This window comes from Somniosus microcephalus, chromosome 11 (assembly GCF_052327205.1).
Source record: "Somniosus microcephalus isolate GS21.2 chromosome 11, FLI_Smic_1.0, whole genome shotgun sequence".
In the NCBI taxonomy this organism is placed as follows: domain Eukaryota; kingdom Metazoa; phylum Chordata; class Chondrichthyes; order Squaliformes; family Somniosidae; genus Somniosus; species Somniosus microcephalus.
Genome location: NC_140997.1, coordinates 164,429,610 through 164,495,667, shown reverse-complemented (window position 1 = coordinate 164,495,667; position 66,058 = coordinate 164,429,610). Strand labels below are relative to the sequence as shown.

Sequence of the window (66,058 nt, the reverse complement as noted above, 5' to 3'; positions counted from 1 at the left end):
GCAAAATTAATGGGACTAAAAGTCGATAAATCCCAAGGACCGGATGACCTACATCCTAGGGTTTTGAAAGAGGTGGCCATTGGGATAGTGGACACATTGGTTGTCATCTTCCAAAATTCTATAGATTCTGGAATGGTTCCTGCAGATTGGAGGATAGCAAATGTAACCCTGCTATTTAAGAAAGGAGGGAGAGAGAAAACGGGGAACTACAGACCTCTTAGCCTCACATCAGTAGTTGGGAAAATGCTGGAATCTATTATAAAGGATGCAATAACTGGGCACTTAGAAACTAATAGTAAGATTGGGCAGAGTCAACATGGATTTATGAAAGGGAAATCCTGTTTGACAAACCTATTGGAGTTCTTCGAGGATGTAACTAGTGGAGTAGATAAAGGGGAACCGGTAGATGTGTTTTTTTGGGATTTTCAGAAGGCCTTCGATAAGGTACCACACAAGAGGTTGGTGAACAAAGTTAGGGCACATGGAATTCGGGGTAATATACTAGCATGGATTGAGAATTGGTTAACAGACAGAAAACAAAGAGTAGGGATAAATGGGTCTTTAGGATCACAGAGGGTGATGAATCTTTGGAATTCTCTACCCCAGAGGGCTGTGGAGGCTCAGTCATTGGGTATAGTCAAAACAGAAGTCGATAGATTTCTGACTAGTAAGGGCATCAAGGGATATGGCAATAGGGCCAGTTAATGGAGTTGAGGCAGAAGATCAGCCATGATCTCGTTGAATGGCAGAGCAGGCTCGAATGGCCTACTCCTGCTCCTATTTCTTATGTTCTTATGTCTATCAACATAACTGAACTCCATGCATAGGTCTCCTTTTTGGTCCCTAATCAGCCCCACCCCTCCTTTTACTACCCTTTTACTATTTATATTCCTTTAGAAGACTTTGGGATTACCTTTTATGTTGGCTGCCATTCTATTCTCATACCTTCTCTTTGCCCCTCTTATTTTCTTTTTCATTTCTCCTCTGATCTTTCTATATATAACCTGATTTTCAGATGTATCTGTAAGGGGTTTTAGATCGCAGAGGTTTCTCTCTCTAGAGGCCTCTCTTGCGCAGTAAAACCGTGAGTGGTTCGACCCACTCGCCCCTTAGATTCTGTACTCTGGACTTTGGGGCAGGAACTACAATGTAGAGAAAACTCTTATTGACCAAGTTTGATGAAATGAAATGAAATGTTATTGCATAATGTAAAACAAATCAAATGCAAGCAAATAAGAGGGTACATGGGAGGGAAAAACACAAACAAATCATAACGACACAATACTAACTAAGGCAAATACAGGCATATTATAATCTACAAAGAACATCATGAAATGGGGAAACACACGGAACATCGAGGGACAACAACTCATGTTAGTTATACCCTTAAATGACCACCCCCTTTAACCTATCTGGATCCGATTATGAAGGGCCAGAAACATGCTCACCAGTCCAATGGGAAAAGTATAGAGTTTTGAAGTCTTGTGTTTTGATCCTTTCAGGCGTCCTGTCTCCACGTGGTTAGTGGAGCCCCAGCGAGCTGCGCCACATCTCTCTCTCTCTCTCTCTCTCTCTCGAGGTGAAGGTCACGGACAGGCTGGACACTGACGGGCCTGGATGTCGGCGGAGTCGAGGATCGTCTGCTGGACCCCAGTCAGAGGAGCCTCGGACTGGCCCCCTTTTTCCCTTCTGTAGTTTTTTGTTGTCTCTTCTCCCGAGCCGGAGTGGGTCGATGGCCTCCCGTTTCGTCAACGGCTCGGGGTTGGTCGATGATCTCCCGATGTTTTACCCCGGGGCGGGACGCCGGCCCGAACCGTCTTCTTCTCCTTCTTCTAGCGATGACGCCACCGATACGATGGTAGCACCACGATGACTGTCTTTGTTTCTACCCCGGGTTCCCCAGATATACTTCTCAGGAGAAGCCTCTTTCTCCCGCCCAAATCAGGTTAGTCTTTGTTTAACTTTTGGCGGGCTTATCGCACAGCGGGGTAGTTATTATATTTTAAAATACTTTGGGATGGCCGGTAAAGGGCCATCTCTGGTCTGGAATGACCTTCATTGTTTTTAATGTCCTGGTGATGTCCTTAACGGGTCCTTGATGCTCTTCTCATGAATATGAAACTGTTCCCTTTTGTCTGGGTAAACATTTAGATGGCCTTTATCTACAGGCCGATCTTGACTGGATCTGCATCCAATCTATATGTATATGTGGGTGTCTGGTTTCGTTCTCTCAGAAACGGCTTCCAGAACTTACTGTGGGCTGAATCTACAAAGCTGTCTGAGGACTGCAGGAACCATTTTAAAGTGTCCCAATAAGTTGGTCACGGGGTCTGGCGGCCATTTTGAATGCCCCTTTTTCCGAGGCTTCTTTTAAAACAGTCTTTAAAATCATGGCCTCTTCTGCCATTCGACCCTTTATAATATAAAGTTCAATTTTGCGAATCCTACACTCCCCCCTGTTGATACTGTAACTTGCTTGATGTATTATAATTCTGGGTGAGCAAAATTTTCTGACTTTCCATAATCAAACCATCCCCAGTATTTACCTATCTATGACCCCACGACACATGCATTTCCCATTTCAGAATAGCCTATGTACATTAAGCATCTATAGATGGCAATACTTCAGATGTGAAATTTGACATACTCACTTCCAGGCGTGGAGGGGGGCCTAATACCCTTACATCACCTGGTGCATACACACTGGCCTAGAAATTGGGTTTTGGCTTAGCCAGGGCTTTAGCGCCGGAAGTTAGTGCCGGCGCTAAGTTCCCCTGCGCACGCCAAAAATTCAGTAGCACCGCGCCCAAACGGCTGCCGGCGCTACTGAAGGGTCTTAGCGCCTGGAAAAGGGCGCTAACTGCCGTTTAGCGCCGCAATTCCGGCGCTGCGGCACCCGATGCGGTGCGGCAGGCTGGGGAAGTGCAGGCCTCCTCCTTCCGTTAAGGAGGAGCTGCCTGCACCCGGCCGCGGCCCGCGCAAATCTGTTTAAAAATGAGCCCGGCACCTCGGACAAGTGCCGGGCTTGCATCTGTTCCGGCGGGGGGGGGGGGGGAGAAGTCCGGGGAGGGAGCTGCGGGCAGGCGGCCGGCGGGAAAGCGGCCGGCCGCCGCGGGGCCTTTAATGCGCCGGCGCAAACACATGTTGGACTCTGTTGCCAGAGTCTTAGTTGCGGCTGCCACGGGCGAGGCGGCCGCAACTGAATTTCGGCGCTGGGGCCCGTCGGCATGGCAACCGGGACGCTGCGCACACCGATGACGTCATCGGTGCCGGCGTAGCGCTACCGGTGCAACGCCGCTTTAGGGCCCCAGGGAATTTTTCAACTGGCCATAACTCTGGCGCTAGTCCCTCTAGCGCCTCAAAAGCGGCGCTAAGGCTAGTGAATTTCTAGGCCGCTATCTTTTAATAATAACACATCTAATAAACTTCAAGAATAAAAATAAAGTACACACACAAAAATCAAATGCACATGAATGCATATCAAAATAATACAGAGGAGGGAGGGAAAACTTTAACTTTATACAGAGCAGCAAAAATCTAAACGGGTGTCTCTTCTTCTACCCGCACATAATGCTCCCTCCATTCCCCTCTGTTCTCATACTTTTGCGAATGTTTTACCTTTTAACAGTGTACAAACAGTAAATAAACTACAATAATAACCTGGCACACTACGAGAATGTGGGAGGCTATCCTAATCCAAGAAGGGACTTCTATACTAGTGAACAGGTCCCACCACGGTGGGGTCACTATATCTAATATGTCTGCCCCTATCTCTAACGTCTTCTACTCCAGTGTGTAGAAGTGTTTCTGTGAAACGACAACGGCTTTTAATATCTTGGTGAGGTGTTCCGGGAGATGGGGTATGATATATCCAAAATGTGCAACGAATCGCTGCAGATCGGTGAAATTCTCTTTAACAGTGATGTGAACAGTGGAAGGTTCAGGAATGGGGACAATTCGCTCTTGGGCCACTTGAACTTCTGCCCTGGGCTTGAAACAGAAGCTGCTGCCACTGACCGGACACCAACCGTGCTGTCCATGTTGGTAGTGGGGCGCTGCAGTGGTGACACAGTATGCCCCACCTATATATGCCACCTGCGGGGGCACATGGCCTTGTGCCATTGCCTCCATGGTGCAATTTATAGGCTCCACGCCAGCAGTTCTGAACCCGCACTGTGGTTTTGAATGGGCATTCAAGTGCTGGGTACACAGGATGATGTGTGCTCCCCGGCTCCGGCACCCCGAGAGGTCGGTACCCGTCATTGCATGCTCCCATCGAATGACGTAAGGTGGGACCCCTCTGTAGCGAATGTGCACACCCCCTGAATGACTCCAATGTTCTCCACCCTGTATACCGGGGCGGGTTTAGCTGTCTTTCCCATCACCGGCATTCTTACCACTATACCCATAATGGTGTAGTTAGACCATCCACAGTCCAATGGGACTGGGTAGGCCTCTGAAGCTAGTCTGAGCTGGCACGGACTCAATGCATTCTCAAAAGGGTGGAGGGCTGCGAGGTGCTTGTTACTGATCCAGGAGGGGACTAAACCTTGTTTTAAATCCTCCAGATTACTGCGGCCCTCGCCCAGTAACCACGCCCCGTACAGCCCGCAAGCTTCGTTCTGCGCAGCCTGATCGGATGCATTCCGATCCTCCCTGATGGGAGCATTTACCGTTCTGGCGTGTTTCTCCAGCTCAGCTATAATTTCTTTTAAGTGTAGTGTCATGGCCTGGTCCTCATGTAACTCAGAACCCACTACCTTGTTCTTGTCAGTCAGTATCTTTCTTAACTGTGTTTTCAAACCATTGATCTGGGTCTGCAGCTCCACGTCATCCAGAGTGTTGATGACGGAAGTCCCTGTGTTAAAAGCTGTAAAAATATCATTTACTGTACTCCTTCGTCATCTCCCTACCCTGTCCAAGACCTCATGTGGTGTGGTGTACAATTCGGCTCTGTTTACATCAGCAAAGTCGAATTCGTAAAACTGTCTGAACATGTTTGTTAACAGGACCTGGTACAATTGCTCCGTTTCCTTGGGGCACCCCTCTGGCAATCGCACCTCGGTGAGGTTTAAAATCACCGAAGCCACCGCGTAGTGTACCCCTTGGTACAGCACCTGACCTGTGGGTACTAATACCAATCCGTTCCCAGGTCCCTTGGTAGTGGTGGGGCACCCTTGCGGGCTTTGGCTACCGGAATCGTGGGCAGAGGCTTGCGGGGGCGGGTGATGAGCTCAGTGGCGTTTACTGGGATCTGAGAGTATGGGACTCCGCATGCCCGTGTGCTGACGTCCCACCTCATTCCTCTCCCAGCATCTTGCCACTGCCTTTGGAAAAAGATGGAGATGCCTGTGGGGCAAGCGCGTTCTGAGCCCCACATACAGATGTAGATCCCCTCATCTGGTTCCCACCATTTGTCCCAGCAGACACTCAACCCCCCATGAGTCCCCGTAATAATCCAATGGATGTTGTTACCCAATCTCTCCCACTCGACCGTGGAGTTCCTCATGGTGCTGCTCAACTTGCGCAGCCACCACCAGTGATTCAAAGGTACATGTCCATTGCAAACCAGGCAAATCTTCTTCCCGACGGTGACGCTTATTCTGGGTGCAATGATCCGCACCCTGGGGCACATCAGAGATGTCTCTGTGTATGCAAACCCCGTCTGGCTGGAGTATTCAGTAGAGTTTGACCCCAGCCAGCCTGGCCATCTTCCTTCATGGAAGTAGGCAGCAGTCTCTTCAGCGTCCCGCGGGCCGGTTCCGTCGATCGCGATGGGGCCTCTGTTGCCAGAGCACCCATATAATGTGGAGTCCTTAGTGCGGCCCCGATAGGCCACACTGTTCTCGATTATCATGGCCATGACAAGGATCCTATTTATCTTTCCCTGGTTTCTGCAATGAAATTAAAAGATATAGCCAGGCTCCCGAGAGATTCTGGCTTGGGTGAAGGCATGACCGGGTCTTCCGACCTCGATCCAAACAAACACATATACTGGGCAGATCCAAAACTACTTATAACTCTAAACACTTTAATGTATGTACACCTAAAACTTAACCTAAACTTAAACTTATGTACAGTGCCACCCGTCCCCGGGCGGCTTGCCTAATCCCTGTTTTGGCTGCAGCTTGCCGCTCCTTGTGGCGGGGCTACAGTGACCTGTGGTTTGGATTCCTCGCAGCCTTTTGCTGTACGAGGACTGCGTTTTACCGGGGATTTCCCTAATCGGCGTTTACTGAAGGTGGGGGAATCAGGCCAAGGTTTTACCGGCTGAGGCATACGAGCTGACCTGCGAAGAGGTACTTTTGGCGTGGCTCCCTTAGCGAGCGGACCTTCGGGTGGGACTTTAGCCCTCACAGCCCGTGGCACTTCCACAGCTGGCTTCGGCTCCTTTCCTTCAGGCTCCGCCCCTTTGGGATTTGGGCAGGCTCCCTTAGCGAGTGGACCTTCGGGTGGGACTTAAGTGTTCACAGCCCGTGGCTCTTCCACGACTGTGGGCTTCGGCTCCCTCCCCTCAGGCTCCGCCCCTTCGGGAATTGGGCCTGTGGCAGACGGCTCCTCCTCACCTGTCCCTATAGGTGGAGAATCTCTGCCCCCAATTTCTACCTCCCCCACGCTTGAGTCGAGGGCGGGACCTCCGTCCTCCGACTCCACCTCCTCCAGAATCGTGTCGAGGGCGGGGCCTTGCTGTTCGGGCTCCTCCTCGTCCGAGTCCCAGGCCATAGGGGAAACCTCCCCCCAGGTGGGCGGGACAGCTTCTCCTTCCAAGCAGGCTACAACGCCAGCTTGTGTGGTCTGTGACTCATCACACGCCTCAGGCTGAGGATCTTTACCCTCAGACCTGGCTTCGGTTGCTGGTACTCTTGCACCCGGCTTAAACAGTTTGCACCGCTTTATGTGAAACCACTTGTTGCGTCGGGGTACCTCCACTGCGCGACTGGTGGGGACCGGTGGATCTTGCACCGATTCCTGTCTATCCTGGTCTGTGCCTCTCTTGCCAGTGCGGAGGGTCAGACCCAGGAATTTGACTTCCCGCCGGCCGACCCGTGCTTTTGTTGGGTTGGCCTTGGCATCCTCTATCCCTTTCACGCCCGCACCCGCTCCCCAGAGGCAGTGATTTCTCAGGTCCACGAGGATCCCGTGGGCTACCAAGAAATCAGACCCAAGGACTCCCGTTCCACCCCCCCCCCCCCCCACTTCATCAATGTACACTTCCATGTGGTGCGGAGTGGTCCTAAATGAATGGAGAGGGGAATGGAATGTGTGCCAGCCTGTTCTTCGCCTGTGAAGCCTGACAGAAGGCATGGGACCCCGGTGGACAGAGGCGAGGCGGTGGGGTTATCTGCGTGGATCACGGTGCACGATGCCCCCGTATCCAACAAATAGATCCCTTTTACCTCCTCCACCTCCATCTCCACGAGGGGTCGCCTCCATACATCATATCGCAGCGCACACAGGTAGATGGGCTGCGCCGGCTCTAGTTATTTGGGCACAGCGGTCGGGGTTTCGGGAACGACAAGACCAGTGGTGACGGCTATCTTCCCCAGCGAAATCATAAGAGACCGCATTGTCTCTAAAATTGATTCAATCGCAGCGGGGTTCATAGCTGCACCAACTCCTTGTGCTGGGGCAGGAGCTACGGCTTGGGTTTGGGCTTGTGCTGGGGCGGCGGTCTGGGCTTAGGCTTGGGCTGCGGGAAATTTTCCCTTATTATCCTTCCACGGATTTCTACAGTCCTTGCGCCAATGTCCATCCTTCTCACACCCGTAGCAATTGAGCTTGGCTTGGGCAGGGCGATTCCCCTCCTGACGCCACTCATTCTTGCTTGGGGCTGCGGGTTTTGCCTCATGCACCTTTCCCTTCTGGGGAGGTGTTTCCTGACCTCTACAATTCTGATACGCAACGTTGAGCTGGCGGAGCACCGTCTCCTCCGTGACACCGGGACCTTGGGGATCAAACCAAGATCTGGCTAGGGCCCCTATCTGTGGCAAGCTGTTGGTAACCAAGCAACGGAGCCAATGAACCCGCTGTTCGGTACTCATTGCAACCCGTTCAGGCACACCCGGACAACTGCGTCGATGCACTGGCCACAGACTTTCTGTGAAAACTCGTGGGGGTTCTCCAGCTAGCTGCACGGTCCCTTCCACACGGTCGAACGGACTACCGTCGTCCACTCCCATTACTTCTAAAACTTCCTCCCTGAGATCCACATACCCTTTCCGTCCCCTCTTACTCTCATCTGAGAGGCACTGAAGGATTGTGCAATCCAGGGAGAAGAGCAACATTTTCGCCTGTTCCTGATCGTCACAATCATTAATGGCGGCTGTCTCCTCTATCTCCCTGAAATGAACTGAGGGATCTCCCTTTACTGTGAGTCTTGGGAGGTGGGTCACCATGGATCTTATTTGTTGGGCACTGTAGGGCACCACGAGCTGGTTCATGTATTGTCCGACATCGCCATTGTCGGCGTTGGGACCGAACCTCTGGTGCCGAGCGGGACACATTGGTGACGGTCCCGGCTTTGCTACCAGTGGCTGTTCTTCCTCACATTCCACCTCGGCTACCTCCTCTTTTACCACCCCCTGTTTTTCCGGCCAAGCCTCACTATAGCTCGGCGGTGCTGAGGACTTGGTGGCTGGTGCCACAACTACTTCGGCTGGAATCGGCTGTTTCGATTCCTTTAAAAAGTCCATGTGACTGGCTTTCGGGCTGACGAGACGCACCATGCCTTTTGCCTTAACCAGGGCCGTTCTTAGGTCCTCTATGGTCTATTGGCAGGGGCCGTGGTCTGTGCTCTCAAACGCGTGCTCGAGGGCTAGCTTGTAAGCTGCCTTAACCTCCACTACTCTCTCCTCCTGCGCTCTTAGCTGTTGTGTGAGGTGGGGGTTTTTCTCCCAGATCCTCGTTTCATGGATCTTTGCCTCAGTAACCTGGCACTCCAGGTACTCTATCCTAGCCTGATGTTGACTAGCTACCACTTGGCGTTCCTGATTCAGCGCGTGAAGCGCTGTGATGAGTTTTTCCTCACCCATGGCCTTTTCCCCTATCTCTGCTGCCTGGGTTGTGATTCTGGCTGCCTGTGCTGCAACGACTCGGTCCAAGATCTGGACTTGCTTCTTGTAACACATCAGCCACACTGCCTTCTCCACTGACTTCTGATGCTCTTTGCTCTCTGTCCACCTGATGGCTGCGTCCACCGGACGCCCATCCAGTAAGAGATCGGAAATCCACTGCTTAGTGAGATTTACCTTGCCAAAGACATAATCCGCTATCCTCTCATCCATACCATTTCGCCCATTCAAACTTGAATCTAGTACATTGCAAGCATGCTGCCAGAGTCCTGCCGCAGTCGCCATTTTCTGTAAGGGGTTTTAGATCGCAGAGGTTTCTCTCTCTAGAGGCCTCTCTTGCACAGTAAAACCGTGAGTGGTTCGACCCACTTGCCCCTTAGATTCTGTACCCTGGTCTTTGGGGCAGGAACTACAATGTAGAGAAAATCTTATAGACCAAGTTTGATGAAACGAAATGAAATTTTATTGCAAAATGTAAAACAAATCAAATGCAAGCAAATAAGAGGGTACATGGGAGGGAAAAACACAAACAAATCATAATGACACAATACTAACTAAGGCAAATACTGGCATATTATACTCTACAAAGATCATCATGAAATGGGGAAACACACGGAACATCGAGGGACAACAACTCATGTTAATTATACCCTTAAATGACCACCCCCTTTAACCTATCTAGATCCGATTATGAAGGGCCAGAACCATGCTCACCAGTCCAATGGGAAAAGTATAGAGTTTTAAAGTCTTGTGTCTTGATCCTTTCAGGCGTCCTGTCTCCACGTGGTTAGTGGAGTCCCAGCGAGCTGCACCACATCTCTCTCTCTCTCCCTCTCTCTCTCTCTCGAGGTGAAGGTCACAGACAGGCTGGACACTGACGGGCCTGGATGTCGGCGGAGTCGAGGATCGTCTGCTCGACCCCGGTCAGAGGAGCCTCGGACTGGCCCCCTTTTTCCCTTCTGTAGTTTTTTGTTGTCTCCTCCCGAGCTGGAGTGGGTCGATGGCCTCCCGTTTCGTCAATGGCCTGGGGTTGGTCGATGATCTCCCGATGTTTTACCCCGGGGCGGGACGCCGGCTCGAACCGCCTTCTTCTCCTTCTTCTAGCGATGACACCACCGATACAATGGTAGCACCACGATGACTGTCTTTGTTTCTACCCCCGGGTTCCCCAGATATACTTCTCAGGAGAAGCCTCTTTCTCCCGCCCAAATCAGGTTAGTCTTTGTTTAACTTTTGGCGGGCTTATCGCACAGCGGGGTAGTTAATATATTTTTAAATACTTTGGGATGGCCAGTAAAGGGCCATCTCTGATCTGGAATGACCTTCATTGTTTTTAATGTCCTGGTGATGTCCTTAACGGGTCCTTGATGCTCTTCTCATGAATATGAAACTGTTCCCTTTTGTCTGGGTAAACATTTAGATGGCCTTTATCTACAGGCCGATCTTGACTGGATCTGCATCCAATCTATATGTATATGTGGGTGTCTGATTTCATTCTCTCAGAAACAGCTTCCAGAACTTACTGTGGGCTGAATGCACAAAGCTGTCTGAGGACTGCAGGAACCATTTTAAAGTGTCCCAATAAGTTGGTCACGGGGTCTGGCGGCCATTTTGAATGCCCCTTTTTCCTAGGCTTCTTTTAAAACAGTCTTTAAAATCATGGCCTCTTCTGCCATTCGACCCTTTATAATATAAAGTTCAATTTTGCGAATCCTACATATTTGCAACCTGACATCTGGCATATGCGCTCTTTTTCTACTTCATCATATTCTCTATCTCTTTCGTCATCCAGGGAGCCCTGACTTTAGTTGTCCTGCCTTTCCCCCTAGTGGGAATGTACCTCAACTGTACCTGAACTATTTCCTCTTTAAAGGCAGCCCATTGTTCCATTACAGTTTTGCCTGCCAATCTTTTATTCCAGTTTACCCGGGCCAGATCCATTCTCATCCCACTGAAATTGGCCTTCCCCCAGTTAAACATTTTTACTCTAGATTGCTCCCTGTCCTTTTCCATAGCTAATCTAAACCTATGATCACTAATACTATGATCACTGTTCCCTAAATGTTCACCTACTGACACTTGCTCCACTTGACCTACCTCAGTCCCCAGAACCAGATCCTGTAATGCCCCCTCCCTCGTCGGGCCGGAAACATACTGATCAAGAAAGTTCTCCTGAGCACACGTCAGAAATGCTTCCCCTTTTCTGCCCTTAACACTATTACGATCCCAGTCTATATTAGAATGGTTGAAGTCCCCTGTTATTACTACTCTATAGTTCTTGCACCTCTCTAATTTCTCTGCAAATTTGCTCCTCCATATCTTTCCCACTATTTGATGGTCTATAGAATACACCTAGTAGTGTAATGGCACCTCTATTATTTCTTAACTCTAGCCATATAGATTCTGTCCTTGACCCTTCCAGGACATCCTCTCTCTCCAGCACTGTAACATTCTCTTTGACCAATACTGCCACACCACCTCCTATCTTTCCCTCCCTATCTTCCCTGAACACTTTATAACCAGGAATATTTAATACCCAATCCTGCCCTTTTTTGAGCCAGGTCTCAGTTACTGCCACAACATCATATTCCCATGTGGCTATTTGTGCCTGCAGCTCACTTACCTTGTTTACTACACTTTGTGCGTTCACGTACATACACTGTAAACCTATCTTAGGCCATCCAGTATTCTCTCTTAGTTTGACCTCACCTAATACCTTACTATTTCTTACTTTAGTGCAGCCTCATAGAATGATACAGCACAGAAGGAGGCCATTGGACCCATCGTGCCTGCTGTTTGAAAGAGCTATCCAATTAGTCCTGCTACTATGCTCTTTCACAGCCCTGCATTTTTTCCTCCATTTTTAAGTATATACAGTTCCTTTTGAAAGTTGTTATTGAATCTGCTTCCACTACCCTTTCAGGCAGTGCATTCAAGATCATAACAGCTCACTGCATAAAAAAAAATTCTCCTCTCTCCTCTGGTTCATTTTCTAATTACCTTAGAGGTAAAACTACAGTGTCTTGATTCGGATTTGGTCATCATGCAAAAGCCACTTTTGCCTCCTGCCCAGACCCCCCACCACCCCTCCCCCCCAATGCCACTGACACAAAACAGTCCTGCAAACAACCAGGCCTCCCTTTCACAACCCCCCATTGCTTGGTGTCAATTCAATGGCCCTGAAATTAGGATCAGGGGCTTGCCGCGCGTGCAAGCCCCCGATGTGCACTCACCCTGCGCGCCGACATCTGAAGCCCGGGCCTGCTTGCATTTCCTGTCACAGGCCCGGTTCAGCTGTCGGCGCACTGTGCTTACCTGATCCAGTGGCGTAGTTAGTACGATGTGCCGGCTGGGATCAGGTGAGCACTCTGCAGCCAATCAGGGAAGGGGAAACTCATTCATGAGTTTGACAGTAAGAGCTGTCAAACTCATGAAAAGTATGGGCTGCCAAAACACTACTTTAACTTTAAATAAAATTTTAAAAAACATCCCACTGATTATATTAACTATAAATAAGTTTAAAAAAATGTTTTAAACAATTAATCAATTTTTTGAAAAAAATAAATTTTTAAAAAATAGGGTCTAAAACTAAACTTACTATCCTGTAAATTCTTTAAAAATAACAAACCTGTGGAAAAAAAAATTCTGCATTGTACTAAAAGCCCACTTACCTGAAAAACTAAATACTTACGTCTGGTTTTTCCACGCGTAAAGACCGGAGGCCTTTACACTCGGGCAACTCTGGAAAAAAAAACGAATTTCACTGCGCACACGCTGCCTGTGCAGTCGCGCGCGCTCTGCCTCTTAACCCCTTGGGTCAGAGGACAGGAAATGCCGGTTTTCAGCGCATGCGCTGTGCATGCTGAAAACCGGCAATTCCTCCGGGCACACGCGTGAGTACCCCGTCCTTACTCACGCGTTGTGCCCGGAATTACTGGGCCATTGTCTTCCCATTCATCATCACACAATTGAAAAGGCCACTTGCCAGCCAGCAACCAAGAATGAGCAAGACATGAAAGTGGTGCAAATGCATCATATTTATGTGGCTCACATATAAAACAGAAATTAACATTCGAACAATGTGTAACTCACCCATGTGCATACCCTCGTGCAACTACAAATCTTTACTCTTTCTTCTGCAGGGGCAGACTCGGCCATCGGGACACGAGGCAGCATGTGGGGTACTGACGGCGGATTGGAGGGGTGGGTGGGTGGGTGGATAGCAACGGTTGAGAAGTGGAAGCACTTTGAGCAGAGTCCACACTTCCATGCCCTCTTTCACTATCATCCCTCTGATGGCCCAGCTGTACTTTCCTGCAGGTCAGTGGGGTACTGAATGGCCAAGACTAGGATATCAGTCATCCTATTTAAGGTGGCGTTTATAGTGTGCAAGCCATTGGCAAAGCCTGCATACATTTGTGTGATTGCCGCGTTTGATGCTCTATGCAGGTGGCCACTCTTTCCATGGATGAAGACATCATCGCAAAGGCCTGTGACATCATGCCACTCATGCTTGAGACAGACTCCTCCACTCTCTGCAAACGTGAACAGTGCGGCTGGAATGCCTGCCAGTACATTGCACATTCTCTGCTGCTGCTCGATGGCCCCTGGTACAGTATCTGCGTCCAGCTGAGCAGAGCTTGGAGCATCCTACAGCCTCCGACGCAAATTCTCCACTACTGTCCCTGTCTCCATCATCTGCTCATGCTCACGTGTGATGTGTGAGTCGCCAGGTGAAAACCCTTACTGGTCCCACTGAAATGTGAGTATCTGAGCTGCTCCATGGTCTGCATGAGTCAGTGTTGTATGCTATGTGGCTGTCCGATATGTAATTCTGTCACCAGGTAGCTGGGAGGCTCTCATCTCCCCATCTCTGATGGCCAGGCACGCCGAGACTCCGCTTATTTCCAGCGCCTTCTCCTCTGCACTTGTTAGCTGTGAGATATGTGGAGGTCCATCTCTGGTTCTCAGCCTCTACCTCGTGTTCTGTGCTCACTTCTCCTGCAAGAAGGAAAAGAAGAGATCTATGAGTGAGAGTAATGGCATTTGTTGAACGGATGGATGGAGAGCATTTGTTGAAGGTGACTACGAGGGAGAGGCATGACATTGCATAAGGATGAGGGTGTGTGTCAGTGGTGGTTAGACAGATGGGGATGTGAGAAATTGCATTGACAGAGAGGGATGGGTGTACCTGCAGGGTAAGTTGGTTTGAGACGTGATATGCTGGAGTAGGTTTGAGAAGGCAGACTGAGGAGGTTGGGGTGATATGCACATCAGGATATAGCTAACTGTACCATTGCTCCCACCTTTCCTACCCTGCTGAGGTCTTTGAACCGCTTCCTACATTGTATCTAGGAGGGTAGCACCACGCTCCTGCTGCTAACTTCCTCTGTTACCTCCAACCACGTCTTCTTGGTGTCCCTAGCTTCTTCCTCCCATCGCTAGGGAACAGTATATCCCTCTGCCTCCTCACAGCCCCTAGCAGCACATCCAGGGAGGCATCACTGAACTGAGGTGCAGCCTTTGCCCTTTTTAACTTCATTCTCCCACTTCCTTCTCTTTGGATCCCAACTCCAAACTCCTTCAAATTGCATGTTTGGAGTGTCCCTTTAAATACTGGAGTTGAAATCGCATCATGCGTGTAGTGTATGTGCTTTAAGTCAGAACTACTTTTTACAGCTCCTGTATACTGTGGTACTGGCAGTAACCACACCGGTATATAAGCTGTGCGCATACCTCTGTACCCCAGTCTAGAGATGACCCTCCTCCAGTAAAGACCTGTTGTTTGTTTATGTACAGCATCCATGTAATTATTTATCCACTGAACCACGGATCTAACAGTGGCGACGAGTGTTGATGCGAATCTACCTGCAACATATTTAAAAAAATAGTCGAGTCCAGGAACACGGGCGTCGACCGCGAGCAACCGCCCAGCAGTCAGGCAGAGATCCAACTTCGCTGGGGAGGCTGTGGAGAGCCAGGCTTGGTTCCCCAGCCACAACGAGCAGTAAGAGACCGACGGCAGGTCCAGAGCAGACCCTTCCCGAGCATGGGTGCAAAAACTTATGGGTTACTGCGAAATCTAATAACCCCAGAGAAGTCGGTAAACAAGGATTTTGGAAGCATAGTAGAAACCCTACAGGACCACTTAAGCCCCACACTGCTGCTGATAGCAGAACGATTTAAGTTCCATAAAAGGAACCAACACAAAGACGAAAGCAATGCTGAGTACCTAACGGAACTGCGCAAGCTATCGAAATACTGCCAGTTTGGAGCGGGACTAGCAGACACGTTAAGAGACAAGTTTGTGTGTGGGCTACAAAGTGAAGGAACCCAGAAACGGCTTCTATCAGAAAAGGACCTTACGCTGGACAAAGCTTTCAATATGGCAGTATCACACGAAGCAGCCGCAAGGGGCGCTGCAGAGATACAACGGAGACCGCAAGAATACGGCACCAACGAAATGACCTATGGAACAGGGAAGTGCTATCGCTGCGGCAGAACAACACATGACCAGAAAGATTGTTGGTTCAAGGACCAAGTGTGCAGACAGTCTGGAAGCCTGCATTTCTGCCAATGCACTTTATTATGGTTATGTTTATGTTAATGTATTACAAGCCAAACGTATGTTGAATGTTTAAATGTCTTAATCTAAATGTACACTCTCGGGAGCCGCAAGCCTACATTTCGTTGTACTGCACTTGTGCACTAACAATGACAATAAAAGTTGATTTGATTTTGATTTGATTTGAAAGCAGGACACATAGCAAGAGTCTGCAGGTCTGGGAAGAAAACCAACAGTAAGAAATCTCCACAGGAGAAGTACAAAAAGGTACACCAGGTGATGGACAGTGGTTCAGACGAACAGAAAAGTGACACAGACTCCGGAAGCAAGGAGCTGGGTTGTCTGAAACTACATAATGTAACCGAAATAGAGATCACCAGACTATCTGGGTTACACTCAAGATAGACGGAGTCCAAGCGGAAATGGAATTGGACACAGGGTCAGCTCTAACAGGCATAAATCAAAGAGACTACAAGCGGCTATTTTCACACATACCCTTGAAAGCTACAGAGATTGTCTTGAAGATGTATACGGGGCAAAAAGTCTACCCCAAAGGAAAAATAAGGGTGAAAGTGACAGATAAAGGTCAGGAAATACCTAAAATGCATATATATGTATTGCCAAATGGAGGACCACCACTGCTAGGACGTGAGTGGATCCGGAAGATACATTTAGATTGGCATTCCACACAGGCACTGAAGGTGGAGGCCAAAAAGGATGACGACGTCACACCTGGACGACTGTCAAAAATGCTAACTGACGCAAAAGAAGTGTTCCAGGAGGGACTAGGAACACTAAAAGGAATAACAGCAACAATTAAAATAGAGGATAATGCAAGCCCAAAGTTTCTGAAGGCCAGACCAGTGCCTTATGTGATCAGACCAGCGGTTGAAGCAGAGCTGGAAGGGTTGGAACGTTCAGGAGTACTGTCCAAAGTGGACTGGAGCGAGTGGGCTACACCCATCGTCCCTGTAATGAAGAGGTCGTTGAGTAATACGCCTGGGGAACCAAAGAAGGTCCGCATCTGTGGGGATTTTAAGGTGACAGTGAACCCAGTCCTTCACACGGTGCAATATCCGCTTCCACGAATTGAGGATATTTTCGCCTCGCTATCTGGTGGTAAACGCTTCACCAAAATTGATCTAGCCCAGGCGTACTTGCAAATGGAGGTAGAAGAAGCTTCGAAACATTACCTTATGATCAACACCCATAAAGGTCTCTATCAATAAAACCGGCTGGTGTTTGGAGTAGCCTCAGCTCCGGCTATCTGGCAAAGGGCGATGGATCAGGTCCTGCAGGAGATTCCAGGGACCCAGTGTTATTTGGACGACATCTTGGTCATGGGCGAAAATGACGGTGATCACCTCGCTAACTTGGAGAAGGTGCTCGCCAGATTAAAGGAATATGGGCTACGAGCTAATCGCCACAAGTGCGAGTTTTTCCAGAAACAGATCTCGTATTGCGGCCACGTCATCGATGAAGAGGGGTTACATAAGTCCCCTGACAAGATTGAGGCAGTAGTCAAGGCTCCAGCACCGGAAAATGTGTCACAACTGAGGTCGTTCCTCGGGCTGGTAAACTATTACCACAAGTTCTTACCAAATTTGTCTACGGTACTACACCCGCTGAACACCCTACTGCAAACAGGGGTACCATGGAAGTGGGATGACGAACGTAGACAAGCTTTCCAGAAGTGTAAAGAATTGATCACATCAAAAGAGGTGTTGGCCCATTTCAACCCAGCACTACCAATTCGTTTGGCATGTGATGCATCACCCTACGGCATTGGAACGGTGCTGTCGCACAAATTCCCAGACGTGTTGGAGAGGCCAGTGGCCTTTGCGTCTCGGTCACTAACCTCAGCCGAGCGCAACTATGCCCAGATTGACAGGGAGGCCCTCAGCCTAGTATGGGGAGTAAAAAAATTCAACCATTATCTGCATGGGCAGAAGTTCACCTTGCTGACTGACCACCAACCACTTGTCTCCATCTTTAATCCTAAGAAGGGCGTGCCAGTAATGACTGCACAGCAGTTACAAAGATGGTCCCTGTTTCTAGGGGCGAATCAATATGAAATAGAATATAAAGGCACGAAACAGCATGGGAACGCTGATGGGCTATCGCGCCTGCCACTGCCTATGGTGGAGGAAGCACCAGCAGTGGACCCTATCGAGATATTTTATTCGTCGATAATTGAACGATTGCCAGTAACAAACGCGGATATAGAGAAGGAGACCCGCAATGATCCGACGCTGTCACGGGTATATGAATTGACGGTGAGGGGATGGCCAACACATGGCGACTCACTGTTGCCAGCATTCTCATCCAGAAGAGAACAGCTGTCAGTATGCCAGGGGACAGTGATGTGTGGATCCAGAGTGGTGATTCCACCCAAGTTAAGGGAGAGAGTGCTAAAGGAGCTACATGAAGGTCATCTGGGGGGAGTGAAAATGAAAAGCCTTGCTAGGGCTTATGTGTGGTGGCCGGGAATCGATCAACAAATCGAAGACCTAACTAAGAGCTGCTTAGGATGCCAGAGGGTCCAAAATGCACCACCACATGCCCCTCTACACCCATGGGAGTGGCCCTCCTCTCCATGGCAACGGGTGCACATTGATTTCGCTGGTCCATTCATGGACTCAATGTTCTTAATAGCAGTGGATGCTCATTCAAAGTGGCCTGAGGTGATAAAGATGTCTTCAACCACTACTGAGAAAACGATTGCAGTCCTACGGACCATATTTGCCAGAAACGGTTTGCCAGAGCAGATCTGCTCTGATAATGGACCACAGTTTGTGTCCGACGAGTTCCAAAAATTCATGAAAAGGAATGGGGTAAGGCATTACACATCCGCCCCGTATCATCCAGCCACCAATGGATTGGCTGAGAGGTTCATACAAACCTTTAAGAAGGCGATAAAGGCCATGTGTGACGAGGAAATTCTACTACAGCATAAGATGGACAATTTCTTATTAGCCTATCGAAACGCGACACATGCAGTTACCAACCAGACCCCGGCCATGATGTTCTTTAACCGAAGGTTGAGATCTCGTCTGGACTTGCTCAGACCAAATGTGCGAAGAAATGTTGAGGACAAACAATTCCAGCACATCAACGAGAAGCCGACAAGGAGCTTCAATGTAGGGCAACCAGTCTTGGCCCGTGACTATCGAACAGAGAAGTGGCAACCCAGAACGATATGTACAAGGCAGGGGCCATTAATGTACACAGTGGATGTCGGGGAGAACATTGTGAGACGCCACGTCGATCAGATCTTAGCGTCACAGGAAGGCGTCAACCCATGTCTCGAGTACCTGGGGATGAACCCGACATACCGGTAGCATCTACTTCAGACCCAGTAGCAGTGGAACCCGATGAACTACCCGATGAAAAGGGGTCAGAATTGCCTCTGCACCAAGAACAAGAACCTCCGGAAAGGCGCTATCCCGAAAGGGTCAGGAAGCCGCCCCAAAGACTGAATCTATAAATGGACTTTTGTTATTAAATGTACATGTAAAAATGTAATTGTTATTTGAATATTAAGGGGGTATTATTAATCTAAAAAGGGAGGAATTGTAGTGTATGTGCTTTAAGTCAGAACTACTTTTTACAGCTCCTGCATACTGTAGTACCGGCAGTAACCACACCGGTATATAAGCTGTGCGCATGCCTCTGTACCCCAGTCTAGAGATGACCCTCCTCCAGTAAAGACCTGTTGTTTGTTTATGTACAGCATCCGTGTAATTATTTATCCACTGAACCACGGATCTAACAATGCGGGTCGTCATCATGCCCGCTGATGCTAATTTGTCTTGAAACCTAGAAATGATATGGTAATGCAGTGGCTGGGTTAAAAAGCCAATGACAGATGCGCTGCACTGACTTCCGGGTTTCCCGCGCACTACCGGACCTGCCCGCTCCCAGCGCGTCGCAATCTTAAAATCCAGCCCCGAGTGTCTTGTGAGAAAATAGTGCAGTTCTGATCCTGCTGCTATCTCACGTACATGGAATGAGTTCCACGTACATATGGAATGAGTTCCACATTCCATATGTTTGTGGTAACAATCATGAATCATACACTGTTATGAGCTACATAAAATATTAAATATCTATACAATCTACCAGCAATGACCCTGGTCTGAACCGATATTTTAAATAATAGATCGGCAACACACTTGATTAATTTTACAGTACATAGAATAGTGAAGGCTGACAAGGCTTTTTAGAAGGCACTTGGTCATTATGATGACGCCCACCTTCAATCTGACGCACTCTCTTACATGTTGTTTGTGCTGAGCAATGATGCATGCTAAAACAAAAGCACTACCTGGACAGACCAGAAAGAAGCATAAATAAAACAGAGAATTCCTGCTTCAGTTGTACTTAAAGCAGAATATCTTGCCTTGAAGCTGAGCCTAAAATATTTGAGCTCAAATAGAGATATTTGAATAATAAATTTATGAATATCAATCAACGACAGGCTTGTCATTTTCTTATAAAGGAGTTTGTTCATGTCCCCTTGTAGCAATGATGTTCTTTCAAAATATTTAGCTCATCCCTTTGTTAATATACAAAATGTTTTTTCCAGCATTTTTGGTGTAATGTGTCAGTGATAGTATTAGAAAAAGCAATAGCTTTCAAATAAGATAACTAAAGAAAGAGTAGAGGATAACTAAAGAAAGAGTAGGGCCTATTAGAGACCAAAAAGGTAACCTGTGTGTGGAGGCGGAAGACGTGGGTATGGTTCTTAATGAATATTTTGGGCTGGATTTTGATTCTGGAGGCGTATAGGAGGCGTGACTACAACTTTTGCGGTTGTAGTCCTGCCTCCATCGAGTTGTGGCCAACCCACTCGATTTTCACTTGATTGACCTTGTTGAGCCCGCCCAGCGGGCTCAGCAGGCCAATTAAGGGCCACCTGACAACAGGTGATGTCACAGATTGACATTTCATCTGTCAAGAACTTTTGACAGATGAAATATCAGCGTTTGACAGCTCTTTGAAGCTGTCAAACACTGACAATCTGTACACTAAGTTAATTCCTTCCTCTCAGGCTGATTTAGAGATCTCTCCAGAACAGAAAGCTGAATGCTGCAACTTTTGACAGCTCGCGGCCATTCTGCTTTCTGTGCCGGTGAGATGAGGGACTCCCGAGACCTGAAGGAAGGAAGGCTGTAAAGGTAAGTAAATGTAAGTAAAACTTCTTTAAACACTTTACACACACCAAACACACTTACCTCTTCACTCATGCACCCATCACTCACCTGAACACTGGACATCTCGAACCCTCCAAGTCCTTTAGCCCGACGGCCCATCTTGCTAACTTGGCGTGGTTTGGAGCCGTTGGGAATCCCACACTTCAGCAATAAAAATAGGGATTAGACTAAAAACTGCCTGTTAACTACCTGTTAACAGGCAGTTAATTGGCACTAATCCCCTTCACGCCTCGGGGAGGCGGGTCCCAGCACAGGTCGGGTATCCGCCTCCTTTGAAACTGGCATGGAGGCAGGTTGGGGGCGGGATGGGTTTGTGCCCCCCGATTTCGAGATTTTAACCCCCCACACGCCTCCAATCCTGCCTCCACGGCCCAATGAAAATCCTGCCCTTTGTGTCTGTCTTCACAAAAGAGAGGGATGATGCAGACATTGTAGTTAAGGAGGAGTGTGAAATATTAGATGAGATAAACATAGTGAGAGAGGAAATATTAAGGGGTTTAGCATCTTTGAAAGTAGATAAATTGCCAGGCCTGGATGAAATGTATCCCAGGCTGTTAAGAGAAGCAAGGGAGGAAATAGCGGAGGCTCTGACCATCATTTTCCAATCCTCTCTGGCTACAGGTGTGGTGCTGGAAGACTGCTAATGTTGTACCGTTATTTAAAAAGGGAGAAAAGGATAGACCGAGTAATTACAGGCCAGTCAGCCTAACCTCGGTGGTGGGCAAAGTATTGGAAAAAATTCTGAGGGACAATATTACTCATTATTTAGAAAGGCACGGATTAATGAAGGACAGTCAGCATGGATTTGTTAAGGGAAGGTCGTGTCTGACTAACTTGATTGAATTTTTTGAGGAGGTAACAAGGAGGGTTGATGAGGGTAGCGTGTTTGATGTAGTCTACATGTATTTCAGCAAGGCTTTTGACAAGGTCCTACATGGCAGACTGGTGAGAAAAGTAAAAGCCCATGGAATCCAAGGGAAAGTGGCAAGTTGGATCCAAAGTTGGCTCAGTGGCAGAATGCAAAGTGTAATGGTCGACGGATGTTTTTGTGACTGGAAGGCTGTTTCCAGTGGATTCTACAGGGCTCTTGCTTTTTGTGGTATATTATCAATGATTTAGACTTCAATGTAGGGGCATGATTAAGAAGTTTGCAGATGATACAACTCTGGTCACCACATTACAGGAAAGATGTGATTGCACTAGAGAGGGTACAGAGGAGATTTACAAGGATGTTGCCAGGACTGGAGAATTTTAGCTATGAGGAAAGATTGGAGAGGTTGAGGTTGTTTTCTTTGGAACAGAGGAGGCTGAGGGGAGACTTGATTGAGGTGTATAAAATTATGAGGGGCCTAGATAGAGTGGATAGGAAGGGCCTATTTCTCCCAGCAGAGAGGTTAATAACCAGGGGGCATAGATTTAAAGTAATTGGTAGAAGTTTAGAGGGGATTTGAGGAGAACTTCTTTCACCCAGAGGGTGGTGAGGGTCTGAAATTCACTGCCTGAAAGGGTGGTAGAGGCAGAAACCGTCACCACATTTAAAAAGTACTTGGATATGCACTTGAAGTGCTGTAACTTACAAGGCTATGGACCAAGAGGTGGAAAGTGGGATTAGGCTGGATAGCTCTTTCTCGGCCGGCACAGACACGATGGGCCAAATGGCCTCCTTCCGTGCCGTAAATATCTATGATTCTATGAAACTTATATGTGTGGGGAACCCTCTGCAAATATGAAACACTCCCAGGGACCATGTGAGCTGCCAAAGGGAATACAGTGCTTTCACTGTAGAAAATATTTGTATTAGTATATTATCAGCAACAGTGCTGGTGTGTTAGATCCAAAGGATCCAAGGATCAGCCCTGTTTCAGTTCATAAGAAATTCAATATTTTATCTTTCTTTATTAATTCATACTTGTGCCAAATAGTCTTTATGGGGAGGGGGAAGTGTGATAATTACACAAACCCTGTCTAGAGTGTAGGGGGAGAAATTCGGTATCGCCCCGTTTGGGGCGCTATTATTGGCCGGGCGCAAAGTTTAGCGCCCAGCGCTAATTATCACCTCCAACTGCAAACTTGGCTTCTATCACCCCTGGAGGTGATTTGAGCACTAAATCAGGCGCTACACACCTGTCTTAAGACGCTAACGCCGAGGAGCGAGGCGCTACCTCAGAGCGCTGGCAAAGCTCATGTGATGTCAGTTAGCAACGGAACACAGACAGACTGGCGCCGGCCAGTTCTTAAAGGGGAGGGTCAATCTTGCTGTCCAGCCACAACCTGCTCATTGCAGCCTTGAATCTCAGCCTGGAGAGACCTGTACATCAATTCTGCTGGAACCACCAAAGAAGAGGCCCAGGGAAAGTGCTCAGCACTTCAGCAGCTGGGCCTTGGTGGTGTAAGATTCTCAAAATTAACAGGTCCCCCAAAACGAAAGAAAACCTATTAAAAATGACTTTGGACCCTTGCAAAACCTTCAGGATAAAAGGGCATGTTGGGCCTAACAAGGAGACTCAAGGTCAGAAACAGACTTGGCATTTTAAAAGGACATGTTCAGGCATGTTTGGGAAAAGGCTGTTGCAGAATTTGGGATCTACCTCTGCAGTAGACAGTTTGAGTATTCGAGGTAGTCAAACTGTCTGGGGGAACTGTAAATGTCACTCAGCCTCTATCAAGAAATTTACATGCTAACAATAGACCCACGGAAGAAGAGCCTCACAGGACCCATCCAAAAACATGCATAAAACAAATCACTTCGCCAACCTACAAAGAATCTCAGGCCTCACAGGAAACTCAAAGCTTGAGGACAATTCACTACAATTAGGTAAGAGCTCAACATCCTGAAACCACTTCTCACATTTTTAAACTACTTCAACAACACAGGAAGCCATCCCAAAACCGCTTAAACAATTTACACAACTCAATATTAACGAGCCCGCCAAAATCTAACAATAAACCTAACCTGATTTGGCGCACAGATTAGCAGGCCTCGATTAGTATAACTGGAAGCCTGTTCAAAAAGTAAGACAACACAGTACAGTTCGATCGGAAAGAAGAAACAAGTTCAAGAAGAGCCATCATCGAGCAACATCAAGATCAAGGAGCAAGCATCTCGAAGCAGTTCTCCCTCGAAGAAGTAACACACCATTGGACACCTCGCGGCGCCAAGGGCCCCACGAAACAACCAACCGAATATTACCCACAGCCAACCGGGTTATATTGGGCCACCGCGACCAATGAGAAACCAACTCGGAAGAAACCGAAGATCCGCAAGTTTTTCCACTCTACAAACTATTCCTGACTTACCCCTGGGTAAGATTTTTATTCAAAAGACTCTAGGCCCTATTTCTAACCAAAGAAAATTGGGTACTCGCCTGATAGATCCAATACGAACCCTACCGCATCAGCAGACTCGCGAAGACTGACCAGATACGCAGGTGAAGTCCTCTACCGCGTCCGGGGTATGGCAGGCCCCAACCTACACATCTAGCGAAACCCAAAATCGTGAACCAGCTCAACTGTCAAGTAGTCTTTTGGTGAGCATTATCCCTGGTCCTTCAGGTCCAACTTAGCTAGTAAGGTGGGATTGGGAGGAGTGAGATATTTGTCTACTGTAATTTTCCCTCGTGTATGTCGAAGTGTTTCCCATTTTATTAGAGTGTTATTATTGTGTTGTATTTTCTTTCTCAAATAAAAATCAAAGTTCTTGCACCAAAAACCAGTTATCTGCTACACTTTTATCACAACCCCCAAATAAGTCCAAGGTCTAGAACCAAGGGAGTGGGAGCGATTCGAACCACTCATAAGTCAGAGGTGAAGCTGACCCCCCCATACACCACCCCCTACATAATGACGACCGCGGCAGGACCTTGGCAAAAGGGATGTGATGCAGTAAACACTGTTTTTGAGGAGAGAACAAAGATGGAAGAGAGGATTTCCTCTTATGTATTTGAGAAGGTGAATATCACCAAGAAATGGGTGCTCAGTCAGTTGCGCGCTGAGCGTCCCATGGATGCTGCAGCCAAATGGACTGAGAGCAAAGATCATAAAAAGTCAGTGGAGAAGGCCATCTGGTTGGTCTGCTCCCAGCGACAGATCCAGCTTTTAGATAAGCGCATTGAGGCACTAACAGAAGAGCTGCGGGTATCAGCTCAGCTGTCTCAAGCAAGGGCTCTAGCAGGGGAAGGATTATTGGAAGAATTAAACGCCCAAAGCCAGGAAAAGACGCAGATAATGGAAAAGCATAGGAACAGACAGGAATACTTTCGGTGTCAGGTCACTGAGGCAAAAAGTAATGAATTAGTGTTACGAGAAGAGAACGCCCGCCTTGCCAAGCAAGTAAAAGAACAGGAGAGGTTGAGAGACATACAGGCAGCTTATAAGATAGCAAGCAGTAGGGGGTTTGAAGCGGGAGATCACGGCCCCTGTCAGAAGCAGATCGATAGTTTAAACCTTGCTCTGTCCAGGGCAAAAGGCATGGTGTGCCTAATAAGCCCGGGTGCGGCCTGGGTGGACCTGGAAGTAGAAGGGGAAACTGTTCAGACATCACCTGTGGCGCCGGGGACCAACCCGGTTGGGCAGCAGGAGGGATGGGCGATTTGTGAGGCTGGCAGGGAGAGCACACCACCACCACCTGTAGCGCCAGGTTTTAGCTCGGTTTGGCAGCAGGGAGAGGTGGGCAAACCAATGCAGGAAAGGTCAGGGCCGGGGCCGATGTGCCCAGCCCGGCAGCAAAAGTTTGGCCCGCCTGGCGGTGGTGGGGGTCAGGGACCCCTGGAAAGCCAATTCGTGGTTCCCCATGGTACCCAACAGCTTAGGGCTATGATAAGCCACCTGAACAAACTCACCCAAAAGGGAGACCCCTCGGTCCACTTCATGGAAGTGGAACAGGCAGCAGGCATTAACGAGTGCGATGACTCCGAGATGGCCAAAATGCTCCTTTTCTCTCTGGATGGCAAATTGTACCAGTCCCTCTCTGCGGAGAGCAAGAAAGGGCAAGGGGGATACGCTGCCATCTGGGAGGAAGTTCTGGAGGCCATGGGTATGAACGATGGTAGTCCTTTCTCCCGGGTGGAGAAGACAACACAGCTAGCAGGGGAGACCCCACAGGCTTTCGCAGACCGACTGTGGCCTGTGTACAGGAGTGCCTGTAATGGGGATCTCAACCGGGCTCACCTGAATCAGGACTAGCTGGCCCACTGGTTCCGAAGCCTGGTGGCAAATGGATCAGAGCCAAGGCTGAGCTGTGGTTTGACCCAAAAGGCCCCCAGGTCACCGAGGAGACAGTGGTCAGACAACTGACCCTGGCTTACTGCAATGGTAGAGGGATAGAAGAACACCCACCAAAAGGAAAGGTTCATGAGATGAAACCTAGCTAGAATAAGAAAGAATGGCACCAAGAAGGGGGTAACCCTTCCGACATGAAGCGTAACTGCTTCGGGTGCGGGATGAATGGGCATTGGAGAAGGGACTGTAGGAATCCGTGGAAGGATAACGTAGGAAAGAACTCCTCAGCTCCTGCCCCAAAAACAGAAACACCGACCTCTCCCCCCACGCTTGATTCAAGAGTAGCTGCGCTCTGAGTTTTATTAAGTGGCCCAGGGAAGGTAGCCACCGCAACTGGTGTTTTAACCCCATCTACTCCACCCAACCCAGACCTATGACTGGAACCTGTCTACCTGTGTCCCCTTGAGTATGATGCATGGAAGAGACTGCTTGTTAAGATGGAGGTGGAAAAGGTGAAAGGGACCTATCTGTTAGACACGGGAGCATCGAGCACCATTGTCTATTCAGCTAACCCCACCGCCTCACCTCTGTCTAATGCGATCCCGTATAGCTTAGTGGGGTTTACAGGTAACGAGCAGGCTGGCTCGTTCTCCATCCCGCTGTCCATTCATTTAGGAGCACTTCACACCAAGTGGACCTGTGTTTTAATGAAATGGGAGCAGGAAGGAAAGGGGATCCTGGGGGCTGATTTTATCATAGGCCACAGGATTCTAGTGGATCTTAGGAACCACTGTCTGTGGGGAGCATGCACCGGCAAGGAAAATGAAGTGGCAGTCATCCCAGAGAAACAGGGCAAGGGGACCTTGTGCACCTTAAAACCAAAGGAGGGTTACGACCTCGAACTAATGGTCAGTAACACTCCGATGGAGTACCAAGCATTTGTGCGAGCGCACCTCGCCACATTTGTCACTCATAAACATGATTGTGGGAGGGTAAACGGGGTCGAGGTTAGTGTGAGTGGGGATCCCATGACCCGACCACAAAAGCAATACAATTTCCCCAAGGAGGCGGAGGCAGACATGGAAACGGCCATGACTTCTCTGGTCAAACAGGGGGTATTGAGACCAATAGCCACCCATGTAAACTCTCCACTGTGGCCGGTTAGAAAACTGGACAACTCCTGGAGGGCCACAGTGGACTATCGGGTACTCAACTGAAACATCCCCGCCTGTGCACCCATGGTCGCAGCTGTCGCCGACCTCATTGGAAGTATCCCAGCCTCCGCAACCACCTTCACAGTGCTGGATATTTCCAACGAGTTTTGGTCCATCCCTGTACGAAGAGAGGACCAGTATAAGTTCGCCTTCACTTTTAAAGGCCAACAATACACCTGGAACTGCCTACCTCAGGGTTTCCACAATAGCCCTAGTATTTTTCACCAGTGCATGGCTAATTGTTTAAAGGGCTTCAGCTGGCCCCGGCAGTTAGTACAGTATGTGGATGACCTGCTCCTATTCACCGATGAAGGAGAGGAACACGGTCCACTACTGGCTGAACTGCTGGAGCTGCTCAGGCAAGAGGGTTTTAAAGTAAACCCGAAGAAGGTACAGATCGTCCAACAGAAAGTAAAATTCCTAGGGCTGACTATGCGCAGGGGAAAGGGACATCGACAAAGCTAGAAGGGAAGCACTGCAGGAGTTACCAGCCCCCAACACAGTCACGGGGGTGATATCTTTTCTAGGGCTAACCGGGTACTGCAGAGATTTTATTGAGGATTATGCAGCCACAGCAGCCCCTCTGCTCCGACTCCTACACAAGGGAGTGGAGTGGGTTTGGGATGAGGGCTGCGAGGCAGCATTCGTAAAACTCAAACAAGATCTGCAGACTGCGCCAGCTCTAGGGGCTATTGATGGGGGAAAAGAGTTTTTCCTGGAGGTAGCAGCCAGCGGGGACAGCCTGAGTGCAGTGCTGCTCCAAGAGCGGCACGGCCAGCTGAGACCGGTGGTTTACCCCTCCAGGATACTCACAGATGTGGAGAAGGGCTAGTCCAACTGTGAGAGGCACCTCCTCGCCACTCACTGGGCTGTGAAAAGATCATTGATCTTCACAGGTACCTCACCCATCACCCTCCTCATGCCCACCCAGATGCTCCTAGATGGGAGAATTAAAGATGGGACAGTGAGCAGTGCCCGCATTGCTCGCTGGACCCTGCTTCTCTCCCAGATGGACCTAAAGGCGAAAGATCTCTGTGAGCTGAAGCTCGCGGCCAACATGATTTATCCAGGGACGGCCCACCGGTGTTCCATTGAAGGGTTATGGGAAGTCAACATAGGTTTTCGGGCCGGGATACACCCCACAGGCCGCGAAATCTATGTGGACGGTTCGAGCACAGTATCTGCTGGCGAGCGACTCACAGGGTGTGGAGTTTATGACCCAGGGTCGGACATTGCCCTGGCAATTAAACTCCCCAGCACCATGAGCGCCCAGCAAGCTGAACTGTCTGCGGTAGTGTACGTGGTTACACACCCCGAGAAATTCCCTGCCCCGTACACGATTTGCTCGGACAGCATGTTCACATGCAATTCGTGTACGGAATACCTGGCCATCTGGTCCCGCCGCGGATATACCTCCGCTGACGGGAGACCCCTGGCAATCAAGCCTCTGCTGGAGAAAATCATGGCAGCTGTGTGGGAGGAAGAAAAGGTCTATATCCATAAAGTTAAAGCCCATTCAAAGACAGAGCTCATGTGGGAGGGCAACCAAAAGACAGATGAATTGGCCAAGCAGGGGGCCAGGGAAGGAGAGTTCTGGGATCCCTACCAAACAGGTTCAGTAGCCGCAAACCAGGACAAGGGAGACACACAGTGGGTAGCTTTGGTCCCGGACTTAAAGCAAGCTCAAGCCCGGGATCCCGTCCTCAGAGCCGTCCTGAACGCTCACAAAAGGGGAAAAGGTAGAGGGCCCGTACGGCACAGCAGCCATCACTGTTAAGGAAGGCATGCTGTTCAGTGGGGAGCAGTGGGTAGTGCCGCAGCAGCACCAAAGGGAATTCCTCCAACTGGCCCATGAGGGTCCAGGAGCGGGGCATCCCGGGCCTGAGACCACTTGGCAATGGGTGGAACAGGCAGGATGGTGGCCAGGACTGAGGGAACATGTCTGCGAGTTTTGTGCCAGCTGTCTGGTGTGTGCTGCCAATAAGCCTGACTCCCAGAAAAGGAAGGTATCTTTGGGACACATCAGGGAGGTAGAGGGACCATGGCAGTCGATCCAGATCGATTACATCGGGCCCCTACCCACCACCCAGGGAAGCTACAAATACTGCCTAGTCCTGGTGGATGTGTTTTCAAAGTGGGTGGAAGCCTTTCCCTGCCAACCAACTACCGCATTGGGTACAGCTAAGATCCTGGTCGTGGGAAGTGTTCTCACTATGGCGACTACCGCAGTATGTGGAGTCCGACCAAGGGAGTCATTTTACCGGGCAGGTCATGCAAGAGACCCTCATGGTACTCGGCATCGAGGGGAAATGGCACGTCGCCTACAACCCACAGTCATCGGGTCCTGTAGAGCGTTTAAACCGTACCATCAAAGAAAGGCTGCGTAAGGAGACGGGAGACTCACCCAAGAAGTGGGTAGAAGTCTTACCATTGGTCCTAATGGGGATCTGAGCCAGCCAGTCAAAAAGCACAGGGTATTCCCCACACAAGCTCATGATTAGTAGGGTTATGTGGACCCCCACCCATGTGCTGGCCCCGGTGCTCACAGAAGGTCAGCTCAGAGAGGTGAACCAGGACAGCTTCGTCAGGAATCTGTTTGAACACCTTAAACACATTCACTGGCAGGCTGCTAGCAACATGGGAAAACAGCACCAGAGTAACCGACTGCTGCTAGAACCCCGCAGGCACCACAAGTGGGAAATAGGGGATCAGGTCATGGTGAGGAACTTTGCCCGGATAGGGAGTTTCGAACCATCGTACATGGGGCCGTACAGCATTGTAGACAAGGCCAGCCCCATGGTCTATGCCATAAAGATGCCATGCCACACAAAGTGGTTCCACATTAATCAATGTAAACTATTTAAACCCGAGAAAGGGGAACGGCCAGCAAGGGTGAACCGCACTAGAAATAGAGATCCTCAGCCAGCAGCTGTGGCAGACTCACAGACCGCACCGGTGGGGGCAGTGGCCGTCCCACCTATTATTTGGGACTCGGACACATCCCCAGTAGCCAGAGCCTTAAGAAGGTCTCCTCGCATGCCACACCCTAAACTACTGTGGTCACCAGCGTATCAGTTTAAATGGTTCAGCCCCGGAGTGGCCGCAACCCGAAAAAGAATGCCCAAGGTCCGGGATCAGTCTAAAGACAGGGATCCCCAGCCTGCAGCCTCCAACGGTGAGGGACTCACAGGAGAAGTAGCATTGGGCAAGGAAAGCAAGAGGGATTCCCAACCTACAAAGAATCTCAGGCCCCACAGGAAATTCAAAGCTTGAGGACAATTCACTACAATTAAATAAGAGCTCAACAGCTCAGGAAAACCACCCCGAAACCACTTCTCACATTTTTAAACTACTTCAAGAACTCAGAAAGCCATCCCGAAACCGATTAAACAATTTACACAACTCAATGTTAACGAGCCCGCCAAAATCTAACAATAAACCTAAACTGATTTGGCACACAGATTAGCAGGCCTTGATTAGTATAATTGGAGGCCTGTTCAACAGTTCAAACAGTACAGTTCAGCAAGGTGGGAGTTTGAGGTGTTCAAAGGAGTTCAAACAGCAACAATTCCAAGTACAAGTTGAAGAGCCATCATCGAGTAACATCAAGATCAAGGAGCAAGCATCTTGAAGCAGTTCTCTCTCTCGAAGAAGTAACACACCATCGGACACCTTGTGGCACCAAAGGCCCCACGGAACAACCAACCGAATATTACCCTCAGCCAACCGGGTACTATTGGGCCACCGCAACCAACGGAAAACCAACTCGGAAGAAACCGAAGATCCGCAAGTTTTACCACTCTACAAACTATTCTGACTTACCCCTGGGTAAAATTTTACTCAAAGAGACTCTAAGCCCTATTTCTAACAGAAGAAAATTGAGTACTCACCTGATAAAGCCAATACGCATCCTACCGCATCAGTGGACTCGCGAAGACTGACCAGATACGCAGGTGAAGTCCTTTACCGCGTCCGGGGTATGGCAGGCCCCAACCGACACATCTAGCGAACCCCAAAATCGCGAACCAGCTCAACTGTCAAGGAGTCGTTTGGTGAGCATTATCCCTGGTCCTTTTAGAGCCTAACTTAGCCAGTAAGGTGGGATTGGGAGAGGTGAAATATTTGTCTACTGTAATTTTCCCTCATGTATGTTGAAGTGTTTTCCCCATTTTATTAGAGTGTTATTATTGTGTTGTATTTTCTTCCTCAAATAAAATTCAAAGTTCTTGCACCAAAATCAGTTTGTCTGCTGCACTTTTATCACAACCCCCAAATAAGTCCAAGGTCTAGAACCAAGGGAGTGGGAGCGATTCGAAGCACTCATAAGTCATGACCCCAAACACCACCCCCTACAGTGGCTCTGGTTGGCGCTGTGGAGCGGCGACGGGCAGTGCTCTACCCACAGAGTGGCAGGAGGCCATTACCCTGCAAATACAGAAGAGTCTGGAGGGAGGTGGCTCAGCACGTCTCCTCCAAGAGCCTGGTGCCGAGGACCCACACCCAATGTCGGAAGAAGTTCAACGACCTCACTCGGGTGGTCAGGGTGAGTGGCTGCTTTTCAATACCTCTACATCCCTCCATCTCAACCTCACTCTGTGCCCAGAGGGTTTAAAAACCCCAAATGCCGAACACTCATCCAAGACCTATGGCCATCTCATAAAACAAACACGCACATTCCACACTTTGCATACATTAAGGGCTATTCAACTATGGGAGGCACATCAGGCAAGCACAAGGCTGCACATTCACTCAGACGCCGTCCTTTTTCTTGCAGGCCAAGCTATCTCATAACAGGCGGCAGCAGCAATGGACGGGTGGAGGGCCGGCTGAGCTGCAGACCCTGAGCGATTTGGAGGCGCGAGTGCACATGATCGTTGCCAGCCAGGTGATAGGTCCCATGGCCGCTGGAGAGGCCAACCCCCTTGGGGACAGCAATGGTATGTTCATCAGCTTTCTCTCCTCTCTCATTCCACTTGCCCCTCACAACACCAGCCTTTCACACTTTCAATCCAACTTACTAAATGACTCCAGTCCTTGCTCCCTTACTGCCCCCCTGTCCTGACGGTAAAGCCACTCTTCTACCTCCCTGCTTTCAGATAGTGAACCACCAGCTGACCAGCCTATCCCTCAATGCCCCAGGCGAGGAGGAAGAGGAAGCCGGAGCCTCACCGCCTGTGTCTCCCGACGGAGCCCATGCCCACACTGGGACCACGCCTTCCTTGGAGGGGAGCAGTGGGGTAGGGTCTGATGAGGATGAAGCTCTGGGACCCAGTGGGCTGCAGCAATGCCATGGGGGTAGGGAAGCTCGGGGGCCATCTCCCCGGAGGGTGAGTAGGCAAGCGAGTCCTGCTGCACTGGACTCAGAGGAGGAACGCGTCATTGCGGCCATGAATAGCCAGGCCTTGAGCATACACACTGAGCTCATGGGTGCAATGGCAAGGGTGCCTGAAAGCATTGATGGACTGGCTAGGAGTGTGGAGGACTCCGCTGCAGCACAGACCAATGCAACGCAATGGCTTAGTGCTGCAATTCAGTCACTGGCTGCTGCCATCCAGCCTCAGACTGCTCTCATGCAGCCTCAGATTGATGTCACGCAAGCACTGACTGCTGCCATCATCGCTGGGTCGGCCACATTGCCCCGGGGCTCTCACGGTCAGCAATTTGTGCTCGAGCAGATTGCTCCGGATGCTGAGGTACTGCCCTGTGGGAGTGCCAGTGTGTCGGTTGAGCAGGAAGGTGCTGTCCTCTCTCAGGATGACAGCATTCCTGCTGGCACTTCCCCATTGCACTTGCCACCGCCTGCAACACAGCCAGCCCAGACTGCTGCCGCCCATGCAGAGTTGGTGCAGTCTGCAGCTGGGGCCTCCAGGCCCAGAGCTGGTTGAGGGCATCCTTCAAGGGCATCTGTAGTCTCTGCATCTGACATTCAGCAGCCTTCCACCAGCCTTGCTGCAGCCACTGGGGCCCCATCACGGAGGAGCAGTAGGGTGGGAAGGGGGAAAGTGTGCAGGGGATGGAGATCACCCTCGAAGGGCAAACAGTAGGAGGTCTAAATAAATGGTGGGAATGTTTGTAGTAAAGGTCGAGGTTTGTGTGATTACATTTGTTTACTGTTTTGCCGTTCATCTCCATCTTGTGAGAACCAGTTCTGTTAATTCATGATTTGTTGTGTTTGTTTCTAATTATTTGCCCTGAATAAATGATACACATAGGGCTCGAATTTCATCCACCGTGGAGGCGGGAATGGAGGTGTGTGGGGGTTTAAAATCGCAAAATCAGGGGGCACGAACCTGTTGTGTATGTACCTTTAAGAGAAGAACTGATTCTATACTGCAGTACCGGCAGTGACCACCCCTGTATATAAAGCCATAGCAGGCTTCTGTATTTCAGTCTTAAGTTACCCTCTGTTCAGTAAATACCTGTTATTATTGTTCTCCTGCAGTCCGTGTATTATTTATACTCGGACACTACAGAACCCATCCGCCCCCAACCCGCCTCCATGCCCGTTTCGCAGGAGGCGGGTACCTGACCTGTGCTGGGAGCCACCTCCCCGAGGCGGGTAGGGGATTAGTGCCAATTAACTGCCTGTTAACAGGTAGTAAACAGGCAGTTTTTAGCCTAATCCCTATTTTTATCCCTGAAGTGTGGGCTTCCCGACGGCTCCAAACCACACCAAGTTAGCAAGGCGGACCGTTGGGCTGAAGGACTTGGAGGGTTCGAGATGTCCGGTGTTCAGATGAGTGATGGGTGCATGAGTGCAGAGGTAAGTGTGTTTGGTGTGTGTAAAGTGTTTAAATAAGTTTTACTTACCTTTACAGGCTTTCTTCAAGTCTCGGGAGTCCCTCATCTCACCGGCACAGAAAGCAGAATGGCCGCGAGCTGTCAAAATCTGCAGCATTCTGCTTTCTGTTCTGGAGAGTTCTCTGAATCAGCCTGAGAGGAAGGAATTAACTTAGAGTACAGATTGTTAGTGTTTGACAGCTTCAAAGAGCTGTCAAATGCTGATATTTCATCTGTCAAAAGCTTTTGACAGATGAAATGTCAATCTGTGACGTCACCTGTTGCCGGGTGGCCCTTAATTGGCCTGCTGAGCCCACTGGGTGGGCTCAACAAGGTCAATCAACTGAAAATCAAGTGGGTTGGCCACAACTCGATGGAGGCGGGACTATAAACCCAAAAGTTGTAGTCCCGCCTCCTACACGCCTCCATTGATAAAATCCAGTGCATAGAGTTTGTTAAAGAAAAAAGTTGTTGCATTCAAAATTTACATTTTTGGCCTTTGGAATCATTGCTGCCTTGGCCAACATTAGGGGGTGCGGGTTGCTTTCCATGATGTTGTTCTCCATGCCAGAAGCCATCTTCTGAGTAGGGGCCTAGAAGCGGCTTGTTATCAGCCGTTGACGGACGGCCCTTGCAGTGGCAACATTGTGCGCCTCCCTCCCACGTTGGTGCTGCTGCTGATCAACCTCCTCATCCTCCTCCTTTTCCTCCTCTTTCTTCTCCTCCTCCTCAGGTGGTGCACCAATCCCTGGTGGCATTGGCTGGGTTCTCAGGATTGCCAGGTTGTGAAGCATGCAGCACACAACTATGAAGTGGGAGTGTGCTGGTCTCACTAGATGTAACTCCTATCCAGCTATCCAGTCAGCTAAACACTCATTCAAATAACTCCTCGAGAAGCAGGGTGCTGTTTTGAAGCTTTACTTGAATAAAAATGTGAAACTGTAAACAAAGACAAAGTATGTTTTGTACACAGAGCTAAGTACTATGCATTAGATGTTACATAAGATACAAAAACATGTTTATGAAAACAGAATAGACTGCTTAACACAGATAAGTAGGTAACTGTATAAGTAAATAGCACTGAAGCTAACCCTTAGTTGCTAGCAGCTAATAAACTTCTTTTTGACAAAGTATTGTCTAAATACTATACCGACAAGATTGTTATTATGTTACCAAACAAGGATACTCACAGACATTGCGTCTTGCCTAGTGTATAAGGAAGGATGGAGGAGGATAGAAAACAAGCTGCCACACGTGGACCTTGTTCACAACTAAGAAAACACTTCCTCGAATACTACTTCCAGTGCAGACAGGAAGAAGGTCAAATAACACACTGCTATACAATAACTACCACTAGGGGTGCTATCTACATCTAACAAGTCCAGAACACTCCCCGTCTGGGGTTGTTAATGACCCCACATAAACCTAACTCTACTTGTCACTGGAGTCCTCTGGCGACAAAAGAAGGACCACCTCAGAGACAGGCCGAGAGAAGACCTTTGCTGTTCCTTCTTTAACGACTCTCAAGTCCACCTTTCTCACTCTCCCGTCTTGGCTGGGAAGGGACTTCACGATGATAGCCATAGGCCATTCATTCCTTTTTGCCTGACTGTCCTTCATCAAGACAACATCTTCTTCTTTGAGATCTGGCTGGGGTGCCAACTTGGCCTTTCCAAAGACAAAGCCGACTTTGCTTTGTCCATCTTGAGTGGTGACCTTCAGATAAGCCACACCTGTGATGGCCTTGGCGGATGCGTCGGCAAAGACACAAAGCTCCTTGAATTGGACATTTGAGGGAGAGAAGGACGTATAGGAGCGAGTATTCGGATCTCCTGTAAGTCTTGAAGTGAGTCTCTCCATCTGTTCCATTCTGCTTCCATCTCTTCAGGGAGGGGTGAATCCCACTCTTCAGCGCGTGTGGAGAGTTCCCTGAGGAGCAGCCTGCCTTGTATGGTGACAGGGGCTAAGAAGCCGAGAGGGTCGTATAGGCTGTTGACTGTAGAGAGCACTCCTCTACGTGTGAAGGTTTTTTTGTCATCTAAGGCTTGGAACGTGAACGTGTCGGTTGCTATGTTCCAAGACACTCCTAGGCTACGCTGTATGGGGAGGTCATCAGTGAAGAGGTCTAGATCCTTGACATCCTTAGCAAGATCTTCAGGGGTGAATGCCTTCATCACTGCTAGTCTGTTAGAGGCTATTTTGTGTAGCCTGAGGTTGGATAGTGCAAGCAGTTCCTGAGCTCGCCCAAGGGCACTGATGGCCTCTGCTTCGGCAGGGAATGACTTCAGTGCATCATCGACGTAAAACTCTCGTTCGATGAACCCTCTCACATCACTGCCAAAGTCATCTTCTTCTTCCTTGGCAGCCCACCTTAGTCTGTATATGGCGACAGCAGGGGACGGGCTATTGCCGAAGACATGGACACGCATTCTGTAGTCCACAATGTCACTGCTGGGGTCATTGTTGCGATACCACAGGAAGCGGAGAAAGTCTCTGTGGTCTTCACTCACCACAAAGCAGTGAAACATGTGCTGGATATCGGCAGTGATGGCGACAGGTTCTTTCCTGAATCTCATGAGTACCCCCAAGAGGCTGTTGTTGAGATCGAGCCCTGTGAGGAGTACATTGTTGAGAGAGACTCCCTGATATGGTGCACTGGAGTCAAACACCACGCGGATCTGTTCTGGCTTTTTGGGGTGATAGACTCCGAAGGAGGGGAGGTACCAACACTCTTGGCCTTCCTGGAGTGGAGGAGCTAGCTCTGCATGATCGTTGACAAGCATTTTCTCGACAAACTCTAGGAAGTGTGCTTTCATCTTTGTCTTCTCTAGTGTGCGACGGAGTGAGTTAAGACGATTATAGGCATACTCCCTGTTGTTCGGCAGCCATTGTCTGGGGTTCTGGAAGGGTAAGGGTGCAACCCAGCTGTTAGAGCTGTCACGAGAGACCTCATTGTCCATAATCTGGAGGAATCTCGTGTCGTCGATCGATGGAGCAAGTTTGTGGTCACTGGCGGTGCGACAGAAGACTGACTGACCCAGGTTCTCTCCAGTGAGCATCATGTGTGTGCTGTCTGCGGAGATCAGCGCTGGGGGGTTCTGAGGCTGGGCCGTATGACTGAACTTCTCTGTCACTCGGATCTGACTACTGCATGGGGTAAGGTAGCTTGGACGACCATTCTCCAAGATGGAAGTCTTGAGTCTGCTCACCTGAGATGGCTTGTGAGCACCCCTGAGGCACACGTCTCCAGCAACGACCCAGCCGAGGTCTAGCCTTTGGGCGAAAGGGGTGTCATGTGGACCGTTGATCTGTTTCCTTACCTTATGTGCCCTCAGGATGTCCTTGCCCAACAACAGGAGTATGTCTGCGTCTGGATCAAGTGGTGGGATCTCGTCTGCAATGCGTCTCAGATGACTGTGGTGATGAGCTGCATTCGGAGTGGGAATCTCAGAACGGTTGTCAGGGACTTGATTACATTCAATGAGCGTAGGAAGGGGGAGACTAATCTTCCCGTCAGCTGACTCAACAACATAACCACAGGCCCTCCTGCCGGCTGTCTCTGAAAGTCCAGCACATGTCTTCAGTGTGTAAGGCAACGGACTTCCTTTGACCTTGAAGATGTCGAAGAACTCGGATCTTGCTGGAGAACGGTTACTTTGTTCGTCTAGTATGGCATACATCTTTTCAGATTCCTGGCGACGTCCTACAGGGTACACATTAACGAGGCATATCTTGGAGCATGGTCTTGCGCTCACTCCTTCTCCACACACCTCGGTGCACTTGGATGTAATTTCCGGACAGGCGGCTCCCTCTCCCTCCCCATCGTGCTCTGAGGTGGGAGGAGACGACTCTGACTTCCAAGGAGCTGGGCCTGGGTGGAGTGCTGAAATGTGCCGATCACTTTCACATTCTGTGCATTTTGCATCTACCTTGCAGTTCTTAGCGAGATGGTTCGTGGAGGAGCAGCACTTGAAACATATGGAGTTCTCTTTGAGGTGCTTTTTGCGGTCTTCCAGGGACTTCTCTCTGAAGCCTCTGCACTTCTTTAATGGATGGGGCTTGTTATGGATGGGGCATTGATTGCTCATATCCTCGGATTTCTTCTGATCCCTTGTGTTCTTGGTTGAAGACACTTGCATTTTGTGGACAGGTATTGGTGTCTTTCCATGTCTGTCAAACTTGTCTCTTCTGGCAAGTGCTGTGTGGGAGGAGAAGAAGTTGAAGCTGGGGTCTGTCCTGGCTTTGGCTTCTCTACGGATGAAGTTGGCAAACACAGAGAATGGAGGGAAGGTAACGTTGTGCTCTAGCTTGAACCTTGACTCAAATGATGTCCACTTCTCCTGCAGATTGAATGGAAGCTTCTCAACAATGGGACTTACCCCTCTGGAAGTGTCTAAGTACGATAGGCCAGGTAAGTAGCCGTCCTGCTTTGCAGCTTAGAATTCCAACAGCAGATCTCCAAGGTCGCGGAGCTTCTGGGGTTCCTTATTTGTCAACTTCGGAAAGTTCTCCAACCTGGCAAAGAGAGCCCTTTCAATGGCTTCAGGCGAGCCGTAGCTTTCTTCCAGCCTCGCCCAAGCCATCATCAACCCAGCTGGCGGATGCCTCACATTGACTGCTTTTATCCTGCACGCCTGTTCGGCGGTCTCCGGGCCGAGCCATTTGGTAAGGAGGTCAAGCTCTTCTCCTGCCGACAGGTCTAGGCCCGATATGGCGCCATGGAAGGAGGACTTCCAGGCCCAATAATTCTCTGGTTTATCATCAAACGTGGTTAACCCTGTCGTCACCAGCTGGCTGCGTGCAAGGTATTTGACAAGGTCGTAGGTGGTGGGGCCTATGCCATGGTCGCCTTGAGTAGGGGCTCTGCTGGTGGTCTCGAGGAAACGAGAGGGGGTTTGCTGCTGACTTTCTCTCTTCAGCGCTCCATTCCTCTGCTCGGTGTCCTCTGTTTTGTGGGGGATGATCCTGTGACTTGGGGCACGCAGTCCATTTTGAACTTGATTGGTGACATGGGGCATGTTATATGGTGTGCTTGAGTCTGTAGAGATGTGTGGGTCTTCATCTCTCTCTCTCGTAAACTGTGTGTCAGCTTGGTTGCTCACATAGTCTGTGGTGCGCTGTAGTCAACTCTGATGCGGAATGGGAATTGGAACTTTGTTAGCTGACTCAGGATCAGCTTCCATTAAAACTGCCTCCAATATTTGTGCCTCAGCTAATGCAGCATCTTTCTCTTTTTCTTCCTGCAGGGCGTTTAATGTGGCTTGGAGACGGGCCCGTTCAACTTTTATTTCCATTTGTTTCTTGGCATAAGCTGCTCTGGCTTGGGCTGCTTCTGCCTTGGCCCGTGCTCTGACGATGGCCATACTAGCCCTAGAACCAGCTGATGACCGTGAACCGGCTGATGATTTGTAGTAACGAGAGCTTATAGACAGATTGTCCCATTCTCCAGTTTCATCTAACTGTTTAAAGTCTTCTACTTGCTGAGTACCGTTTTTGGTATTACCTTCTGCTATGATGATGTGAGGTAAGTGTGGTGTACAAGGTGAAGACTTAAGCTGGCTATGTCATGATGGCTTACTCTGCGCCTAGATGACAGCCACTTAACTCTTGAGTGCTTGCTGCTCCACGTGGAGGGTCTCCTCTCTTCACAGGTAGCCGTATTGCTCTCTTTTCACTGTACTGGTCTCACTAGATGTAACTCCTATCCAGCTATCCAGTCAGCTAAACACTCATTCAAATAACTCCTCGAGAAGCAGGGTGCTGTTTTGAAGCTTTACTTGAATAAAAGTGTGAAACTGTAAATAAAGACAAAGTATGTTTTGTACACAGAGGTAAGTACTATACATTAGATGTTACATAAGATGCAAAAACATGTTTATGAAAACAGAATAGACTGCTTAACACAGATAAGTAGGTAACTGTATAAGGAAATAGCACTGAAGCTAACCCTTAGTAGCTAGCAGCTAATAAACTTCTTTTATACCGACAAGGTTGTTATTGGGGCAGAAATTCCTCCCCAAACGCTTGAGTACGGAAGGGGTACTCATGCGTCTGGCCGGAGGAAATGCCGGTTTTCAGCATGCACAGCTGAAAACCGGCATTTCCTCTCCTCTAACCCAAGAGGTGAAGAGGCTAGCGCGTGCGCTGTAGGGGGCAGCGCGTGCGTCTTGGATTTCCTCTGTTTTGGGGGATTTGCGCATGTCTAAAGGCCTCCGGTCTTTACGCTTGTAAAAAGCACGTAAGTATTTATTTTTACAGGTAAGTGGTGTTTTAGTGTAATTTAGAATTTTTTTTCCCACAGGTTTATTATTTTAAAGAATCTACAATAAGGTAAGTTTAGTTTTAGACCCTTTTTATTAAAAATTTATTTTTTTCAAAAAAAGAATTATTGTTTAAATTATTTTTTTAAACTTATTTATACTTAATTTAACGATTGGGATGTTTTTTAAATTTTTATTTAAACTTTAAATAGTGTTTTGGGCCCCCGTAGTTTTCATGAGTTTGACAGTTCTTACTCTCAAACTCATGAATGAACCTTCCCCTCCCCTGATTGGTTGTACAGTGCTCACCTGATCCCAGCCGGCACATCGCACTAACTACGCCGCTGGATCAGGTAAGCACTGCGCGCTGACATCTGAACCGGGCCTGTGACAGGAAATGCAAGCAGGCCCGGGCTTCAGATGTCAGCGCGCAGGGTGAGTGCAGATCGGGGGCTTGCACGCGTGGCAAGCCCCCGACACCAAGTTCTGGGCCATTATGTTACCAAACAAGGATACTCACAGACATTGTGTCTTGTAATGTATATACCTTTAAGGGGGGAACTACTTTTTACAACTCATGTATACTGTAGTACCGGCAGTGACCACACCTGTATATAGCACTGAGTAGTAATCTGTACAGTTCAGTTCCAGAGTGAGCCACGTTGAGTAAACACCTGTTGTACCGTTCTCCTGCAGTCTGTGTCTTACTACTGACGGACACAACATTGGCGACGAGGCAAATTCGATCCTACCTGCAACTCTGCATCACCTCCCAGGGATTCATTCCTGGAGACCAGTAGATTGGAGGTCAAGGCCAGCGACACGGGCGTCAACCACGGGCAACCGCCCAGTCATCCAGCAGAGACTCGAGAATTGCGGGGGAGGCTGTTGAGAGCCAGGCTTGGCTTTCCAGTCACGGTGGTCCAGCGAAACGGGTTGGCAACAGGTAGTGCGCAGACCCTTCCCGGACAGCGGAGGGCTAGAGCCCGACCGAGCGGCACAGCAAAGGGCCGAGCAGCGTCGACGGGAGAGAGAGAGAGAGGCCAGAGCGCACAGGGCGCAGCCGGTGTTTAGGGGCCGAGCAGCTTCGAGGAGAGGGAGAGAGACGCGCAGAAACCTGCGAGGTGCCACCATTGCCACGAGGACCGCCGAGAGCGGCGTTGGCAACAGCGCAGGAGAAGCGCGTGAAACCTACAGGGCGCCGCCATTGCCACGAAGACCACCGAGAGCGGCGTTGGCAGCAGCGGGGGAGGAAGGAAAGCGCGGGAGACGCCATTTTAAGCCATTTTAAACCACACCCAAAATGCCGAAGAGTGGCAGTATCACCGCATTTGACAATGAAGTCGAAGATTGGACTACATATGTCGAACGAATAGAGGTATACTGCAAGGCAAATGAGGTGTCAGACGACAAGAAAGCGCCGGTATTGTTAAATTTAATGGGTGCAAAGATGTATGGCTTATTACGAAATCTAGTAACCCCCAGCGAAGCCAGTGGAAAAGAGTTTTGGAGACATAGTGACGATACTACAGGAACATTTAAACCCCACACCGCTGCTGATAGCAGAAAGATTCAAGTTTCACAAACGGAACCAGCATAAGGATGAAAGCAATGCTGAATATTTAACAGAACTGCGCAAACTATCGAAACACTGCCAGTTTGGAGCGGGACTGGCAGATACCTTAAGGGACAAGTTTGTGTGTGGGCTTCAAAGTGAAGGAACCCAGAAACAGCTTTTATCTGAAAAGGACCTTACGCTGGAAAAGGCTTTCAGCATTGCGATATCATATGAAGCAGCAGCACGGGGCGCTGCAGAGATACAACAGAGACCGCAAGAATATGGCACAAACAAAATGTCATACAGAACAGAGAAGTGCTATCGCTGCGGCAGAACAACACACGACCACAATGATTGCTGGTTCAAAGACAAAGTGTGCAGACAGTGTGGAAAAGTAGGACACATAGCACGAGTCTGCAGTTCGGGAAAGAAAACCAGCAATAAGAAATCTCCAAAAGAAAAGTACAAGAAGGTACATAAGGTGACGGAGAATAGTTCAGACGAACAAAAGAGTGATACCGACTCTGAAAGCAGGGAGCTGAGTTGTCTGAAACTACATAATGTGATCAAAACGGAGGATCACCGAACCATTTGGGTCACTCTCAAGATAGCAGGAGTCCAGGTAAAAATGGAATTGGACACAGGATCAGCCCTAACAGTCATAAACCAACGGGACTACGAGCGGCTATTCTCACACATACCCTTGGGAGACACAAAAATTATTTTGAAGACATACACGGGGCAAAAAGTCTACCCAAAGGAAAAATAAGGGTGACCGTTATATATAACGGTAAGGAAACACCAAAACTAGAGCTGTTTGTATTGCAAAATGGAGGACCACCATTACTGGGACGTGAATGGATCCGGAAAATACAGCTGGATTGGCATTCCATACAAGCACTGACTGTGGCTGCCAAAAAGGATGACGACGTCACACCTGGGCGACTGTCAAAGATCCTAACCGACGCGCAAGAAGTGTTCCAGCAAGGACTCAGAACGCTAAAAGGCATGACAGCAACAATTAAAATCGAAGAAAACGCAAGCCCAAAATTTTTTAAGGCCAGACCGGTACCTTATGCGATCCGCCCAGCTGTCGAAGCAGAGCTGGAGAGTTTGGAACGTTGAGGAGTACTGTCCAAGGTAGACTGGAGTGAGTGGGCTACACCCATCGTCCCTGTGATGAAAAAGTCGTTGAGCAGCACGCCTGGGGAACCAAGGAAGATTCGCATCTGTGGGGACTTTAAGGTAACAGTGAACCCAGTCCTTCACACCGTGCAATATCCACTTCCGCGGATTGAAGATATTTTCGCCTCGCTATCTGGAGGGAAATGCTTCACTAAGATTGATCTGGCCCAGGCATATCTGCAAATGGAGGTAGAAGAAGCATCAAAAAAATACCTCACAATCAACACCCATAAAGGTCTCTACCAATACAACCGGCTGGTATTCGGGGTAGCATCAGCTCCGGCTATTTGGCAAAGGGCAATGGAACAAGTCCTGCAAGGGATCCTAGGGACCCAGTGTTATTTGGACGACATCCTGGTCACGGGCGAAAATGACAGTGATCACCTCGCGAACCTGGAGCAGGTGCTTACTAGATTGAAGGAATATGGGCTCCGAGCTAACTGCCCCAAATGCGAGTTTTTTAAAAAACAGATCTCGTATTGTGGCCACGTTATCGATAAAGAGGGGTTACATAAGTCCCCAGAAAAGATTGAGGCAGTAGTCAAGGCTCCAGCACCGGAAAACGTGTCACAACTGAGGTCGTTCCTCGGGCTGGTAAACTACTACCATAAGTTCTTGCCAAATTTGTCTACAATATTACACCCACTGAACAGCCTACTGCAAACTGGAGTGCCATGGAAGTGGAATGACGAATGTAATCAAGCTTTCCAGAAGAGCAAAACACTAATCACATCGAAAGAGGTATTGGCCCATTTCAACCTAGCACTACCAATTCGGTTGGCGTGTGATATGTCACCCTACGGCATTGGAGCGGTGCTGTCGCACAAATTCTCGGACGGTTCAGAAAGGCCAATAGCCTTTGCGTCACGATCACTAACCTCAGCCGAGCGTAACTACGCCCAGATTGACAGGGAGGCCCTCAGCCTAGTGTGGGGAATGAAAAAGTTCAATCACTATCTGCACGGGCAGAAATTCACCTTGCTGACTGACCACCAGCCTCTTGTCTCCATTTTTAATCCGAAGAAGGGCGTTCCGGCGATGACTGCGCAACGGCTACAAAGATGGTCACTCTTTCTAGGGGCGCACCACTATGAGATTGAATATAAGGGCACGAAACAGCATGGAAATGCTGATGGGCTATCACACCTGCCACTGCCTACTGCGGAGGAAGCACCAGCAGTGGATCCTGTCGAAATATTTCATTCGACTATAGTTGAATACCTACCGGTAACTAACGCTCGTATAGAAAAGGAGACCCGAAATGACCCGACACTGTGTCGGGTATATGATTTGACGGTGAAGGGATGGCCAGCACATGGCGACTCACTGTTGCCAGCATTCTCGACAAGAAGAGAACAGCTGTCAGTGTGCTGGGGGACCTTGATGTGTGGATCCCGAGTGGTAATTCCACCCAAGTTAAGGGATAGAGTGCTAAATGAGCTTCATGAGGGCCATCTGGGAGGGGTAAAATTGAAAAGCCTTGCCAGGGCTTATGTGTGGTGGCCGGGAATCGATAAACAAATCGAGGACCTGACCAAGAGTTGCTCAGGATGCCAGAAAGTCCAAAATGCACCACCACATGCCCCTCTACACCCATGGGAGTGGCCCTCATCTCCATGGCAACGGGTGCATATTGATTTTGCTGGTCCATTCATGGACTCAATGTTTTTAATAGCCGTGGATGCGCACTCGAAATAGCCTGAGGTCATCAAAATGTCCTCCACCACCACGGAGAAAACTATTACAGTCCTACGGACCATTTTTGTCAGGAACGGCTTGCCGGAACAGATTTGATCCGATAACGGACCACAGTTTGTGTCCGAAGAGTTCTGGAGGTTTATGAAGAAGAATGGGGTAAGGCATTACACATCCGCCCCGTATCATCCAGCCACAAATGGATTGGCTGAGAGGTTCGTGCAAACCTTTAAGAAGGCAATAAAGGCTATGTACAATGACAACATTCCGCTGCAGCATAAGGTGGACAATTTCCTGTTCGCCTACCGGAATGCGACACATGCAGTCACCAACCAGGCCCCGGCCATGATGTTCTTTAACTGAAGGTTAAGATCTCGCCTGGATTTGCTCAGACCAAACGTACGATGAGATGTTGAGAGTAAGCAATTCCAGCACATCCATGAGAAGCCAACAAGGAGCTTCAATGTAGGGCAACCAGTCTTGGCCCGCGACTACCGAACAGAAAAAATGGCAGCCAGGAACGATATGCACACGGCAGGGCCCACTAATGTACACAGTGGACGTTGGGGAGAACATTGTGAGACGCCATGCTGACCAGATCCTAGAGTCACAGGAACAAGTCAACCCCATGCCTCGCCCATACGTACCTGGTGAGGAACCCAACGTACAGGTCACATCTACCCCAGAAACAGTAGCATCGGAAGCTGATGACCCAACTGACGACAGGGTGCCAGAATCGCCTCCGCACCAAGAGCGAGACACTCGGGAAAGGCGCTATCCAGAAAGGATCAGAAAGCCTCCCCAAAGACTGAATATGTAAATGGACTATTTTCAGCTAACGTTGTATGTTAAAAGTGTTAATTGTAATTAGTTTGATATTTAATTGTTAAATGAGTGTTATGGTACTGTTAATCTAAAAGGGGAGGAATTGTAATGTATATACCTTTAAGGGGGAACTACTTTTTACAGCTCATGTATCCTGTAGTATCGGCAGTGACCACACCTGTATATAGCACTGAGTAGTAATCTGTACAGTTCAGTTCCAGAGTGAGCCACGTTGAGTAAACACCTGTTGTACCGTTCTCCTGCAGTCTGTGTCTTACTACTGACGGACACAACATGTCTTGCCTAGCGTATAAGGCAGGATGGAGGAGGATATAAAACAAGCTGCCACACGTGGACCTTGTTCACAACTGAGAAAACACTTCCTCGAATACTACTTCCAGTGCAGACAGGAAGAAGGTCAAGTAACACACTGCTATACAATAACTACCATTAGGGGTGCTACCTACACCTAACAAGTCCAGAACAGGGCGACTCGCTCAGGAGAGTACTGCAGGTCTCCTCCTGAGTGGTCCAGACAGCGGAACTGTTGCTTGAGCACGCCGATCGTCTGCTCAATTGTGTTCCTGGTGGTAATATGGCTCTCATTATACCGCAGCTCGGCAGGGGTGTTGTGGTTACGGAGTGGTGTCATCAGCCAGGTGCAGAGTGGATAACCCTTGTCCCCAAGGAGCCATCCACTTCAGTGATGCAGTGCCTGGAAAAGGTCTGGCACACCAATCTGGCACAGGATGAAAGCATCGTGGCTGCTGTCATGATAGTGGGCATTGATGGCGAGTATGAGCTGTTTGTGGTCACAGAACAACTGGCCATTTAAGGAGTGATAGCCCTTGCGATTTTGGAATCTCTCTGCATTTTCATGCGGTGCACGAAATGCCACATGCGTGCAGTCCATGGCACCCTGCGCCATGGGGAAGCCCGCTATCCTTGCAAAGCCCAATGCACATTCATGCTTTTTGGCCCAGGTCATCGGGAAAGAGATGTACTGGCGTCTCCTTTTATAGAGGGCATTTGTGACCTGACAGATACAGCAATGGACCACGAACTGGGAGATATTGGTGATGTTCCCAGTAGCTGCTTGAAAGGAGCCGGTGGCATAAAAATTCAGAGCCACTGTGACCTTCACTGCTACAGACAGAGACGTCCTGGTCCTCAGTTGAGGCTGCAGATCTGGTAACAGCAGGTGGCAGAGCTGAGTGACCACCTCCTTGCTGAAGCGCAGCCTGCGCAAACACTGCTCCTCAGACAAATTAATGTAGGATAATTGCTCCCGGAATACCCTGGGAGGGTAAGGTTTCCTGTTGGCCCTCCTCCCTCTGGCCATGTTTGCCACTCTCTGCGTCTCTGATGCCTCCGATTCTGCAGGTGCAGGACGATGCCCCGAATCAGTGCAGCCCCCACAATCTCTTCTAAATCGATGCAAGGAAAGTCAAATCAAAATGAACCTGCAAAGTGCTTCTCAGTACCCAAAACTCCTTCACACAGCATTGAATCTCTCCAGAAGTTTCTCTCTCTCTCTCAGAGTGCGTGGTGCAAAGATGCCGCCGACAAAAAAGGCAGGAAGTGGCCGCCTTTAAATAGCACTCTCCCAGCCCCTTCCCGACTGCAAAACGTTCCCCTCCACCTGTTATTGCTAATGGCTGGTGGAAAGGCAGGGGGCGCCATTCACTATCCGGTCCGGGGCGCTACCGGGGTGTTGCACGCTCAACTGACGTCGCGATCTGCGGGTGCAGGAGATTGTGGCGGTAGTGTTTAGCGCCGCCGCAAAATGTCTGGTCAATTTTGCGAGCAGCGCACACATCACCGCGCTTGGGCGCTAGTTGCTTTGCGCACTGTTAGCGCCCTAAGAGGATGCTAACGGGAGGCACTAATCAACCAAATTTTTCCCCCTAGATGTCCACTTCCAAGGGAGATAATTTGCCTCTATGATGATTGTTTGTAGATGGTCCTCTGACAGGACTAAATGGTTTGATTGCTTCCTCAGGTATATGGGTTTGGTGCTGTGAGAAAGATTTATGATTATTATCAATAATGGCTGCAACACTAGGGTAATCTAAATCCTGTTTGGCTAGGCTATGTTTGCTGAAGTTGTCAATACCTGCATTCCTTTTGTCTCAGATCTGTCACTGCAAGAAGTAATTCAAAGTGGAATAGTTTTGGCTGAATTTGAAGAATACTTTTTTTATCTTCCATTGTGCCAGCTTGGATATCAGAGACATAAGCCCAGGCTGGTGCCATATGTTCCTTACTTTTCTATGTCATTATACTAATTGGGGGCTAACAGGAACTTAAATATGGTTAATTTCTCACCTACGACTTTCCATCACAGACTCATGTCATAACCTCAGCCCCTATCACATTTTTACTTAATTTTTTTTTTCACCCCTTTGTTTTGGGTTTTCCCTCCCCCTGCCTTTACATGGCAGCTGTCTCTCATTCTGCCAGTACATTTCACACCTAATCTGAGCTGTCTTTTGTCTCTTTATTAGTCCTATCACCATCTCGTATCGTTTTGAAACCTCTTAATGTCTATTCACTTCTTTTGTTCCCTCCCCAGCCCTGCCTTTCGATCTATTTCATTTCCTTTCCAGTTTTGAAAAAGGGTTAGACCCAAAACGTCGATTCTAATTTCTCTCCACGGATGTTGCCTGGCCTGTTGAGTTTTTCCAGCATTTTCTGTTGTTATTTCATGTTCAATAGTACTCGTTTTCAGAAGTTACTAAACAGAACTGATAATGTTTGGAATGCTAATTGTTTTGTAACAGATAATGTAAAGTTAAGTACTGTGTTATGTTCATCTGTTGACTCCACCATGATTCTGTATAATTTTACTTTTTAGTAAAAATCAATTCATTGTTTTGGCTTGAGTTGTATATAGTTATATGTCAGCATGGTGTTTTCTGCTATTCAGAAATACAGTGCCATTACTTTCAGTGCATATACCAACAGTAGAAATGTGACATCCTACCTCATATACTTGAAGTATTGAGAAGACTGAATTGTAACACTAGTAAATCAACAGAGAAATTTAATGGCTGACAGAAATGTGATGATCCCAAGGATCCCTAAAATCCCCATTGAAATCCTCTAATGGACCTCCATTAGAAATCCAGTAGGCTGCAGGAAGGAACTTTTATTATATCCAAAGCAAATCATGTACTTCTTCCATTTACTTGAGTTTTTAAATGTTATAATGGCCCAGAAATTCGGGTCCCAACGCGTGAGTACGGACGGAGTACTCACGCGTGGACCCGATGGAAGTGCCGGAATCTTGCATGCACTACGCATGCGTGGGAAACCGGCACTTCCGATCCTCTGAACCAAGGGGTTCAGAGGTCGAACGCGTGCGCGCGGGAGTCTGCGCGTGCACGTTGAACTTCCTTTTTTTTTACAGGTTTTAACGTGCGGGTAAGTCTGTACATTTTAGAAATGTAAAAAGCAGCCGTAAGGACTTCATTTTCAAAGTTAAGTGGTCAATTATTTAAAATTAAAACATTTTTTCGACAGGTTTTTTACTTTTAAATACTTTAAAGCAAGGAAAGTTTATTTTTAGCCCCGTTTTTTTAGAAAATTATTTTTTTCAAAAATTTAAATTTTTGTTTAAAATAGTTATTTAATGTCATTTATAGTTCATTTACAAAGTGTGATGTTTTTTAAAAATTTATTTGAAGGTAAAGTACAGTTTTACAGCCTCAGCATTTATACGTTTTGACAGGTCTATCTGTCAAGACTTATGAATGGCTGCCTGTTGCTCACGTGATCCCAGGGGACGCATCGCACTAACTATGCCCCTGGGACATGCCAGCATAGCGCACCGGCCTCTGGGACAGGCCTCGGAGAGGAATTCCACGCAGGCTAAGAGGAAGAGGTCAACTGCCGGCACGCTAGGTAAGTGTAGGTCGGGGGCTTGCACCCGCGGGAAGCCCCCGACCTGAATTTCTGGGCCATTGTTCCTGAAAATGTATTTTCTCCATTATATTTTTTGGTCCAATAACACCTTTCTCCAGTTATAAGGTGATGCAGTGGTCTGTTTCCTGGTCTCTGGCAGTGCTACTCTAGAACTAGTCACTAGGAGATGCATTATAGCAGGTAAAAAAGATGCCAACTATTTATGATTATTCAGGATTTTTCCTAAACTGGAACCTCAAACTGGCTCTGCTTTGTTCCCAACCGAAAACAATTATGATACAAAAAAGACTATGTTGGACGCAAAGTTCAATGAGGTTCAGAGGCAGCAGTGAGCTAAATCAAGGTTTTATTAAGCAGTTTAATAAACAACATCAGCAAGGACTATGTCTAAATACTCACAAATGGGATACCCATTGGGATTTCCAGAGAGCCACCTTCTTGGTGGCTCGTCCTGAGTTGAGTAACAGTCTCCCTCAGGTTTATCCAGAATTTATATAATCTAGGCCTACTAGGACATACCCTGGGCCTATTTACTCTGCCTTTGCTCAAAACCAGTTTAAATGGTTCACGCATAGTATACTTGTGCTAATCTGATCTGCTGAGTCTGCCATCCAAATCCTATCATCTTGAACTAAATCTTATCATCTTGTACAAAATAATATCATCCTTTATTAAATCCCATCATCTTGTACTAAATCCTATCATTTTGTAGTGGTTCGTGTAGATCGCCACTAAATAAGAGAGTTTGACTTCGACGAACTATTAACAAGTTGTTTATTTACAGGAACAGACTAATTACATCAGGTAAGATGGCAGGTAAGATGGCTGACTGTAGGAGCACCGTGGTATAGGTCTTGTCCCAGCGGGGACTCCACGAGGACTGAGTTCGCAGTCCTGTGGAGACCATGATGACGTCATCACGCTCTGCTGTGTGTTCCCGCGCTTTGGGCGTCACGTGACCGCGTCGTGATGTCAGCACGTTCGCGTGCGCTTAGGCGGTCACGTGACCTGCGCCGTTGCGTCGGTGCATCTCCCCGGTACGGAGGCTGGCCGTTGAGGCCAAGGTCGTGAGGCCGGGCTGTGCCGGTGCTTGCCGCGGGAGCGGGAGATCGCGTCGCTCCCATCGGCTGGCCGATGCGGCCGAAGTCGCGGTCGGCCGGGCTGTGCCGGCGGCCATCACGGAAGGCTGAGTCGGGCCGGCGCGCGTGCGTCACGTGTTGCGTGACATCAGCGCGTTAGGTCGCCTCTTAAAGGGGCAACGGCCCCAACAGGTAAGTTAAAGGGGCAACGGCCCAAACAGGTAAGTTATACATACAGTAAGGTAAGTTAAAGGGAATTATGTATCTTTATGTAAGGTACAACCGGTGGTACCACCACATGGGCCCCCCCAGAATTCGCTTTAACGAAAGTCCAAGGATGAGATGGTCTGACGAGCTGGTGGTCACGGCGGTCGTGCTGTCTCAGCTTGGCAAGCGAGGTCCGAAGATGCTGCTCGTGAGGAGATCCGGACGCGCGTCGTGGCGAATAAAATGTATCCGTCAGGCGAAGGACCGTGGAGACGTGCGAAACAGCAGGCCTTGTCAGAGTGACGGGCAGGTTGGGCGAACGCGGGCGATGACTCTGTTGACATTGGAGCAAGTCCTTGTTACGACGAACTTTGCAGGAATGCCAAACGAACGTTCCAGAAGAACTTGACAGGCGAGGTGAGTGAACTCGCCGACAGGTGAGCGAAACCTTCAGGAGGCTGGAACACGCAGAACGGTGCGTGCCATAGTGCTACGACGTTAACACAACAGAGGGTGAAGAGTTACTGCGTTAACCAGTGATCGGTGAGGCTAGCAACTTTCACGTGGCTGATCACGGCCGCAGGATGCCCGTTGGACCCGTCCTCGTTGTTTGCAGCATCAGTGGATGTTTGCGTTCGTTGAGAGGAAAACTGGAGAAAGGGCGGCAATGGTCCAGGTTGTTGTTGCTTTCAGGAGGGGTTAACTCTGCCTGGAGGGCGGCAACACTTGCAGTTGATCTTGCTTTAGGAGAAAACAGCTGGGAGGGTGGCACGCTTTTTGTTCACGCTGAATCGTGTAGTAGGTAACACAACCAGCAGGCTGAAGGGCTGGTGCGTCGTCGGCGGAGAAGGAGTCGTCGTTTTTCACGAGGGATGGGTCCTCGTGGTTCGCGAGGGATGGGTCCTCGTGCGCGAGGAGTGGGTCCTCGTGTTTTGCGGGGGTGAGTCCTCGTGGTATCCATGCAGGGCGCGCTCCGATTTTGTGGGCCCGAACATGCTGTACCCCGCACTTGGAGAGATTTATACTTGCTGTCGCTGTGGACGTAGAGGTGGACGATCTGTGTGGCGGTAGGAAAGACGAGTACGGGGACTGTGAGCAAGTGCGTGGTCGGCGCCGCATCGATGTTCTCGTCGAACGGGGCTTCTACCGGTATAAAGCACGAGGGAGACTGTGGCTCCCTGGATTGTGGTAGTGACAGCAAAATGGCTGGTGCTTCCATGGCGTGCTTCTTTTGTGAAAATTGCTCACAAAAAAACGAACGGGGTCCGGTTGAGGTTTGTCCGTGTCAAACGGGATCTGCTCCAGGCTGCGCTTACCTTGCGAATACGTTCGCAAAGATGGGGTCGCCTTTGGCGGAGTGAGGCGGTTGCTGTTCCGTGGTTGTTCGTCGGTTGTGCGTTGGTCGTCTTGTGGGAAGACGAGGCTCAGACGCGCGTTGCTACCGTGAAAATTGTTCACAGATACGGGTTCACCAATTGTAGCGTTGGAATTGATGAGCTCCCGTACTCACGTCGTTGGGTCACCAATGTAGCGGTTCGTACTCACGTCGTTGGGTCACCAATGTAGCGGTTCATGTAGATCGCTGCTAAATAAGAGAGTTTTACTTCGACGAACTATTAACAAGTTGTTTATTTACAGGAACAGACTAATTACATCAGGCAAGATGGCAGGTAAGATGGCTGACTGTAGGAGCACCGTGGTATAGGTCTTGTCCCAGCGGGGACTCCACGAGGACTGAGTTCGCAGTCCTGTGGAGAGTGTGATGACGTCATCACGCTCTGCTGTGTGTTCCCGCGCTTTGGGCGTCACATGACCGCGTCGTGACGTCAGCACGTTCGCGTGCGCTTAGGCGGTCACGTGACCTGCACCATTGCGTCGGTGCATCTCCCCGGTACAGAGGCTGGCCGTTGAGGCCAAGGTTGCGAGGCCGGGCTGTGCTGGTGCTTGCCGCGGGAGCGGGAGATCGCGTCGCTCCCGTCGGCTGGCCGATGCGGCCGAAGTCACGGTAGGCCGGGCTGTGCCGGCGGCCGTCATGGAAGGCCGAGTTGGGCCTGTGGCCGGCGCGCGTGCGTCACGTGATGCGTGACGTCAGCGCGTTAGGTCACCTCTTAAAGGGGCAACGGCCCCAACAGGTAAGTTAAAGGGGCAACGGCCCAAACAGGTAAGTTATACATACAGTAAGGTAAGTTAAAGGGAATTATGTATCTTTATGTAAGGTTCAACCGGTGGTACCGCCACAGTCCTGTATTACATCCTATCATCTTGCAGTCTTGCTTACTTGCGTTGAACCGTCAAACTGAAAACCATCATGATACAAGAAAGACCATTCATGTTTAAAGTAAGTTTTATTTGCAATTAAGGTTGACCACATTGGAGAAAGATCCACATATATACACATTTCATGATTACTTTAGCATTGTGACCAGGGCTGAGATTTGAGGGGCATTGGCTATCATCATGAAAGAACTGCTGTGCACTGAGATGGTGATTGGAAATATCTGCTGGCATGTTCAGGATGACTCAGCCTCCAATTTCCCATCCTCACTCAGAGAAAGCATCTTGCCTCCATTTCGTACCAATTTGTAGCTGAGATCAGGAACTCAGTATCGGGTGAATTAGTATTAATCTCTTTTAATGTGTCCAAATTTAAAAAGAGACTTTACTATGAGTTAATCTTGGGAAAAAAACAAATAAAAAGCAGATGCATTTTCTAATTTTAGTTTGAATATTTTTGGTTAAACATCGATGTTTGAGCTCACTTAATGATTCAGCAAGTTTATCCAGTGAGTAGATGTGCTATATAGAGTAATGCAGACCCAGGTTTGTCTCCTGATCTATGCTGAGTTAGCTGATCTGAGCGGGGCATTGTTAGAGGTGCCATTATAAGCATCAGCACTCCTGGACTGGATTATCTTTTATTGTCCTTTACTTGTCTTATGTTCTTATTTTCTTTTACAAATAACTTACGATCAACACACTGCTATAAGTTATTGGCAATGTACAATATTGTGTTAATTTTTTTAAATTATTGGTCTGGATTTTAGGGGGCCTAAGTGGTCGTAAGTGCCCCACAAGTTCCGGGTTTCTATATGCGATGTGCATGCACGAAAACCTGGAACTTGCAATCTGTCAAGTATCAGCTTGACAGATCATATGCATGTGCAGGAAATGGACAGCCGCTGGCAGAGAGTTGGGCTATTTGCTAAACTACTGCCCAGCAAATGCCTAGGAAACTCTTATGCCTGATAAAAGCAGGCTTAGAGCCTTCTTTTACCAGCGTAAGGTTTTAAATAAATATTAAAATAAATTTTTAAAAATTATTTAAACATTCAAAAACCTTTAAAATTAGTTTAGGTTATTTTTGGCCCCTTTAAAAATGTTTACATTTATTTTTCAAAAAGTTACATTTTTGTTTTAAATGTTTAATTAAATTGTATTTTAATTACTTTTAAACATGTGGTTTACTTTTATTTAGTTTGTGTGGAAGTGTTTTTTATTTCATTCCTATTATGCTTATGGGGATTCTGTACATAAATAGAATCCCCATAAGCATAATGGGAATCCCCCTTTTTGATTGGTTGGGCCAGCCCACATGATCCTAGAGATGCTTGCGAACCGCATGCGCCCCGGGATAGGTGGGCCTTTACGCAGACGTACTGTAGTGTCCGTGTGTTGATAAAGACACTGAAGACAGGAGTTGGTTCATAGGTGTTTACTAAGCAAAGTCTGGGGGGGGGTTCTAACGGATATACACAATATACAGGCTTATATAGCCCGAGTGGCCATTACCGGCATTACAGCACACCTGGGGCTCTTAAAGGCACATACACTACAATTCCTCCCCTTTTAGCTAACCAGTACATCATATTTTAAGTAATTATTAATTACATGTTATAAGAAAAATAATATACACATTGCTGTAGTTAATTAATTATAAGTCAGTCTCTCAGGAGGCTTCCTGACTCGGTCCGGATAACGCCTCGGGGGTGTAGTAGTTTCTGGTGGTGTAGTAGGTTCTTTTGGCAAGGCTGATTCGGCTTGAATGCCAGTGTCGGGTTCATCGGGTTCCAGTATCACCGGATCGGAGGTAGATATGGGTATCTCTACTTCATCGTTAGACGTATAGAGTTGTGGTGTAGGTGGTCCCTTTTCGGATGACTTTATGATTTGGTCAGCATGGCGCCTTATTATGCTTTCTCCGATGTCCACGGTATACATCAGTGGTCCTAGTCGTGTGCAGATAGTTCCAGGCTGCCATTTCTCGGTACGGTAGTCCCGGGCCAAAACTTGTTGACCTATCTGGAAGGTTCTCGTTGGCCTTTCATTCATGCCTTGAAACTGCCGGTTCTCCACGTCCCTTCTGATGTTGGGCTTGACCAAATCCAGCCGGCATCTTAGGTTTCTATTGAAGAACATCATGGCGGGAGTTTGGTTGGTAACCATATGTGTTGCATTCCTGTATGCGAATAAGAAGTTATCCACCTTGTGCTGAAGTTTTATGTCTTCATTACCCATGGCCTTTATGGCCTTCTTGACGGTCTGGACAAACCTCTCGGCCAATCCATTAGTGGCTGGATGATATGGGGCGGATGTGTAATGCTTAACACCATTGTTCTTTAAGAACCTCCGGAACTCTTCAGACACAAACTGTGGTCCATTGTCAGAGCAAATCTGTTCAGGCAGCCCATTCCTGGCGAATATGGTTCATAAGACTGATAGTTTTTCTGTGGTGGTTGAGGACATTTTTATTACCTCTGGCCACTTTGAATGTGCATCCACCGCAATTAAAAACATCGAGTCCATAAAGGGACCAGCAAAATCAATGTGCACCCTTTGCCATGGAGATGAGGGCCACTCCCATAGATGTAGAGGGGCTTGTGGTGGGGCGTTTTGGACCTTCTGGCATCCTGTACAGCTCTTGGTCATCTCTTCGATTTCTCTATCGATTCCCGGCCACCACACAAACGCTCTGGCTAAGTTCTTCATTTTTACCCCTCCCAGATGACCCTCATGAAGCTCATTGAGCACTCTATCCTTCAATTTGGGTGGAATCACCACTCTGGATCCACACATCAAGGTTCCTCGGCACACTGACAGCTGTTCTCTTCTTTGCGAGAATGCTGGCAACAGTGGTTCGCCATGTGCTGGCCACCCCTTCCCTGTTAAATCGTAGATCCGTGAGAGAGTCGGGTCATTTCTCGTCTCCCTTTCAATGGCAGAATTTGTTACTGGTAGACATTCCACTATGGTAGAGTGGAACATCTCTACTGGGTCTACTGTAGGTGCCTCTTCTACCGTTGGCAATGGTAGGCGCGATAAATCGTCAGCATTCCCATGCTGTTTTGATCCTTTGTATTCTATGTTGTATTGGTGTGCCCCTAGAAAAAGGGACCACCTCTGTAGCCTCTGCGCTGTCATAATGGGAACACCCTTTTTAGGGTTGAATATGGAGATGAGGGGTTGATGATCAGTCAACAAGGTAAATTTTTGTCCGTGTAGGTAATGGTTGAATTTCTTCACTCCCCATACCAGGCTGAGTGCTTCCCTGTCGATTTGGGCATAGTTACGCTCAGCTGATTTTAATGAGCGTGACGCAAAAGCTATTGGCCGTTCTGAGCCATCAGGGAATTTATGGGATAATACTGCTCCTATGCCGTAAGGGGATGCATTGCACGCCAGTCTGATTGGCAGTGATGGGTTGTAATGAGCCAAAACTTCTTCGGATGTGATTAAGTCTTTGCATTTATGGAAGGCACGTTTACAGTCTTCGTTCCATTTCCAAATCACTCCTGTTTGTAGAAGTTCATTAAGAGGGTGTAGAAGAGTTGATAAGTTTGGTAAAAATTTATGGTAGTAATTTATTAATCCCAGGAACGACCTTAATTGTGAAACATTTTCAGGTGCTGGGGCTTTTATGACCGCTTCGATTTTTTCAGGTGAATTATGCAACCCTTCCTTATTAATTATGTGGCCACAATATGATATCTGATTTTGGAAAAATTCGCACTTGGGGCGATTTGCTCGTAGGCCCCGTTCTTTCAGCCTAGTGAGCACCTGCTCCAAATTGGCAAGGTGCTCGTTGTCGTTTTCTCCTGTTACAAGGATGTCGTCTAGGTAGCATTGAGTCCCCGGAATCCCTTGCAGGACTTGCTCCATAGCTCTTTGCCAGATAGCTGGAGCTGATGCTACTCCAAAAACCAGTCGATTGTACTGGTACAGGCCTTTGTGTGTGTTTATCGTGAGATACTTTTTAGAGGCCTCCTCAACCTCCATCTGTAGATATGCCTGTGCCAAGTCAATTTTGGTGAAACGTTTCCCTCCGGATAGTGAGGCGAAAATATCTTCTATCCTCGGAAGAGGATACTGTACTGTGTGAAGGATCGGGTTTACAGTCACCTTGAAGTCTCCACAGATGCGAATTTTTCTCTGTTCTTCAGATTTATCATTATTCAATGCTTTTTTCATGACTGGAACGATGGGTGTTGCCCACTCGCTCCAATCTATTTTGGATAATACGCCTGCCTTTTCCAAATTCTCCAGCTCTGCCTCGACTGCTGGACGAATTGCGTATGGCACCGGTCTTGCCTTAAAAAATTTGGGAATTGCTGCATCTTCCACTTTTATTGAGGCGGTGATGCCTTTCAAGGTTCCTAGTTTCTCTTGAAACACTTCTTTGGCGTTGGCCAAGATGTCTTTTATTCGTTCAGGTATGATGTCATCATTGTTTATTTTCTTACTGGTCACCGTCAGTGCCTGAATGGAGTGCCAGTCTAAACGTATCTTTCTGATCCATTCACGTCCCAACAACGGTGGACCACCATCTTCACAGAATCACAGAATCACAGAAACCCCACAGTGCAGATAGAGGCCATTTCGGCCCATCGAGCCTGCACCGACACATATCCCACCCGATCCCCGTAACCCCTACACCAACACATATCCCACCCTATCCCCGTAACCCCACGTATTTAATCCCTCTAACACTAAGGGTCAATTTTTATCATAGCCAATCAACCTAACCTGCACATCTTTGGACTGTGGGAGGAAACCGGAGCACCCGGAGGAAACCCACGCAAACACAGGGAGAATGTGCAAACTCCACTTGTAGAATGTATAAATACAACTTTTGTATTTCTTTGCCGTTGTATACAACAGGCACCCTTATTTTTCCTTTGGGGTGTACTTTCTGCCCCGTATATGTTTTTAAGATAATGGATGTGTCTTTTAGAGGTATATGCGAAAATAGCCTCTCGTAATCCCATCGATTTATTACGGTTAGAGCTGATCCTGTATCTAGCTCCATTTTAACAGGGGACCCTGCTATCGTGAGGGTAACCCAAATGGTTTGGCAATCATCTTTGGCAAGTACATTATGTAATTTGAGACAGCTTAGTCTCTTGTTTTCGGAGTCGCTATCGCTCTTCTGGTCTTCGGAGCTACTGTCCGTCATCATTTGTACCTTCCTGTACTTTCCTTTATTGATTTTTTTTTTTCTGTCTGTGGATTTATTTTGTCCAGATCGGCATACCCGTGCAATGTGTCCAATCTTTCCGCATTGCCTGCATGCTTTGTCCTTGAACCAGCAGTCCTTCTGGTTATGGGTGGATCTGCCGCAGCGATAACATCTTTCGAAACCCTGTGTCACTTCATGGGTGCCGAAGTCCTGTCTCTTTTGTTGTATCTCTGCAGCTCCTCTTGCTGCTGCTTCGTATGATACAGCCATACTGAAAGCGTTGTCCAATGTTAAATCTTTTTCAGAAAGCAGCCTTTTTTGTGTTCCTTCACTTAAGAGACCGCAAACGAATTTGTCTCGAAGATAATCTGCTAGTCCTGCCCCGAATTGGCAGTACTTTGATAGCTTTCTTAATTCGGTTAGGTAATCAGCGTTACTTTCATTCTTGTGTTGATTTCTCTTGAAGAATTTGAATCATTCCGCTATCAGCAGCGGTGTTGGGTTTAAGTGCTCCTGCAGGGTATCAACAATTTCTTTAAAATTCTTGTCCTATGGTTTGGCTGGAGTGATTAAATTTTGTAACAGCCAGTATGCCTTTGCGCCCATTAGGTTCAGCAGTACTGAAGCTTTTTTTTCATCTTCTATTCCATTTGCAGTGCAATATACCTCTACTCTTTCCACGTATGTGGTCCAATCCTCTATTTCGCTATCAAAAGCATCAATATTGCCAGACTTAGGCATTTCAGAAAAGATATGGCGCTTCCCGCGCTTTTCTTTCTTTTCAGCAGCAAAGATATGGCGCTTCCCGTGCTTTCCCGCCGCTGCTGCCGATGACAACGCTGTTTCCCGCGGTTTCCGTTCTTTGTTTTTTTTAAATTTTTTATTTGTTTACAGTTGGAGACTCGTTCCCGCCGGACTTTCTCTGCAGGTCTGAACGCTGACCTGCTTGCCGCGCCGGCCGTCTCCCGAGTGCTCCCTCCCAGTCCGTTATTGCTTGCCTCCGATTTCGCTGCCTGTCTCAGCTGTAGAGCAGGCCGCTGGAGCCCCAGCCTGACGCCCAGGAAGGATTAGCGCAGTACCTGCCACCAGCTTGGCCAGCTGGTGAAACCACAGCTTCTCTCACTTTCTTGAGTCTTCTGGACGCCCGAGGAATCGATGTCCTGGAGGTGCTGCCGAATTGCAGGTAAGTCCGTTTCCACTTCGTCGCCACTGTAGTGTCCGTGTGTTGATAAAGACACTGAAGACAGGAGTTGGTTCATAGGTGTTTACTAAGCAAAGTCTGGGGGGGGGTTCTAACGGATATACACAATATACAGGCTTATATAGCCCGAGTGGCCATTACCGGCATTACAGCACACCTGGGGCTCTTAAAGGCACATACACTACATGTACGCCTGCAGGCCCAGGACCGCAAGAGTCTGAAGATACGGAGGCACCAGGTAGGAGCGTACTTTTCTTGAGGATCGGAGGCATTCGCCTGCGGGAAGCCTCCGACCGCAATTTCAGGTCCATTGATTTAGTTTGGGCTTTGTCTGATTCTCTGACACCATTTGAGCTTCCTGCAACATTGTTGTCCTCTTTGGCATCATGTTTTCTATGTTTGTTACTATATAATTCAGTACTGGGATTGTCTTAAGGTAGTTTGCTGTTCATAATTCAGGGTAAATGGGATAATTGAGGACTCATATCCTTGGGAAATTATTCCCCCCAGGATAACCCTCGTGGTTGGTAAAAACAATTAAATGGACAACTGAGTGAGAAATGCAGCAGAAGGAATGGTTTTCTATTCTAAACTACTCATAAATCAAAAGTCAATATGCACGAATGCTATTTTTGCCACTACTTTGTTTATGGATCCTTCATATTGTTGTTGAAAGGCTGGTAGCTGCTTGCAGCCTATCCAGATTTTTTGCTGTGTCATCATCATTCTTGTTAAAATGGAGGACAGGATGTTTCTGTTACAAGTATGTCTCTCACTATTTAATTGATGAATTTTAATCAGTTACACATGAACAGATCTATTCTCAGTACAGAAGGCACTTGGAAAAGGAATTTCAAACCTCCAGTGTGTACAGTTATTAGTGTCAGCAGAATCATTCACTGGATACAAAAAAAAAGCTGACTATACCACAGTTACATCTCAGTTTTGCTTAATCTTATAATTCAAGATAGCTCTCCAGTAAACAAAATTAAAAAATGAGAACATAAATTTATGTTAGATCTCTGTTCAAAGATGTGTAACAATACTTGCATAAAGCACAGATTACATTACACACTTGGGATCATTGTGTTCTTTTAGTTGTGGGACTTCAAGAGGTCACTGCATGTCACAGTTCAGCACACAGTTGGACTTTCTCAGTTCTCAGATATAGGGAGCAAAGCTTTGGCTGCTAACAATTTTACCCAAAGATTTGGCACAAGAACAAAATGGGATCTCCTATTTTGTACTCATGCTGGTTTTCTCAGTGGAATATTGACAGGAGGTACTCCAACCTCACACTGAGACCATTTGTTTTGTGAAACAGAAATTTTAAAAAAAGTCGCTAAGTAGAAAAGAAGCAACCAAGTAGGTTGAGAATCGGAGCCATGTGAAAGACAAGAAGGTACTTTGTGTGAACAGAATACGTGTGAATTCTGAAAAGAATAAAAGCAAGCACAGGCAACCACTGTATTCAACATTGGGCAAGATAAGATTCTGAAAAAAATCATATGGCCATGTGTTTGCATCTTGCTGATGCAGGATGAAATGATTATGTGTGAATGCACAGTCATCCAGTCTTAGTGGACAGTAATCCTGTTTGTAAAGTGCTGTAATTCATGCATCTTTAGTTACATTGTATGTAACATGTTGTGATTATTTTCTCGCCTGCCTGATTGCATTAGTTTTGCATTTTGAATTCGGGTTGTTCTGCTGCACTTCGACCATTTACAGCCAATAGCCACATTTTGCAGCCCCACCTGTCCGTCAGTACGTTCATTCCCTCAGACGTAACTGAGTTATCCCTTTCCGTTAGCCAAGTTCAGTGACAAGAATATGAGGTTAAGTGCTAAACATCAACCTCAAATACGGCACAGTCCAGTCCAGAGATAAAGAAGCCCACAAAACAGAATGAAGATGGTAGATACTAAATTTGTTCCCTTTTACCCATAGTATTTTACCTGAATACTGGGAATTCTGTGTTAAATATATGTTAGTCAATTAAATCCCTTCAAGATATGGAAAGAAAATGTTTTTTCTTTGCTGTGTTCATTAATTCCAGTATTTTCTATTTAGGTGTGACCAACGAGAGGAGATAAAACTGCCAACCGAACCCTCATGTTGAGATGTTTTTGTCAGTAATGTTTCATTCTGGAAGATTCAGTTGCTCAGATGTATATTATATACTAGTTCACTGGAGTAGAGAATAATTTGTGCAAATGCATAAAAGTCTGTCTACTATTAAAATTGCAACAAAGCTTAATTAAAAAAATTTGATTAATACATGCCTTGTAGTATGTTCAAAATCAAGCATAACATTGGGCAAGTTACAATCTAATGGATAGTTTTGGGATAAGTGGTCAAGACAACATGAGTACATGCATTAAACACATCTATTGCATTCTGAAGCACTCTATATATTTGAAAATGGAAGTACTCAGTTACATTACCTGCAACCCAAAGTCAAGGCAGAACTGTATTTTAACATGCTTTGGATGTGCAAAGTGGCATTGTATGTGCAAAGTGCAGTTTACAGCACAGTTAAAATAGCAACTGAAAGGAGGGGTGTTTATTAAGAAATAAAGGAATATCAGTGATAGTTTGTGGCAGTGTACCTTTATCTATTTGTATCATTAAGCTGAGGGATAAACCTGAAGGTCAAGGACTGGCCTTTAACAAATTGTAAGGCTCTAACTTCCATTTTTACTGTGATTTTACATCAATTTATACAATGACAATATTAACGCTCAGCTATTTAAATGAACAGAAATTTGGCTTAGACATGTCGATCACTGCTGTAACTTTTGTGCTTTAAAAACAGCACGAGTCAATTATTTTGAATCCTTGGGGCTTGTTTATTTTATGTTTGGCCTATTCCACACAACTGGGATCTAGCTACTCGCCCATGAGAAAGCAACACTGCACATTGCACACATAATACTTTTATTGTCGGAGATGTCTGTTTTACCAGAGTATTGCTCGCTACTATTCTCTAATCGTGCTAAAAATAATTTACCGCACTTCAGGTAAATCGTTAAAGTGAGTGCAAGGAAGTTATACTGAACCTTCATAAAGCACTGGTTAGGCCTCAGCTGGAGTATCGTGTTCAATTCTGGCCACTACACTTTAGGAGGATGTCAAGGCCCTGGAGAGGGTGCAGAGAGATTTACTAGAATGGTACCGATGATGAGGGACTTCAGTTATATGGAGAGACCGGAGAAGCTGGAGCTGTTCTCCTTAGAGCAGAGAAGGTTAAGAGGAGATTTGATGGAGGTGTTCAAAATCATGAACAGTTTTGATAGTCAATAAGAAGAAACTGTTTCCAGTGGCAGAAGGGTCAGTAACCAGAGGACACAGATTTAAGGTAATTGGCAAAAGAACCAGAGGCGACACGAGGAAACATTATTTTACACAGCGAGTTTTTTTGCTTTATGTACTGCCTGAAAGAGTGGTGGAAGCAGATTCTATAATAACTTTCAAAAATGCGCAGGGCTATGGGGAAAGAGTGGGGGAGTGGAGCTAGTTGGATAGCTTTACCAAAGAGCCCGCACAGGTACGATGGACGGAATGGCCTCCTTCTGTGCTGTATCATTCTATGATTCTCTGATTTGCCTTGTTGAAAAAAAATGCTTTTGTCATATTTCATGATGCAAATGCTTCTTTCCACAAACAAAATAATTTTGCTTAATCCGCTTCTCCATTGAGATTGAATTCCATTTGCCACTTTTTAGCCTATTCCCCCATCTGATCAATATCTCTTTGCAATTTCCTTTGGTCTCCCAAAGAAATAACTATACCTCCTATTTTGGTATCATCTGCAAATCTTGACACCGCTCTCTCTAGGCCAAAGAGCAGTGGAAATCTAGAACAGCCATGATCTAATTGAATGTTGGAATAGACATGAGGGGTTGAATGGCCTACCCCTGTTCATCATTGAAGCACAATTCTTGGCAGGCAAAGAGGTGTTGTAACAACCCCTATCGGCTGAGTAAATGAGAGGAATAACAAGCAATTACACTCATGAAATGGAGAAGAATGAGTAATGTATTGATAGTAGTTACTTCACCTTTAGAGTTAATCCACATTTAATAATGTCATAAATTTAGCTGTAAAATAGGGTATGGTAATAAGAGAGTCTCCCTGCAGCAAACGTGTTAATTAATATGTGAATCACGAGCCTTATTCAATAAAATATAATGTTCAAACAGTGAATAGTCTCAGTAGCTATTAATATTTGATGTGACATAGGCAAAAATAACTTTACATACACAAAACATAAATTTTAGTGCTCACTGTTACAAAGAAGAGTTATAGAAATATAAGTAATTACAGAACATTTACAAAGTTAGCGTATTCTCAGAATAAAGTAAAAATTGTATATTTTTTCTTTTGATGCAAGAATCTACTGTAATGTACAAGGCCTAACAAACATCAATCAATCTCAATTTTGAATTGTGTATCTGACCACAAAGAAACATAGAATCATTATCAGCTGATTTCTTTCTGTACATTAGCTCAGGAATCAATCCCCGCTGAGATCAGAAAACTTATGGGAGCTTCGTCAGGAATATAACAGAACACTTTTCTTTAATAAAAACAGAAAATGCTGGAGACACTCAGCAGGTCAGGCAGCATCTGTGAAGAGAGAAACAGAGCTAACATTTCAGGTCGATGACCTTTCGTCAGAACTGGAAAAAAGCGGGAAATAGAACAGATTTTTAAGCAAGTGTAGTGGCTGGGAAATGGGGAAGGGGATGAAAGAACAAAAGGGAAGGTCTATGATAGGATAGATCTGTTTATTGGGTTGCACAGAAGGACGAATGCATGACTATAGTTGGAATTACATTGGAACATTTTTACCAAGCTTTGGAACACTGATGTTGTACATGACTGACTTCATTTTGCCTCTTTTAGTTTGTGGTATAAGAGTCTGAAATGAAAACCATTTATAGAATCATAGAATAGTACAGCACAGAAGGAGGCCATTCGGCCCAGTGAATCTGTGCCGGTTCTTTCGAAGAGCAATCCAGTTAGTCCCACTCCCCTGCTCTTTCCCCATAACACTGCAATTTTTTATCCAATTCCCTTTTGAAGGCTACTATTGAATCCACCACCCTATTAGGCAGTGCAATCCAAATTCTAACCACTCATTGCGTAAAAATGTTTTTCCTCATGTTGCCTTTGGTTCTTTTTCCAAACACCTTAAATCTGTGCCCTCTTGTTATCAATCCATCAGCCATTGGAAACAGTTTCTCTTTATTTACTCTATCTCAACCCTTCATGTCTTTAAACACTTCTATCAAATCTCCTGCTGGCCTTTTCTGCTCTAAGAAGAACAACCCTAGCTTCTCCAGTCTATCCACATAACTGTACTCCCTCATCCCTGGAATCATTCTAGTAAATCTCTTCTGTATCCTCTCCAAAGCCTTGGCATCCTTCCTAAAATGTGGTGCCCAGAATTGGACACAATTCTCCAGTAGGGTCCGAACTAGTGTTTTATATAGATTTAGCATAACCTCATGGCTTTTATACTCTATACCTCTATTTATAAAGCCCAGGATCCCATATGCTTTATTGATTGCTTTGTTAATTTGTCGTGCCACTTTCAAAGATTTGTGCACAAACACCCCAGGTCTCTCTGTTCTTGAAACCCCTTTAAAATTGTATCATTTAGTATGTATGGATTCTCCTCATTCTTGCTACCAAAATGTATCACCTCACATTTTTCTGCATTGAATTTCATCGGCCATGTGTCCGCCCATTCCACCAGCCTGTTTATGTTGTCTTGAAGACTATTACTATCTTTCTCACAGTTTACAGCACTTCCAAGTTTTGTATCATATGCAAATTTTGAAATTGTGCCCCTGTACCCCCAAGTCCAAGTCATCAATGTATATCAAAAACAGCAGTGGTCCGTGTACTGAACCTTGAGGAACATTACTGTATACCTCCCTCCAGTCTGAAAAACAGCCATTCACCACAACTACCTGTTTTCTATCCCTTAGCCAATTTTGTATCCATGCTGCTACTGCCCCTTTTATCCCATGGTCTTCAATTCTGCTAACAAGCCTAATATGTGGTACTTTATTGAACGCCTTTTGGAAGTCCATATACACAGCATTTGTTGCACTGCCTTCATCCACCTTCTCAGCTACCTCATCAAAAAATTAAATTAAGTTAGTCAAACATGATTTGCCCTTAACAAATCTGTGCTGGCTCTCCTTTATTAGTCCATGTTTGTCAAAGTGGCTGTTAATTTTCTCCCGGATTATTGTTTCTAAAAGCTTCCCCACCACCGACGTTAAACTGACTGGCCTGTAATTGCCCAGGTTTATCCTTCTCCCCTTTTTTGAGCAAGGGTGTAACATTTGCAATCCTCCAGTCCTTTGACACTACCCCTGTATCCATAAGATACTTGATCTTTCAAATATTATAAAGTTAAATCTTGAACTATTAAAATGTAACATAATAGCAACAACCTATTTTTATGACTAGGAGCAAAAATGCATCTCTGCTGTCTCAGTATGTAATAATTCATATTGCATCACTATTATGTCCGTGTATAATTGAGACACGGACTGCAGGAGTTGATTATAACAAGTCTTTAC

General features: G+C 47.5%; 1 long non-coding RNA gene across 1 annotated transcript; it reads left to right on the top strand.

Moving 5' to 3' along the window:
* The first annotated feature begins 13,300 nt into the window (after positions 1–13,300).
* LOC147110970 (uncharacterized) lies at positions 13,301–61,767 on the top strand. Its single transcript, XR_015080109.1, has 3 exons — positions 13,301–13,391; positions 13,521–13,833; positions 61,527–61,767. It is a non-coding gene; the product is annotated as an uncharacterized LOC147110970 (long non-coding RNA).
* The last annotated feature ends 4,291 nt before the right edge of the window (positions 61,768–66,058 follow it).